This window comes from Gymnoscopelus microlampas, assembly GCF_963454915.1.
Source record: "Gymnoscopelus microlampas genome assembly, chromosome: 10".
NCBI classification, from domain to species: domain Eukaryota; kingdom Metazoa; phylum Chordata; class Actinopteri; order Myctophiformes; family Myctophidae; genus Gymnoscopelus; species Gymnoscopelus microlampas.
Window position 1 is genome coordinate 19782564 of NC_139947.1, and position 72089 is coordinate 19854652.

The 72089-nt window shown below is 42.3% G+C and overlaps 1 protein-coding gene across 1 annotated transcript; it reads left to right on the forward strand.

Moving 5' to 3' along the window:
- Positions 1–21595: 21595 nt before the first annotated feature.
- Positions 21596–48032, forward strand: LOC311054123 (uncharacterized protein; the record flags this gene model as incomplete). The annotated part of the gene is made up of 18 exons (XM_084070003.1): positions 21596–22155; positions 24962–25044; positions 26162–26318; positions 27081–27245; positions 27362–27487; positions 27859–28079; positions 28444–28560; positions 33183–33651; positions 34840–34922; positions 35084–35240; positions 36135–36296; positions 36847–36972; positions 37128–37351; positions 38012–38126; positions 41983–42227; positions 42582–42681; positions 44841–44870; positions 47877–48032. The coding sequence occupies exons 1-18, from the start codon at positions 21697–21699 to the stop codon at positions 48030–48032; spliced, it is 3195 nt and encodes a 1064-aa protein (XP_083926129.1). The 5' UTR covers positions 21596–21696.
- Positions 48033–72089: the final 24057 nt, after the last annotated feature.

The following is a 72089-nucleotide window of genomic DNA, read 5'->3' on the forward strand; positions in this document are numbered from 1 at the left end:
TGTGCGTGTGTGTGTGTGTGTGTGTTGGTGTGTCGGTGTGTGTGTGTGTGTGTGTGTGTGTGTGTGTGTGTGTGTGTGTGTGTGTGTGTGTCTGTCTGCATGCCCATTAGGATCTATGCAACAGTTCACCTGAACAACGCTTCCACCTTCCCTCCCCTGACAGTTTGAATTATTGATGCATCCTCTCCACCTGGTTGCTGTGTTTACCCACCACACCCTGCTCTGCCTCTGAGCGCTGAAAACTGCCTTCACCAGCCTGCGTCTCAAACGTCATTAATATCTCCATGACGTGGCCTTCAAATATATAGTAAAAATCCTGGGGGTTAAATAATCAGAATCAGAATCAGCTTTATTGTCACATCACAGGTAAAAAAAGTGGGTGAATCCATAACATTTTTTGTGAACTAGACCGGTGGCCGTTGGGCACCAGCCTAGGATGCAAGTCTGTAACAATGCAAGTTGCGAATGCATGCCTCACCCGGTTATGCAACACCCGTTGTACCCGTTGTACCATTGTTAGAATACCAGTTGTACCCGTTTGTCCTATTTATGCCCATGGAGGTCTCTTCATCTGTCTGTCCTTAACCCTTTTATGGGACCGATGGGTATCGGTCGGAACGGCGGCTCTAGACAACCGGATCTCCATAAGTGCCTATATATGGGCATATCAGAACGGTGGTTCTGGACAACCAGATATCCAACAGTCTCTGCACCGGGCACCGCTCTCCCATGGGTCCTCTGCGACATGCACGCCGAGTTTGAAGTTAGTCATTTGGACGGTTCTTGAGATACGTGAACTACAGTCACACAGACAGGCACACAGAGATTTTACGTATTTATAGTAAGATAACAGATAATTTGGACCAATCTGCATTTTAGGGAATGTTATATAATGTTTTAATAAATAAAATAAATTCCAGATTGTAGCTTTAACTCTCAGAGTGCCAAATGTAGCCAAATGGACCGTTACGAGTCACATTTTGAGTTAAAAATGGATAAATGAACACTGAGGATTTTACTGTGTATGTTCACATCCCAGGAGTACTGTATACAGGAACCTGAATGGTGCCAGAGTGGCTCAGGGTTCACTGAGGTTGCATCTTAGTGATGAGGTCAGAAGTGTAGTGGTATTTTCATGTCCATTGTTTGAGCGCTTGCCTCCGGGCCCAGATGTACCCGGGCTGGCCATATCGCTGTCATCGTCCTGGCTCTCTTAGCGTCCACCCCAATAAAGGAAATAGTACAAAGGCCAGTGCTTAGCATAATCTCACATTGCCCCCTTTTTGTGGTATTGAGAAAACCTGGCCTCCCAGCCAACCCCCATGTATTTTATTTTTTTATTTTTAACTTGTAGCTCATAAAACAACAACAGCAATTCTTAGTTGACCAATAGTCATAAGAATTTGTTGACAAATCTTTAAAATTGTGTATGCTGCATCCAATCATGAGAGCAGTTTTTTCAAGTTGATGAGGTTGAGAAATGAACATTCCAATGTTGATTTCACAATAGCTACTGGCTCTTTGCCTATAGACTGGAAGAATTAAAAGATTACATCTAGAGTTTACTGTACAAGAAGTGTTCATCATTTATCAAGAAATAAGCATGAAAAAAAGAAAAACCGACTGATTAGTCAATTATCCCACTGTGAGGGGACAACCCTGTTGGAAACAGTGTGTGTGTGTGTGTGTGTGTGTGTGTGTGTGTGTGTGTGTGTGTGTGTGTGTGTGTGTGTGTGCGTGCGTGCGTGCGTGCGTGCGTGCGTGCGTGCGTGCGTGCGAGCGTGCGTGCGTGCGTGCGTGCGTGCGTGCGTGCGTGCGTGCGTGCGTGCGTGCGTAAATTGCAGTTTGAAAATAACACTGTAACACTTTAATCACACTGTATGTAGTTTTTTTAAGTTGATGAGATTGAGAAATGAACATTCCAATGTTGATTTCACAATGGCTACTGGCTCTTTGCCTATAGACTGGTAGAATTAACAGTACATCTAGAGTTTACTGTACAAGAAGTGTTCATCATTTATCAAGAAATAAGCATGAAAAAAAGTTTTAAAAAATGACTAAGACAAAACCGACTGATTAGTCAATTATTCCACTGTGCGGGGACAGACGCGGGGACAGCCCTGTTGGAAACAGTATGTGTGTGTGTGTGTGTGTGTGTGTGTGTGTGTGTGTGCGTGCGTGCGTGCGTGCGTGCGTGTGTGTGAATTACAGTTTGAAAATGACAACACTGTAACACCGTAGTAACACTTTAATCACACTGTAATTAGGCAAACAATGGGACAGGACACTGACAGCATGCTAAACGTGTACATCACTCAAATAATGTTGAGAGGAGAAGTCCTGCTTTGTTGTGTAGGATGAGGGGGTGTGACCAAAGAGAGGACCGCCCAGGGAGGGAGGAGACACAGGGTGCAGGTGGGGAGACAGAACCTCTGGCTCGCTCCCAGCCCCAGGGAGAACATACCAGAATACCAGACATGCAGGCGATTATGGGAAAGAAAGAAGAACAAAAAGAAAGATGCCTCCCGGTACTGTAGGTGAACTGAGGGGAAAGCACAGGAACAGAATGTAATGAAAGGAGGATGAAGGGGCCTAACGGAGCCTCAAAATGTGACAAGGAGAGAAAGTGGTGGTGGGAGAAGATCTATTTGAAGTAAAAGTAGAAATACCACAGTGTATTAAAAAAACTGCCTAACACAATCGACGCCTATGAATAAATCATAATTCATGTGTTGATTACATTTTATGTTGTTAATCTCAATATGCAAAGTATCCAAAGGTATTAAATGAATATAGTGTAATAAAGAAGTACATTTGCTCGAGTAAAGTACTTCAAAATTGCACTCAAGTACAGGGTTGAGTAATTGTACTTAATTAGCCTACTTTCCACCAGTGAGAGAAAGACATAGAAAGTACAGAATGAAGAGAGAGGTAAGAAGGGAGGGGAGAGGTGATGGAGGGCAGAGGGGCAGACAGCAGGGAGGTCTGTTATTTCCTGTCCAGTCAACGTGCTTTGTTCTGATAAGCAGGCTGGAACCGTTTTTTTTGCGGTGCGGTGGAATGCTAGCGTTTATTCTCCCTCCAACTCCCAGTGTGTTTTGGAAAGCAAAACACAATACCTTTCGTAATGTTGTTGGCCCCCGGCACAGCTGATAACAGCGCTGATTGCAGGAATACACACCCATGCGGTGCACCCCTCACACATTCAAGCATACACGCACACGCACATCCACCCCCTTACACCCCCCCCCCCAGGGACGTGCTGGCCACTGGGAAATTCGGGAAAATTCCAGAACGGCCGCGTCATTTATGGGCCGCCAAACGACCGGTGGGCCACCCAACACACACACACAAAATAAAAAATAAAAAATAATCCCAGAGCTGAATTTTGGTCCCAGCACGCCCCTGCCCCACTCCTCCCCACACACACACACACACACACAGAATCATGTTAACCAACCGAGATAAGGCTGCATACCGTTCACTATAAAATCTGTAGTGTTCATTTATCCATTTGTAACTCCGAGAGTGTACAGAGTGTACATTTGTCCACTCTCAGGGTTAAATGAATACTCAGAGAGGCTGGATTGGACGTCATGTAATCATCAAGGACAGGAAACAGAGACAGCCAAGCAAAACAAACTCAAAGGTCTTTTGGGTTTAAAGACAAGGCGGAGACTGCTCAGGCTTCAGGACTCACCTGACACCTTTACCTGTGTGCCCGAACACCAACGTTCTGCTGCCCCCTTCTGTTTGGGCCTACAGGTGTCACGCTCAGGAAGGCAAGACTGACTCCAGACTGAAGGATTTACAGTATAATTACATAAGAAAGGAAGGGGTTTATGAACTGGAGAACAGTCCAAAGTAGTGTTTGGAGTGATTATCTGTTGTTGTAGGTGTGGTGAGGGAGGATGAGGGTGGTGTTTCCTGGTACTGCCAATGTACTGTACAGCTCTGACCAGAGAGAGAGGAAGGGGGGGGGTGAAAGAGTGAGAGGGAGCGAGAGAGAGAGAGAGAGAGAGAGAGAGAGAGAGAGAGAGAGAGAGAGAGAGAGAGAGAGAGAGCCAGTCTCATGCATGTATTTCTGTATTTCTGTTTGCATGCAAATAGACACGTATACAGTATGTAATATTAACATTATTCTACAGGAAATACTGTGTAGTGCGTTGAAAGGAAATCCACGAAGGAAAATCCATGCGTGATTCCCCATTTCACACAGTGTGAAATGGTGTTAAATGTCACATTTGACTTAAAATCCCCTTTCTTTAACTGTTGTATAACAGTTTTAAAAATATTTCAATTTGCTTCTTTTACAGCGTGGCTCTGTAGTACAGATGTGCCACTTCAAAACTTCAAATGTTACTGTTCTTTCCCTGATAGTGCCCTGAAAATGCATTTTATTCCTCCCTTTTCTGCCCTTAAAATGCACTGTTTTGCCCCTGAAAAGAAGTTGTCACTACACACCCCCGTTTTTCCCTTCAACAGACATCCATATACATGAGAACAAAAGAATGTGTGTTGAACAAGGTGTCAGACTATGAGGCGAAAGGTGATTTGACCAGTTGCTCAAATTAATTAGCATCATAAAAGCAGTGATCATCAAAATAATTCAGCATTTTAAATGCCCTTCTTTGTCCCTCTTATTGCCCTGGGAATCCCCTGAAAATTTACTGTCTTGGCGATGGCAGGACATGTGAAGTTTTGAAGTGGCACATCTGTAGGTGAGCCGTCTATAAGAGGGTATATGTGTGTGTGTGTTTGTCAGTTTGCCTGTGTGGGGCTAATCTCGCAAACCGCTGGACCGATAGAGTCAAATATCTTGTGCAGGCTGCCAGTATAGGCCAAGGAAGTAGGCCTACCTCCATGCATTTAAAATATATATTATTTAACTTTAATAATTTTATAATGGAAGTGAATGGCAGTGGGATTGGGCTGGAACCTTGCCCAGATATGGAGTCATACAGTATGACATATGCCATACATCTATTTGACATAAATATTTTTATATTCAAATATTATATTTGACAGTGACCCTCCATTTAGTTTTTTACACTCTCAGAGTTAAAACACATGATTCGACCGCACGTATCTACAAAACAACTGAATGTTTTGAGCGATCGACATCAGCCAAACAAGCGATCCAGGAAGTCGGGGGTTTATTCTGGTCAGTGAGTCAAGCGGCATGTCCTGTTTCCATGGAGACCGGGGCGTCCGCGCCCGCCGTCTCATGGGAGTTTGGCGCAGGCATCCATGACTAAGTAGGTACATCCATTCATTCATTCACACACACAGCTGCTTCTCTCTCTCCTCTCAGTAGTTGCTACACAGTTATAGAAACAGAAAGTGGTTCATTCCCATCTCAAACAATGGATAGATTTCCAGTAACATGGACCTCCTGAGGCTCCTGCTTCTGCAGGATGGGTAAAGTTTGAAAGCATCAAAGGGAAGTAATGGGATTAGTGGATACAGAGATACAAGTTTCCAACCAGTCATGAAAACACATTTTTCTCACTCCAATAGACATTCAACCAATTACCGAACTGATGTATTTTTCACAACTAGCAGACTGTGAGACCTGTTGCCAGGGCAATGGTCTGTGTAATGTTTTTGTTTTGTTTTTCTCCAGCACCGACAAAGCAAATACAGTTCAGAGCATGGCCATGAACATGACATCATCTATAAATCTGCATGTCTGTCTGTCTGTCTGTCTGTCTTTTGATATGCCCAAATATGGAGATAACAGACGTCATAGAATGACTTCCAGGTACTCTGATAACAGGTACTGATGTCATAGCATGGGATGTCACAGTACTGATGTCATAGCATCGATGTCATAGTCTGGCCTCCAGGTACTCTGACAACAGGTACAGACGTCACTGAAGTCCTAGTACTGATGTCACAGTACTGACGTTATGGGGCATAGCAGTGGCGGCCATTTTGTGGTGCCACAGATCGAAAGCCCATAGAGATTTCCGAAAATATTTATATTAATTATTGTAAGCCTGGAACCAAGCCATCCAGGCTCCTGGTGAAACATATGATTCTGTGTCAAAAATATTATTTGAATATTTAATTACATTATATACTACTAGACCATACCCGGTCGACGCATCCGTGGGGGGATATGCGCACATGATCTGGCAACCCGGGAGGCGACATTGTTTGACACATAAACGCTAATAAGAAGCTGAGATTTTATGAAATTGAAAAACGGCAATTGCTCCAGCCACTGAGGAGAACCGGGTAGCTTCACCTACTCACTCACCACTACAGACGGACAGACAGAGGTTACTAGAATTAAAGTAGGATATTGAATAAATACCCTTTTTTGTGGTTTTCAAATATTTTTGGACACAGAATCAAATGTTTTATGGTCATGATTCACCAGGAGCCTGGATGGCTTGGTTCCAGGCTTAAAGCAATTAATATAAATATTTATGGGCTTTTGATCTGTGGCACCACAAAATGGCCGCCACTGCTATGTCTTTATAGTAGAGACGTATAGACTGGCCTCCAGACAGGTACTCAGACAAGTACTGCGGTACTTGAAAATCCACCAGTCTGTTCATTACTGAGAGAACAACTCCTCAAGGCCTGCAAGTGAACCGTTGACCCTCTGGTGGTGAAATCTGGTGAACTGTACTTTAGGACGGGGGGGGGGGGTCGCTCTCTATCTGACTGAACAGGCCGGCTCTTATCAACACTCGGTTGTGTTTTATGTACATACAGCACATTCCTTTCAGAGAACAGGATCTGAATCCTGCTGGAGATGCAAAGAGAGAGAGAGAGAGAGAGAGAGAGAGAGAGAGAGAGAGAGAGAGAGAGAGAGAGAGAGAGAGAGGGGGGGGGAGAGAGAGAGGGGGAGAGAGAGAGAGAGAGAGAGAGAGGGAGGGAGGGAAGGAGAGGGAGACAGAAAAGAGAGCACATGGCTCAAAAAGCGTGGTCACACTCGCTGCAACTCAGCCAAGGAGGTCTGGGCGAGACGAAGGGAAGTCAGAGGGTGGGAATGAGGGAGAGAGAGGAGAAAGAAAGAACACATAAAACTACAGCTGTGAAAGAAAGAGACTAAGACAGAGAATGGAATGAAGGGGTGGAAAGACACAGACAGTCTGTGGTGGTGGTAAGTTGATCTATTTAGAGGAGTTAAGAGAAGAATGGAGAGAGAGAGAGAGAGAGAGAGAGAGCGGATGGGAGGAACAGAGGGAGAGACGGTGAATGTTAAGATCTAGGAGATAGAAAAGAAAGAGAGAAGTGAGAGAGTTGAGAGAGGGGAAGGAAGGAGAGAGAGGCCTGAGTCTGGTCAGTTCTGCATTCTTCCACGGTCCTCATCCTCTACTGGCTGCCACACCCCAGGGTCAAAGGTCAGGTGACGCTAGCCACACCCTCGGGGACAACACACCACGTCACATGAACGCTTATGCAAATATCCATGCGCGCCCAGATGTAAGCTTCTATTGTGCATGCACGCATGCATGCACACATGCAGAGCCAGATATGTATGCACGAGCATGAATCCCCCCCCCCCCACACACACACACACACACACACACACACGTATCCAGACGTGTACTCACAAACAAAAAGGCCCACGATGCATGCGTGCGGCAGCATGGATTCATTCACAAGCACAGCTGCAGATGCGTGCACAATGAAACGGACACTGCCCTTATCTTGAGAAAGAAATCAGAAAAATGTCCAAGCAAAGGTCAGTTATCTTCCTACATGGTTAAAACAATGGACAAGAGGACATTTTCGATTTTGACGTAAACGACCAAGAATCCGGTGACATAACCAAACGTCACAGATCTGTGACTTTCAATTCCCGTGGACGTTGTGCAATCGGCCTACGAGCATTGTGTGTGGGGGCAGGGTCTGGCTCGGAAAAGGTCAGGAACGGGCCTAGTACTGCGCTGTAAAATCCTGAGGGTTAATTTAACTGTGAGAGTGTACAAATTGAAGCAAATGGAACCGCATGGGTCCATTCTGTCCACTCTCACGGTTAAATGAGCACTGCTGATTTTGCTGTGTGGCTGACTTCTCCGGGCGCCAACATGTGGCTGGCAGACTGATGAATTCTTCTAGAGCCTACACTAGAGAAGCCGGGCACCAGCGGCACTGAACGGTCGGCCGTCAAACCCCAGGGGCACTGGGGTGGGGGGACCTTTCACCCATGTAACGTCCCGCTCGTATTCGTACTCATCCGCTGCTTCCAGTGAACACATGAGGCATTTATCGACTCCGTCTCACTTTCTCTCTCGCTTGTTCCCGACATTGGGTGTGCGCACAAGTGCGCATGTGCGCGCGCGCGCGCGCGTGTGTGTGTGTGTGTGTGTGTGCATTCCTGCGTGCGCTGTGCGTGTATGTGTGCATGAAGGCACATACACACTAGTGAGTAAGTAAACTACTGTACGTTTAAATGGCTCAGATTGAAATCCTGAGTGTGTACAAACTGACCCTTTAGTCTGTACAAACAAGTAGAAAAGATGGCCGTTAGGGGTGGGGAAAATGTTTCCCGGGCATTGGGGAATTAATTCAAACCAACTGCCCAGGGTGACACCGAATGGAAAGAAAACGGTGGAAAAGAAAAAGAAAAGGAAAACTATGAAAGCAAAAGAGTGGAAAGATGTGGACGGCAGTGGAACGTTTAATGCTTTCCAGCAGGGACTGATGATGGGCAGCGAAGGGGAGTAAGGCGGGGTCTTAGGATCGGGGGATACCCCTTTCTTCTAAAAAGGGGTTTCCCACAAACGGCCTCCCATACTAAACGTTTCCACCCACTGACTGGTAGGAGGTAATTACATGGGAGCTGTGAGTCACTCCCGACCTGAAATAGAACTTCCACAAACACAACCCCCCCCCACCCCCCGACATAGTCAGGGAGAACCGATGGAAAGTGGTGAAATTATGGGAACAATGGTTTATAATCACATATAGGTCTCCGTCTTATGTGGTTGTTATATTTTAATCATTTTGAATACAGGAACACTGCAGATAGCTTAGAAGGCAACGAAACATAGACAATCTCAGCCCACTAACCTCGGCAGGTAGCATTTTGGATAAATTGCAGATCTACAAACTGACAACACGTATCGGTGTGACACATTTTCTGCTTGTAGATCGGCTATTTTGAGTATACACCGTCATACGACAAAGAATAATACAGGCTTTGGCATAGTATAGCAACAGGCTGAGCCTTTTCTATTTGTACAGCTTCACCACAGTAACACGTCCAAGACAGATAAAGCTCTTGGAACGGACAGAGGCCAAAGAATTCAGGTGTGAACAAGGACAACACTCGCGTCTTTGTTTCAAGGCCCGTCTTCCAAGACATCTAACATCAACTGACTCGTTTAAGCCGGTTCTGGCATTCTTCGGAATTAGGCCGCTAGTTCATTCTCTTTCACCCATTCTTTTTAAAACTCTTGATTATGCCTAAGAGTGTTTGGGAGTTTGGGAGTTTTGGGAGGTTTCTTTTTTTTTCCACACTGCCTGTCCGCTCAAATGAGCCCTTTGTGTGTGAAACGTCCATGCTGAGCCGGACAGCGGAGCAGCCTCTGGCTGTGGCAGGGTGTTCTCGCGTGCGTCTGTGAAATGTGGTGTGTCAGCTCCACAGGCCTTCGCCAAGAAGCGGCTTCTTCTACTCTGTGCGTGTTTGTGCCTGTGTGCGTGTGCGCGTGCGTGTGTGTGTAATTTAACTTTGAGTGGACACAAATGTAACCAAACCATACCATTTTTTTTATCATGTTATATCTATCATGCATATCTTGGTGATTCACCAGGTGATTCAGCGTGCGTGCGTGCGTGCGTGCACACCAGCATCAGGGTCGTAAAACATCGGCCCAAAATGTGGCGGCTTTCCCGAAACGAACATTGAAACTTTGTTTCCCTGTCGTCATGGCAACCTTAGGGTACCGTTTTGGAACTTTCCTTGCTTAAGGGACGCCGTGCGTCACAGGGAGGAGCCTGGGGAGTAATTACTGAGTGGGAATGTGGCTGGAAAGGGGAAGAGGAGGAAGAGGGGGAGGAGAGAGACGCCGAGACCAAGAATGTATGAGAATGAGAACTGAAAGAGAGAGAAGAGATGCTGTGGGAGAGACAAGAGAGACGATAAGAGTAGTTTTCTTTTTAACTTTATATATATATTAGTTTTTTTGTCAAACACAGATGCACATATTGTACATACAGTATACACACATAAATAAATAACTAAATAAATCCCCCGCAATTCTTATGAAACTGTTTTGATAAATAGTCATAATTGCAACATACATAATTAAACTGTCACAATCTTGACCTCTGTCCCTGCCATTTGTACCCTGCCCTGTCAGTTATGCCGTGTTTTGTCCATGCTGTGACTTTTTTACCACACTGGGTCAATCCACACATGAGCGTACGCTGACGTGCAACGCTACGCTACGCTAGCCCCGTCCACTCTCATGTTAAGTTAAAAAACGGAAGTTCCGGTCCGGTTTTTCCTATAACATGGGAGTGGACGGGACTTCCGACTTCCGGGCGGCAAGTTGACGCAAGTTGATGTGTGGATTGACCCACTGAATGTGTCTCTGCCCCTCCCATGCCCTGATCCTGATTTCCCCAATCTCTTCTCCTTCCTTCCTGAAGCCTAAGCCTTGATGAGTCTTTGGCCAGAGTGCCATCACCTGTGTGGACCAGCTGAGGCTGGTTCGTGTGACGAGCTCTAGACAGACTTCTGTTCTGTTTAGTGTTGGATCATAGTTTGGTGTGTTTACGTTGTCCTCCGTTATGTCTGAGTTTGTAGTATGAAGTTTAGATTTATAGATTAGTGTTGTGCTTGTTAGTGTGTAGGGTTGTGTGCTTGTTTATGCTGTATTGCTGTATTCATTGTTTAATCCTGTTGAAGTAAAGTCATGTTAATCATTTTCCACGACTCTTGCGTTGGAGTTCCTGCGTTTGGGTCCAAAAACACCTTGAGTCCTGAAAGACAACATACAATTTAAAAATAAAAGATGCAGTCATTTCCTTGCAATGAGAGGCACTCTATGTCAAACCCAGAGCCCAGCCCGGTTTTGTAACTACTGTTCCACTCTTAAAGGAGGAGTTCACCCAAAAAATGACTTATTTTCTATCAATTGCACACCCTATGAAGCCTTGAATCCATGGATTCTTTTTGTTTTTGTGGCATCCGGTAGGAGACACAAAGTAGATTATTTGTGTCTCCTACCGGAAATATACACGGTCATCAAATTATTGTCTTAGGAATGCCACAAAAACAAAAATAAATCCATGAAATCAAGGCTTCATGGGGTGTGTAATTGATAGAAAATAAGTAATTTTTTGGGTGAACTCCTCCTTTAAGCCTATGAACTCCACCTCCACCCTTATGGAGTTGGACGTCTTAGAACCAACACGCCCTCTGAGTCCCAGAGTCCCTTTCCTGTAACCTCCGCCTCTCCCAAATCCCCCTCCCTTAACCCTATAGGCTGCAATTATCTCACACACTGTTCCAAGCACAACACTCACCACAATAATGATGAATGTGTCCTCTTAGAACCTTTGCGCTAATTGACCTTGCACCTCTCCATCCAACACGCTGCATTTCTTGCAGCCTTGCGGAAGGAAGGAAAGAATCCTTGGCTTCCTCTTTCCACCAACAGACTCCTCACCCTGACGACTCATCCCTCCCTCCGGTCATCACTCTGTCATGTCACCCATCATCTGCTCTGAACTGATGATGTGATGTGAACTCATTGTCATGGTCTTGTAACTTTACATGTCCCCTTGCCCTGCCACACCCTGACTTAGGTGTGCATGGGTAGGCTTTTTTGGTAAAGTTAGGGTAACGTTTTTGATTGATTGATTGATTGATTTCATTTGGTGACATAAAAAAATAACGTGTGTGTGTGTGTGTGTGTGTGTGTGTGTGTGTGTGTGTGTGTGTGTGTGTGTGTGTGTGTGTGTGTGTGTGTGTGTGTGTGTGTGTGTGTGTGTGTATGTGTGTGTGTGTGTGTGTTGAGAAGATCACTTTCAGTCAGGGACCATACACTATTATTCACTATCAATTCCCACATGACAGTGACAGAAGCCTCCCATCCCAGCAACCTCTTGTGTGTCACTGTGACATCCATCCACGCTCCACAGATCATGACCTGTGGACAGAAATGTTATTCTCCTGAATCTACTGGTGGTTTAATTTTGTTTTCATGTCAAGGACCCCCACATGTATTTGCCAACCATCTGAAAATATTTTGTGCCATAGAAGACCTCCATTAATTTTGTATTTTTTTTTTCACATTCTTTCAAGATCTTTTGAAAATGTTCAAATAGCCTATGTACAGTATATAAGGTTAAAGTAGTTCAACTAATTGTGATGCTATATTGATTAAGTTAGCTGAGGACCCCCTGGAACCTTCCCAAGGGCCCCAGGGGGTCCCCAGACCCCACTTTGAGAACCACTGATGTACAACACAGAGCTATTTTTTCTGACCTTAACCCACCCAGGCAAAGGGTCTTCTCACCTCACCCTTTCCCCTACGAACTTTACACACCTCTTTCCAGGACCCCTTTTCCTATAAAGATCTAACCTTTTGACAATAAAACTATCCTCATCAACAGATACTGTCCACCTGTAAGTCCAAAGACATCAAAACACAAGTGCACCAAGAGTTCACAACAGCCATCTGTATTTTTTAGATCCAACTAGAATCGGATAAATTATTCAAAGGTACACCCCAACAAAAAGAATGAAATTAAAGCAAATAAATGGGTGATGACACCCATGTTGATACTTATCTTACAAACTTGTCTTTCCAGCCTTCAATCCTGGAATACAAGACGCATCTAACACACCTAGGCTATTAAGCCCGATTTATACTTTGTTGTATGACGGTGTATTATTAATCGTATTTAGTTAATCTTGTCCTGGCTTCAGATTATCAATAATACACAAGGAATGTGGTATAACATGATTATCTAAGAGCTAAGGGTGTAGCAGCCTTTCATGGCTCCATGTGTGTTATTGCTTTTATAACATTGTTGCCAGTGATGGGTGACAAGCAAAAATCTTATTATTAAAGAAAATCTAGCATGACAGAGGGTTATTGTCCTTATACAACAGACAAATTCAGCGCGCTCCAACAGGGAATTCCAATTAAACGGTTGTTTAATGTGCATTTTAAGACCTTACCACCCCCACCCACCAACCCCCCCAAAAATACCTATAACTACACCTCTGAACCCTCCCTAACCTGCCCTGATCGTGACCCCACCACAGCAAACACACCGACAGTACACCGCTCCACCCCCCCCACACACCTGAGCAGCAGCCGGTATCTCTGACTGGAATCATCATCGAGTCATTGCTCCATCAACAGATGATGGCATTGGTGATAATTCTGATGATATACAGGAAAAGAACTCGCCTCTCCACTCAGACACACTTCCCGGTATAGGAGATTGTCTCACTCCAGGCGGGTGCCAGTACACCTGCAGGGAATGTTCCACACACCTGCAAACTCTCTTCAAGTAAGTGCTTCCATCTGCGCCCTCTTCACCCACCCCCCTGCCTGCCAGAATGAATCACCGTGAGCTTCTTCCTTGCCATTCCAACATGACAATGGTGTCTACCAGCTGTGTCTGCCCCTGCCCGCTGCTGTGGAATTCACTGAAGCGTTCAATCAGTGTAGTCCAAAATGTGTCCCTGTCAATGAGTGAGTGCACTGTAAAATTATGAGTCTTAATTTGACTGTGAAAGGGTACAAAATGGAACTCTTACGGGTCCATTTGGTTCCATTTTCTACCTTCTCAGAGTTACAAACCCCTAACGTTCCCATGTCTCAATCGTTTTAGCTTGGCATCCCCCGCAACCCTCTCAAGGACCCCTGGACGTCTCCTGAATGACACTTGTGGGTCCTAGGACCCCATGTTGAGACTGAGCCAGTGCTTTACGGGATTTGCATTCTCAACGTTAAATTGACACTGAGAATTGAGAACTGAGAGTGAGCGTGACAGACTGAGGGTCTTTTGTATGTGTACAGTAAGAGGAGTTCTAATGGCTCTTCCACATAAAAATCATCTATGGTGGTTTGTTCTCTCTCTGAATGAGGTGTTATAAGCGACACAGCACGGGGCTCTGTGCGAGTCTGACCCGGGGTCGGGCAGAACATCCGTGCCTTGGCTGGACCTCTAGAAATTCACGTTTTCAATGGAGTTCCTCTGGTCGCAGTTGGAACAGTGAGGACTCCCGCTGTCTGGGTTTGATTTAGGATCTTCTGTGGGTGTTCTATGATCTGTAGGTCAGAACAGAAAAAGGATGGGCTGGAACAGAACTTCTACAGTTCTTGTTAACAGTACAGGCTCATTTTTTCTATTCTAGTGAAAGGGATTTTGACGGACAGCAAGAAGAGGATCAACATTCAGCTTGGTTTTGATTAATGTCCCATCACACAGAAGTAGATCTACAGCAGTCAATTCTGGGGATTAATGTCTGCAAAGGATTTCTTGGACCAGTGCAAAATACACTGTAAAACCCTAGAGTTACAAATCTATAAATTAACGTTAACACTGTGTACACACTACAGACACCTTGGAGCCAAACAGCTTGAGGTTGATGCAGAGGCACTGCGCTATATCCTCTGAGCTGAATTGACACTGGTTTCACAGTGTGCAAACCAAAAACTGACTGAGCTAAACTGAATTTAAGAGGCTTTCACTTAAGGTTATTAAGAGTTCATTCAAAATTATACTTGTGGATAAGAATTGTAGTAGACTTGATGAAATGAAAACTGTTGTGTTGTTACAAAACAAAACAAAAACAAAAAATATTAGTTGTTGATGATTTGGTAAAATGTATCAATACATCATGCATGAATAGACTGGGATATCTACATGACTCTCAACTCTTGTGTTTCCTTAATCTTGCCACTGAAAAATAACCCACATTATAATTAAAAACAAAACCTAAACCTAATACTGAAACTAATAAAATAAACAAAAACTGACAAAAACTGAAACTGAAACTAAGCTGAATTGAAAACCAAAAATGAAAAACCAAATACAAAGAAAAACTAAGTAACAAAATATACTATAACACCCTTGTTCCAGACTACTATATAAGGACATGGCATGAAGCCTCACAGCTTACACAGCTAGTGTGACACGGAACAGGAGTGACCGTGTTGTCACTTGACAGGCCCAGGGACATGCCAGCTGGTTCGCTGGCCAGTTATCACGTTCAACTGATAAGGCCAGCGAGGTAAAGCAAACAGAATTTTTACCTCAACCACCACTCCCATGCAAAACCGCGTGTGCCATTAGGCCGCGAACTGGCACTGACTCACAACTCCCAGTTAAAGTGCCTGTGCGCTGTCATCAGACTGAAAAAAAGTCATCTGACTATCTCAGTGTTTTCTGAGACCAAATGGTTCTTATTTTCTGACTCAAATGTTTTTAAAAGTACACAATGCGTTATAAAGGATGTGCGTGTGAAACGTCAGTTCAAACCAAAAACTGGAACTTTTAAGAGGTTTTCCTGACCTAGGCCATAATTTATATCTGAGGCATGTCCTGCTCTTTATCACATGTTCTACCTGCACAAAAGACAAAGACGGATTACTGATCCATTGAACGGACAATTCAGTAATGTCACGCAACAGGACAAAAACTATACAGGCTCTTTATCTGGAGGGGGGGGGGGTGCAGTCATGGTTGATAGTATTTCTCGTGTTGATGAAAGACAAAAGTGATTTGATGTTGTGCCAACATCCTTGAGTTATGGAGGTACTGTCACATGGCCTGCCAAGGCTTGTGACAAACATGTGAGTCACTTAATTTCTCAGGGGGACATTAATGCGGAGAACTGGCAGCCCTCAATTCAGCATTCCGATGGAGATTTTTATAGCATTACAGTGGAAATGGAAAACGTGAGTTGAAACAAACTGACTCACAGTAACATCATTCGCATGAGATGACAACAATAGGTTTATTTATAATAAGCAATATGCAGCTAAATGTTTGTTTATATACCATTGGTGCAGATGCAATTTTTTTGTATTGCTCAATTCTTATTTTAACACATATTTGAAAAAAATCAACAATTTTAAACGCAAGAAAAGGAAATCCAAAATAGTGAAAATAAAAGATCTCACTATTCCTCGAATGAAGAAGTATAAAGTTGTTAAAGAAGGTCTATATGTCATTGAACCTGCAGTCTGTGCCAAAGTAAGCAGACCTTTATTTTCACCTGAAACTGACACTGTTGATGCAATGCTATAGGAGCCATGACAAGTTGCACCAGAGACATGTGAAGATTGATCCCCTTTTGAAATTGACGCAGATTAAAGGCGGCCGCACATCGGCACGCTAACGCCACGCCAAGACCGTTCCTTTATGAACTTCCTTTTGTCTCTTTTATAGCGCTCAAAAAAGTCTGAAGCTAGCGTGGCGCCCCGGGAATCAGGATGCATTACACTCGTGTCTATTTAAGTGCCAAAGATGACATATTCAGTTGTTTTAATTGGACTCGTTCATTCATTCATTTGATTGATGTGGGTAGGTTACAGTATATTCTCTTATTTCACCCCTGACAATGCCATGGCTAGTAGCTTAACTTGATTCCTCTTCAAAGGCAAGTCCATCTGCACCCTTTCTAATCAACACCCATGGCCTTGTTAGCAATAATGGCACATGTTAACTACATTATTTTAATGACGGTACTCAACATCATTGCACTCCAGGAAACTTTTTTTTTTTAAATAGACAGTTTACAGAAAGATTCTGTAATGTTTTAAGCAGAATGGACATTGTTTCTCCTACAACTACTAATACTGTAGACCTTTGGTTGCTAGTGCTACTATCTATCCATAGAATAAGCTTTGGAGAAAAACGTTTATCTTCAGATATATCCAAATCCCAGTGTGTTGAAAGAATCCAACAATAAATAACGGAAGACGTAACCAAACTGGTCCTTTCACTTAACCCCTACTACAGCACAATTAGCCAACACCAAGCCCTTGTTCAAGTCTGAATTGATTGTTTGATTATACTGCATGTAGCAATTAATGTGTCTCACTTTCTCTCTATCTCTATCTCGCACATGCGCGCGCGCACACACACACACACACACACACACACACACACACACACACACACACACACACACACACACACACACACACACACACACACACACACACACACACAGATGTCTCAAACTCCACACCTCTCTCACCACCATCATTATCTTCACCTGTGTTTTCTCGCGTGGAATGCTGACGCCCACCATGAAATAAGTCCTGTGGGGGGCCTGGATCGCTTATGGTAATAGTTTTAGACTGTTTGATCTGAATCCGTTTATCCCCTGTCCATGTTTGTGTTTTCTCTCTCTCACACACACAAACACAAAGATGAGTTTGAATCCAGGATCTAGAGAGGCTTACAATATCTTCCCCATGGGCTGACGCCTTAACATCCACGATTCCACGCCTATCTCATGGCACCATCATTATCTTCACCTGCGTTTTCTCTGCAGGGTGTGGCTCCCATCAGGACCAGGCAAGACCCAGCAAGGAAAGCTGACATTGGCCCACCATAAAAGAAATCCTGTGTGTGAGAATCGCTTGTATTTTTAGAATGTCTGGTCTAAATCTGTTTATCCACTGTACATCTTTCTCACCATAATTATCTGTCTTCTCTCTCTCTCTCTCTGTCCCTCTTCGCGAGGGAGCATAGGGTTTTCTTTAATTGAAAAGGGTTTGTGACTAAATGGGAACTTAAATGTAGGCTTCAGTGGGATTCTAAAGCATTTGTTAAGTCAATACATGTGCAAACAGACTGCTCACAGAAGGCACATTTCTGGTTACTATGATGTGCTGTAATAGCAAAGCTGCGCACCAACTTGTTGCATAATTTAATTATAGATACAAATACAGCAGGTTATATGTATCTGCCTCATCTAAAAACATTTACACCTGATGAAATAACCTCTTATAAATCCACTTGATTCACTTAAATGGAATCCTTTATTTTGTCTGCTCACTGACTGTGGGCGGGTCTATGGGATGTTGTTTTGATTTAATCAGGAGTTCTTACAAACATTCATATCCTGCCACGTGTTTCTTCCTGGAAAATGCAATTAATACAAATTAAACATAGTTTCTGGGATGAGACTGAACATGACTCCAGACAAAAGAGAAACAGTCAAAGACATTGCATCTTAAACCTATTTTGTATGCTCATGGGTGTGTAGGCAAATACGTGACGACTATACAAACAGCATTAAAATGATTATTGTCTCTGTGTTGGTGTAATGGGTCTCTAGGTGTCTGGCTGTCTAAATAGCTACAGGCTTATAGAGGTTTAATGGTACAGACGAGGACAGGAAAAGACATAGTCAAACAATGTTGTTGACATACTGTACAGTATGTACTGTAAATGCACACACGCAGAGACCACACATGCCCCACATCTGAGAACATGAAATACATTAAGAACAGAACAGAAGATGAAAGAAAAAGTGGAACTTCTCTTCTGTAGAACCCAAAAGACAAGAAACACATGGAAACAATGTTGATGTGTTAAAAAACAAACACCCACAGGGGGTCTTCTCTGAAATATTTACTAGTTTAGACAGGCTTTTTGTCTAACAGGGACACAGTCATGCTGATTGTTCCTTTGTTTGGCCAGCCTGGAGCCGTATCCTCTAATGGGAGGGGTACAAACTGACATGTCCGGCTACTTAACAGGACATAACCCATAAACCATATGCTTCCACTATGATGCTCTCCTGTAAAACAGGTTGCATTTTGCCGTTTAATTGTTGTTGATGTTAACAAGATTAGTCAGCCCATTTTGGTGTCAGTGTTTTTCTTTATTGCTTAGTTGGAACGTAGGGGAGACAAAAGAGAGAACACCTCTAAATCCTGTGCGTCAGCTTTAAGGCCTCTTGCACAAAGACGGAAAAAACTGACGACAAAAATGAACGAACGTTCCTCTTCTCTATCAACTCTTGCACACTAGAAATTGCTGTCCGACGAGTGGCTGCGATGGTGTGTCATTTTTCAGTTAAACCCAGTTTGATTCCTGCGTGTCTTCGCATGTGTCACAGCGATCTACAAGTTTACAACGCGTCACAATGTCTTTAACATGTAAGTTTGTACATAGATCTGCTTTTATTCCCTATTTTTGACACACCCTAAATAGGGACGCCAAGCTAACGCAGAGTGTTTCATTGTGAAGGCTCCGGTGCGATTTGATCCCAACCCAGCTGAGAGTACATACAGGCCCAGAGGCGACGGTCTTAAACACAACATGGAACAATTTGAGATTTTCACCACACAGAGGTAAAACTGGGATTGTTTTATGTGAATGCAGGTATTTCCTTTCATCCTGCTTTGCATGTCCTAAATCCAGTATTGAAGCACCTCTGCTTGGTTGTAAGAACGTGATGTTCCCACTGGGAGATATGTGACAGGTCTTTGCCTACCGGTATATATTCTTTATCTCGCTCTCTTTTCTTTCTCTTTGTCGCCTGCCGGTGCTGTGTCAGATTTCACTCTTTCTGTTTCGGGAACCTTATTGTATCATTTGTATTGTAGAGACAGTAATCCTTGCACTCTGTGCCAGGTTTCTGTCCAACTCCCGCCTCAGCCATTGTGTGACCGTGAATAATGGCCAAGATTTGTTGAATAAACAAATTTGTGACACCCTGTAGGAGTCCGACTTGACCTCTTGTCGGCCTGACCGCCTATGCGGTCACTGGACAGCTTCCGTGTGTTTCTCTGCCTCCCTTTATACACCTTCCTCTCTCTCTCCCTTTTGTCTTCATGGTGGGGCTCAGCAGGAGTCTAGCCGTCTATAACAGGGTCTGTGTGTATGGGCTTATATGTGTGTCTTTGTGTGAACTTACACTAGACCACAGAAGTACAGTACCTTCATATCCCTTTTTATCTGTCTGTCCGTGGTCACAGCTCTCTCTCTTTTTGTATAGGTTTTTACAGTTGTGGTTTCATGTGCTGCAACAGACATGATTCGTTCTGACTTCACCTGAGGTGTGACTGTATACTCGCCTCCAGATGTGACGAGTCTAGACCTCAAGGACGAAGCCATCCGTAAAAGACGATGACTAAATCACTGGAGAGAACATTCGAACCGTCCCACACAACTCTTTCACACCAGGCAAGCTGAACGTGATGCAACAACATCACAATGGAGTCGTAAAAGAAATGCATCGTAAAAAAGTATGGGCGAGAGTCCGATTGTGAAAGATTTGCTTCCAATGGAAAACAACTTTATATGTGATCTGAAAGCAAGATAGCATTATGTTCTCATAAAAGTGATTCCTCAGTGCTCGATCAACCATACACAATACTCAGTTAAACTAGATGGGTATGTTTCCTGTAGAAACAGCGTGGGCCCGATCTCGATTGACTTCTTTTTATTTAATTAAAAAAAAAGGTTTATTACACAATTTTGCAGAGACAGCACATCGTTACAGTTACCAGCTATTTTAAGTGCCCTCCAACTTTCCCCCTTCTCCCAAAAGAAAATCCCTTTCACCCACAGAAACAAAGAAAAAATAAGAAAAATTTAAAAGAAGTCAGAATAAAGAAAGAAAGAGAAAAAAAGAAAGGAAGAAGAAAGAAAAAGAAAGAGTTAAAACAGATAAACCAGTTTATACACCTATGTATCTGGCATTCTAATCCAGTGAGATGGCTTAGTGATTCAAAGTGAGAGATGAGAGGCTGCCAATGTTTGTAATAGTTCTCAACAGACTTTTTTTTTTCAACTTTTCTAGTTTCAAAAATGACATTAAGTCCCGCAAACCAGGACATGTTTGAAGGGGGTAAAAGTTTTTTCCATAGGAGGAGAATTCGACGACGAGCAATTAAAGAGGCGAACAAAACTATATTTCTTTGGGTGCTGTTCATTCTGGGACCCTCTCCAGGTCTCTTGACTTCTGACAGGATTTTCCATGTAAAAATGGAGGATGTCATCCATTCCTGAACCTTTTCATTACTTCTTTTATTTTGAACATATTAAAATAAATGAGAAAAGACTAAAGAAATCTATTTAATATGTCCATTTTGTTTAAACATATTCCACGGCGCACTTTGTTTCAATTCCTCTCTGCATTTGTTCCACGAGCAACCCCTTTAACAGAAATGCAGTGATATTTTCACTGTAGGCTATGACAGAGCTAGAGTATGCCAAAGTTTAGAGAAGAATAAATACCAACCAACAAATCAATAATAAAGAGTTAGTGACAATAACATAACTGGGCTCTCCCAATGGATTGAGCACTACATTAACATGAATTGCCACAGAACAGGCCTGTACCCACAATACACAGAATTATAGAGGGGCTCCATCTGTGCAATGAATCAACATCAGAAGGCAGAGTCTCGTTGACTCTAAATAAAAAGTTCCCTAATTCAAACTAACTGTATTTCAGTGAGTATTTCATTTGGAATTTGCCAGCTCAGACGCGGGAAGGAGGGCAGAGGCATGCTCTGAATGGTCCTGTAGTTCGAGGAAACAGTGGAAAAGGGGGCGGGACCTCTAGGGTGTGGGGGAGTGGTCTGGGGCGGACCCGAGGGCCTCTCTGGGTTTAAATGCTTCCACCTCCTTCCCCTCTGCTCCTGCTTTGTGCTTGTGAGCTCCTGTTTCTGTGCCTCTCGCACGCTCTCTCTGTCTCTCCCAGAGTCTCACGTCTCTCCAGCAACTATGAGTTTCCAAAAATCCACCTCGTACTCTGTGCGCTCCTCCTCCAGTGGCAGAGGGCCTTCCGGGCACACGTCCATCACCCGTAGCTCGGTCGCGCCGGCCTACAGGGCCGCCAGCACCTACGGTGGCGCCGGCGGCACCGGGACCCGCATCTCGTCGGCCTCCTACTCCGGCGTCCACAGCAGCGGGATGGGGATGGGTTCCGGGTTGGGGGGCGGCTTCTCTGCCAGCACGCAGATGAGCGGCAACAGTGGCAACACGTCCAACATCATGGGCAACGAGAAGCACTGCATGCAGAACCTGAACGACCGTCTGGCCAACTACCTGGAGACGGTGAGGACCCTGGAGGCGGCCAACAACAAGCTGGAGATTAAGATCCGTGAGGCGCTGGAGAAGAGCGGGCCCGAATTCAGGGACTACAGCAAGTACCAGGCCATCCTGGATGACCTGAGGACGAAGGTGAGGAAGAGGAGGAGGAGAATGGCTTTGGGTGGGTGGGGAGCGGGGGCGGGGGGTTGAGGAGGGAAGAGGGAGGAGGAATGTACTCAAATGATTTGTTAGATGTGGGATGAAAGTGTGTGGGGTGGGAGGGGAGGGGGAGGGGGGGGTCTCGAGGGGGGAGAGGGTAAGGATGGAGGGTTGTGTTGTTCATGGTTGAGTTGAGGGGTTGGTAGATAAAAGCCAGATACAGAGGGGTTCAGGCTGGGAAGGAATGTGGACAAATGATTTAGTTTGAAGTGTTATCAAGACGGGCCTGGCAAAGCTGTATGGGAGTTGAGGTTAGTGAACTCTGAGAAATGCTTACGCGTCCATTTGGTTCCACTTCTACACTCTCAGAGTTTCATATGGATAAATGAACACCAGATTTTCGTTTTTATTTTAATTGTATACTTTGTGACCAAATTTTGAGACAGCAATATGTCACAATATTATGTCTGATGAAACAGAGAGAAAAGAATGTTATGTCACCATAACTCAAGGTTACTCAGCAAACCACAGACGCCTGCTTTAGGGACATGGGAGTGAAAGCTGAGTTGTGATTGGCTCTCAGTAACTGTAGCCACTGTGCAGTCAGGGGGGCCTGGTCGAGACTGGAAACAGCTGGGGGTCGGGGGGTCCGCTCACCAGAGAGAGAATGAGCGAGGAAGAGAGAGAGAGAGAGAGAGAGAGAGAGACAGACAGACAGACAGACAGACAGACAGACAGACAGACAGACAGACAGACAGACAGACAGAGACAGATGAAGGAAGGAAGGTAGAAAGAAAGAAAGAATGTGCTAAGTTTGTTACTTAACATCTCTTATTCACAGTTCACACCGACACAAAAGCTTTGTTTGTATTTGGACCAGTTGGATAATATAAGAAGATTGAGATTAAGAGTTTTGACACTTTGGTGGCTATGTGAAATGTTTGTATAGACTATACAGTCTATACAAACACTGAGCACATAGGATCAGAACTGCTGTCTACTGTATATACAAACACTGTTTATACTGTAGGGAAAGTAAAAAAAATAACAAAGACTGACACCTGACAGTGCAAGGTTCATAGAACAAAACCAAAATGGCAGCACTGATCAGCTGATCTCTGTCATTAAATCTCTTAGGTCACGGTTCCTGCAAGTCATCAAAATGTTCTATTGGCTGAGCAACATTAAAAGACTAATTGGACACACTTACTTACACTTACACTTACTTCAAAGGTTTATTCTGAAGTCAAAACAGCACCACAGACTTAGAATAATGGTTCTCTCTTAACTTGTATGGTGAAACTTGCTTATAGTCAATTCACAGTGCCTTGTTTGAAAACCCATTATTCCAAATGAGCAATTAGCTTCTCATTTATCTGATAAGCCCCATTCAAATCCAACCACGACAGTGAGTAAGTACAAAAAGGTTTTAGGTTGGAGACATTATGCAACTAGGTACATTTGTGAGTCATTCATTCAAGATTTTGGTTAAAGGGGATGTACGTAATTTGATATGAGGAAAACACTTTGACTTGAGCACTGAAAGACTGTTCCTAACTGCAACCTGCCAGCCTGCCCCTTATAACCACATTTGTAATTTGACAACATTTCCAAATAAAACATTTCAGTCAGAATCACTCCTGCAGTGCCAAATAACTGATGGGAAAATGCACTGCCATTTAGAATGTGGGACAGTATGCATAAAGTGTTTGTCTAAGCTTTCCCCAGTGAAAGACATTCAAGGTCAGTTTACTTTACCTTGGAAATGACACAAATATGAGGGTACAGGTTAGACAAGTCCTGTCAACGGTTGCATTTCTATTTAGCAAGATCTTATCATGTGCCAAATCATCCACACCACCTCTAAACAAAACAACTAAAAAACATTAGTAATGAGGTAGATTTATACAAGTGAGTTTCTATTTACTCTACAAATATTTCTCTGTCTGCCCCAACCGCCCAGTGGAGTCCAAACAGCTTCATTTTTAGTTTCTGTAGTGACAGGTGCCCTCCCCCTCCTTTAACAAAACAAAGATTCTCACGGCAGGGTCAACAGGAAGTCCCAACCCAGAAATGCAACGGCGTGTCCACATCGTCACAGGCACAAACACACATCGGCATCATAACCGCCAAGCCTCATGCAAATCACCCAGATCCATTGCAGTCCAATCCTGTTCCCTAGCAGCAGAGTTGCTGCCTGGCAGTTAATGATTGGCTGACGTACTTTGTCACCTGTGCACTTCCCATGAATGCTGGATCATCCCTGCCAGCCCTTATCTTATTGTACCGTGACTGCCGAGCAAATACTGTACTGGCACTGCCTCCAGGCTTTGCAGCTGCCTCTGGCACTGTCCTACCTCACACATATTATGTCCAGTGGCACCTTGTGAACAAAATCGCCCCTTAGGAAAACTCCTAACTCACTATAAACGGCCATTGAAAAGATGTATCTATGTATGCCAGCTACACTAAGCTTTTAATTGAGCATGACACACACTGGCCTCAAGGCAGTAATATTGAGTGATTCAAGCTATACTCTTTGTAAAAAAATGATCCCTAGAGAGAACAATCTCCCCCTCTCGTGTCTTTGTCAGTGGCAGTCATTTGTTTAATCCAAACAGGATATCAAAGCCAAACTTGGCAGATTCCGACTTGTTGATTCCGACTGAATGAATGGATTCCTATCAGGTCTTACTAGTGTAAACATTGTGATACTTCAGGTTCTGTTTGTGTATGTTATCCATTGTGTTCCCTTCCTAAACTACATTTTTCCCACTGTGGCTTAATCCTTCCGTAGGTCTTTGATGCCACCGTGGACAACGCCAGTCTGGTCCTGCAGATCGACAACGCACGCCTGGCGGCCGATGACTTCAGAGTGAAGTAAGTAAAACTACACCCAGACAGCAGCTGGCACACCCAGTTTTATGGGGGGGAGGCTTGAACCAATGTCAGAGTAGTGGTTTGAGGAGAGGGAGAGGTGTTGTCTGGGTTAACGTAATCATGATTCATCTAAACTTTCACACCCACAGGCTATAAAAGTAGATTATAAAGAAGAAAACACTTACAGTTTAAGTCGCTTGTGTTTTGCTACCATTGTTCCTGCTAGCTGACATTTTAGCCTGGCTAAAGTCGGACGGGGGAAGTTCCGACTTGAAGCTAACACTAACATTTTGTGGTCAACCCATGTGATTACATACGTCTATGCAAGCATAACAGGTTTTATGATCATGCCATAATAGGAAATGTAACCAAAGAATGTAACCTTAGAATTGTCTTAAGATGATTGTTTTCATTCATGGTATGTAGCACCATGTTTGTGTGACATTCACTAGTTGGAACATCAAGTGTTGCGGCTGATAGCAATCCCAATGAAAGATCAACCGCAGGCTAAGCCTGGGAGATTTAAAACTGTATGACATGCATTAAGATTCAGGTCCAAATAAATTGCTCAAGTTTAAAATGTTTACTGTAGTGTCAGTCACCAATTATTACAATTTCCAATGAATACATATGTAATAAATATGTGCACAAAATAAGTTAAACGGTGAGCAAATAACAAAAGCAGTCAACAAAATATAACTCCCCCAGCTCACCCTACCTCCATGATCAAACCAGCCATAGTAAGCAGATGAGAGCCATTATTTATAGCCACTGAGGCCACCCACCGCGACATTCCCACCACCAATGTGCCAATGCGGTGCCTTTGTCAATCAGTGCCCATTTGGCTCCTACATCATCAAGGATGGCATTGATTGGTCTGTTTAAACCACCAAACAGCTTTGACTCTATGGAGAGCTAGTGGGGCTTTCAGACTGTAGTCTTGTTTTGTTTTGTTTTGTTTTGCTTTGGCTCATTAGACTCCATTTATCACTTCAAACATAAACACAAACACAAACGAGTAGCCTACAAAACAACAGCAATTAAAGATATTGATGAGAATACTAAAATTAGTATTCTGGTGTCAACCTGACCACTCTGCTCTGCTTGGTGCTTCTAGGTTCGAATCAGAGCTGTCCATCCGCCAGTCCGTGGAGGCCGACATCGTGGGTCTGAGGAAGGTCATCGATGACACCAACATGGGCCGCATGAACCTGGAGAGTGAGATCGAAGCCCTGAAGGAGGAACTCATCCACCTCAAGAAGAACCACGACCAAGTGAGTGGGACTGGTCTGCTGGAGAATTACTGGAAAATTAGTTCATAGCTATAAAAATAAGTTCCATAGTTAAAAGATTATTACTGAGTGGTTGATGGTTGGTTTCATCCCTCGAGCCTCATCAGTCATCTGCCTCCATCTCATTAGTTCTTCAAACAACTCTACCCAAATCCTTGAACTAATGTTTGTTGATTCACAGATCTCAGTCATCACATACAGCGCTAAATGTTTGCTTTACAGTAAAGGTCACCTTTATGACCTGTGACTGTCATAGACTATGGCATAGTTTACACACAGTTGTAACTGACCCGTACCAAAAGGCGTTCTTGAACAGGAAGATGAACAAAGTGTCTTTCTGTGGGAACGGGTTTACTTGGACATGTGAATTCTGCGGCGAACCTCATCATAAAACAACCTCCCCATATTTGGCAGTGGAGATGAACCACAGAATTCTAATTGCAGGCATCCGAACGGCGCAAGTTGACACCCAGACATTTGTTTACGTACTGAAGTATTTTGCACCTCATTTTAAAAGAACCCAAAGGTCAGCCTTGGGTCAGTAATCCAGCTCCCTTAGTGTTTGCCTAACCACAAAATGACACTATTCAATATTGCAGCTGGATGGGTCCTCAGAATAGAATGCACCTTTACGTGACCTGCAAACATGACCTTAAAAGTGACATATCCATTTGAAATAACTGTTTTCACACCACATCTAACCACTCTCTGCATTCTGTGTTTTTTGTTTGTTTGTTTTTTTAGGACGTAATGGAGATGCGTAACCAGATCGCCCAGTCAGGAGTCCAGGTGGACGTTGATGCTCCTAAAGGTCAGGACCTGGCCCAGATCATGGCAGAGATGAGGGCCAAGTATGAGAAGATGGCACAGAAGAACCAAGAGGAGCTCAAAGCATGGCACGAATCTCAGGTAAACCTTTAAAAGGTGCAGAGCATCTCAAATGTTGTTGAGTTCCCTGAACTCGGATTTCATACACATTCATGGATGCAGCATACAGATCCATATCTCATATGTCTTTATTTCAGATAACAGAGGTACAGAGTCAGGTCGTCCAGAACACAGAAGCCCTCAAGGGCGCACAAACAGAAGTCAACGACCTGCGCAGACAGCTACAGACGTTGGAAATCGAACTGGAGTCACAGAGGAGCCTGGTGAGGTTCTTTCTCTCGGCACACAGACTTCATTTAGTGTCTCTTTAACACACTCTCATTTCATTCACTGTTGTTGACACAGCTAGCCTTCATGGGCCGGTGGCCTGTCAATGTAGCATGACGGAGCAAGCTATCTTTTAACCCATTTATTTATTTTTTTGTCTGCCTGCCTGACTTTAATGTCATGGGCAAAACATTTCCAAAATGTTCAAACGAAATTGAAGATATAATGTGTATTTCTTATTAAACTTAATACAAAAAAATTAAGGATATTTAAATTATTTAGAAAACAGACAATTTACAAGCTCACAACACATTATGAACATGTATTTCTTTCCTTCATTGTTTCTTCCACCTTCCCCCCCCAACAGAAAGGGTCTCTTGAGGGGACACTAAGGGACACAGAGATGCGATACAACATGGAAATCGAGTCTCTCAACACAGTCATCGTGGGCCTGGAGGCGGAGCTCACAAAGCTGCGTAACAACATCATGCACCAGACGCAAGAGTACGAGGCCCTGCTCAACATGAAGATGAAGCTGGAGGCTGAGATCGCCACCTACAGGAGACTCCTGGATGGCGGAGACTTCAAGTGAGTAGGCAAAAATGTCAAAGTTACCTTCTCTTTAACTACGCTCTTACATTAGAGCGCAGCAAAATCCTCCGAATGTATCCATTTGTAAATCCTGACATAAAAGTTGTCTAAACTACGATTTTTTTGTTTTTTGTTTTTATTACTTTTTTTTTCACAATAAATGAATCTATTAAATATGCAGTACACCATAAAATGGCTGTGGAATAAGGTAATAAAGTACAAAATGACGGTAAAAATGCTCATTACATTTTGACATGATACAAACCGATTATATCATTACTTTAAAATCTCATTTGATACCTTTTCTGCCGGCTATTCGATTAACTGTTACACCTCATGTGTCTTTCTGGACCATTCTCAGGCTCCAGGATGCTATGGAGGAACAGAAGACCACGGTGACCAAGAAAGTGATGACCGTCACGCAGACCCTGGTGGACGGCAAGGTGGTCTCTTCCAGCACAGACACCATGCAGCTCTGAGCAGCCAGACCTTCAGTTTCTCACAACACTAAAGCTTTCTTTATACCCCATCGCAGGACGGTGTCCCTTGCCGTCAAGAACAGATTTTCAAGCTAACAACACGTCATGATTCCCCTTGTCGGCAAGGGACACCGGTCGTATGGAGTATAGGTTAGGCTTAACACAACACTGGCCAAATGAAGCATTGATCCAAATTTTGATGCTGTGGTTGGTTCTTCTCACCCATCTATTAGTGCAAAAACACTAACCCCACACTGGCTAAGAAAATACTGTTAAAATCCCTATTATTACTGTCATCATTTGGAACCATTTTCCAGTAGACTAACACAGGACTAAAATTCTATATCAGGCTCATCTCAACTGGGTCAGAGGGAAACTAGCTCATCTTTTATTTATTCCATTGTCATTTTCTTTTACATGTGTGTTACATGTGTCTGTCTGTTCACCTCACCCATTAACCACTTAAACCCTACTTTATACTTGTTTTACTTTTGCACCGCGGAAATAGCTCATCTACAAGCTCACATTGTATTGTGTGTGTGTGTTGTGAGCTTGGAAACATTTGAAATGTTTTGACATTTTCTGAAGATTTTTGCATATACAGATGTGCCACTTCAAAACTTCACACGTTACTGTTCTTTCCCTGAAAGTGGCCTGAAAAAGCATTTTCCCCTCCCTTTTCTGCCCTTAAAATGCACTGTTTTGCCCCTGAAAGGAAGTTGTCACTACACCCCCCCGTTTTTCCCTTCAACAGACATCCATATACATGAGAACAAAAGAATGTGTGTTGAATAAGGTGTCAGACTCATTATGAGGCGAAAGGTGATTTGACCAGTTGCTCAAATTAATTAGCATCATAAAAGCAGTGATCATCAAAATAATTCAGCATTTTAAATGCCCTTCTTTGTCCCTCTTATTGCCCTGGGAATCCCCTGAAAATTTACTGTCTTGGCGATGGCAGGACATGTGAAGTTTTGAAGTGGCACATCTGTAATGCCCAAGATAGGGGCACCAGGTTGAAAGTGGTTAATGGGCTCAGATGTTTACCAAAGGCGTAAAGAATCAAGTTGTGTTGAAGTGAACACACAGCGGCCATTTTGACCAACTAAAACCATCAAAGGAAATTGTCTGTTTTGTTACGTTTTTATATGTCATTCTCATGTTTGGTTTCTCACTGTTTGGTTGGATCTGCCTGATGTGCTGTAATGGTCAATCAAAACAAAAATAAAGTCTACTCCCATAACATCTCAGTTTGGCTGTTGTATCTTGTTTTCAGGAACATCAATAATATCATGTTAAACACTGGTTTCATTAAAGCTCGAAAAGATTTCTGGTCTGTATGTGTACAAACAGGGAAGGTGTGGCGGTAAACACACTCCCTCCCCTCTAAGAGACATCAGACAGGTGGTTGTCTTTGATGCATTAATTGATTAGAGAGAGCACTAACGAGCACAGAACGAGTTTCACTTTTATGGCCCAATCAATCAAGTCAGAGCTCACTAACGCCCCCCACCCCCGCCCCCACCAGCCAGAGGCGTCCCTCTGCCCTGATGAACATCAACATAAACAGTGGAACGAAAACAAAATACAGCCTGAGAGGCGTGTCTTTCTGTAGGCAAACACACCAGCACAATAATATATTGATGGCTAAAATATTCATATACGTAACAAAATGTGGCTACAAGTTACACAGTTGACCTTTAAAATAGCTTCAAATACATCACATCAATGTAGGCCAACTTATAATTGTTGTTAAAAGGTGTTCAAAAACAAGTCATCACAAAGACCAGAAGGCTAAAGATGAACTATTAGTGTAAATAGCCTGTGTCGTCCACAGTGCAGCTAGTTCAGGTATTAGGGATAGCATAGTAACGCGTAGCCAGACAACTATTCCACAATCTCTGAATGCTACTGTATATAGAGTATGTAACTATACCTCCCTAAAGCCGAGAAAGGAATCTGTTCGTCATTTCCATTGACGAAAATATGTTGTAAAGTATCTTTAAAACACAATTTTGAATTCCCAGTTCTGACAAGCAAGAAGCTATGTATGCTTTGACTAATTAGATTTACATTAGGACAGACATTTTTACCCGACTGCAAAGACTAAACGGAAGCGGGGAGGAGGCAGACAGGAGGACATCCGCGTTACTCTCGGATTGTTTTCACCGCTTCCTTTGCACAGACTGTGACGGAAGCATTGGAAAATTGTGTGAGTCAACAGTCTGGATCAAGAGACTTGGGATAGCATACTATGCTATAGTCCAGGGATTCCCAAACTGTACTGCGTGCATCCCCTGGGGTGTGCAGGCTGCCTCTAGGGGCTGCGTGACATTAATAGTGTAATGGTGGTCCCAGTGTTATACCGTAATTAATTACTAATAAATAAATAATTATTTCAAAATTGATTTTTCACTATATAAAAAAACAAAATGAAAGAAAATCCTTTGCGAACTTTCAATTAAAAACATACAGTTATGTACCCAAAATGCACTTGATTCCAACCAGCAGCCTAACTACCTGGCTCATACCTTGTGTCAGCATAGCTATCAGTCAAAAAATTATAGTTGCAATTTCATAAAAATGACTGGTGTTATATTTTCTTTAATAACTGTCTGGATGGATAGCCTATGTATGGTTAATTGTGGGCTCGCTAATGTGAGCACAGTAATGTTTACAGTAATTATTCTCCCCACTTTTTTGAATGTGAGAGCTCAATAGGCTTATTGCCTATTTTCTTATGTGTTCTTATTTTTTATTAAAGTTGATGCCTTTAATGCGGCTATAAATAGACTGTGTTGACTTTTTTAAAGGTGTCGGGCATTGGGGGTGTATCAATTAGGCCGAGAGAAGGGATGCATTACCTAAAAGATTTGGGAACCGCTGCTATAGTCTATGTACAGCCTATCTGGGATGCACATTTTAAATTCCAAGGTAGAGGGACAGGGACAAATAGAAAAACCTAAAATGAACAAGTGATGACAGGAAAAAAGAGAGTAGCTGCCTGGTGAAGCTGGGTTACATCATTTTTCTTCCAGTTATTTATTTTTATTTTTCAGTTTTAATTTGTAATCCAAGAACAGAAATGCCATCTCATGGCATGAATACACAGTGTTGTAATCAGTGTTCTAATAGCATCATAGATTTACCATTATTGATCCTGTGAGGCAAGTTCAGTTGCCATACCAACTACCTGCAGGCGGTTTGTAAAAAACACAGGACAGATACAGATAAGAGAGAGTTCATCTAAGCTTAAAAATATTAAATAACATCCATCATATTCTATCCTACAACAGAGTACCTTCAGCTTCCATAAGTATATTTTATCCCGTGGATTCAGAACAACACTTTGTCAATGTCTTAGAATCATCCTCATCAAAATATTAAATACAGGTTTCCAAACATTAAATAACTCACCTACAGTATGTCCACTTGTATAAGTGAGCCTTTCAAGTGGGATAACTTTCAATTTGTGTCAAACCAGCAAGAAACTGATGGTTTAAAATAGCCAACACTGTAGATTGATAGATGTGTGCCAAAGGTTAGTTGATTTAAATTAAATAAAATAAGACATTAAAACATTATTTCTGATAATTATTAGTTAATAGCTTGATTGATTCATAATATTTCTATTTCTAACAATATTTTTAACAATTAACACTTGGGAAGTATTGTACCACATGTTTCAAAATTCAATGTATTTGTTACATCTCACGAGTAGCTCCTCAACAGAACAACAGAACAAAAGAATAAGTAAAGTAAGAAATAGTACAGTATATATCACACTTTGAGGTGCTTCTAAGGTGCAGTGTGCATGAGTCATACATCTAAATTTTATATCCATAATATAATATGTACACAGCCCAGACTCTCTCAACTTTCAACAGCAGTTGATACAATTAGCAACGAATGCAGGTCTCAGACTCAATTTCACCTCATTTATAACTAGCTTAACAGCTTAACAGTATGTTGAGCTGTTAAGTGTAAATCATTAAGCTTCAATTTACATCGCTGTTTTGCACACCGACACCGATGGATACATTTGGCCATCAACCTGCACAGTGAAATCCTCTGTGCTAATGAACAGTATCCATTTATTCAGTCAATGAAATTTGAGAAGAAATGTGAGCGTTGATTGTTATTTTAACTCATCTGTATGGGATCTGTATTATAAGCAGCATATCTGCAGTGGTTGGAAGTGGTCTCCCTTCTTTTCCATTAAAAAATGTAGACCCTGGTGTTGTGTTGGATACCTACTGGTTGACAAAGTATAGTACTGCCGGAAGCTCATAACATGTCCCCTGGCTAAGCGGGGATTCCTTCTTTACAGAGCAGTGGAACTTTGGTCTCCCAGGCAGGTTTGAATCATGACATGAAACTTACGGATTACAGCTAACAGCTAGGATTTTACAGTGTGGTAAAGTTGGCATAACTACAGTTTATCACTCTCTCCGTTCAAGTGATATAGGGTCAAAGAAAACAAATACTACAGCATCATCTTGGGTGTGGTGGCCAAAGTCTAAACACAAGAGCCAAAGGTGAGAACCTATAGCATACGTATAAGGTGTGTCAGGACTATAAAACACCTTGACCGTCCTACAGCCAGCACTCTGTGATCCAGCAGCCTCTCATCAGACATCTCTGTCCACCGATCTCCACTCTACTCACCAATGGAGCCTCTTATTAGACGTCAGAGCTCACAGCTCCTTGGCCCCGCTTCGCTGCGGGTGGAGAGGTCCTACGCCAACAGCGTCAGCGGAGGAGCCGGGGGCTATGGCACCAGGATCTCCACTAGTTCCATTGGCGGTCGGGTCGGCAGTGGCTTCGGCAGTGGCTTCGGCAGTGGCTTCGATTACCAGGCCTCCAGGACCCTGGAGTCCGGTGCCGGGTCCTTCAAAATCGGCAACGAGAAGGCCACCATGAATGGCCTCAACGAGCGCCTAGCCAGCTACCTGGAGACTGTTAGGAACCTGGAGCAGGTCAACCAGAGCCTGGAGATTAAGATCAGGGAGGCCATTGCCAACAGAGGCCCCAGCGAGGAGCGAGACTACGGCAAATACAACGCCATCATTACGGATCTGAGGGCCAAGGTGAGTGACAGCCATCATTCAAAAATAATATGATATACTGTAGTGGTTCTCATCTGGTGGGCCGTGAGGATATCACAAGTGGCCCCCCAAATTATTGGCAAAACACAAGATTTTATTGATAATATAATTTTTTAAAAAGTGATAACAATAAATAAGATAATAAGCCAATACATTTGTCATTGAAAATGCACGCGGGCCAATCATCTGATCACTTAACACACCGGCCAAGTGGCTGCAGTGTTAAGTGATAAGATTTTCAAGTGGGCCCTGATCCATAAAAGGTTAAGAACCACCAATATACTGTAAGTGATGTGATATAATTCATATGTCGAATCACTTGGAATCACACTGGAAATATGAGAGAAAAAAATGTCTGGCTGGTTTTTCATGAAAAACAATAATGGATGGAGGATTTGAACATCATTCATAATAATCAATAATAATAATAATAATAATAATAATGTAATAATAATAATAATAATAATAATAATAATAATTAATATCGAACTATCATATTTAAAACTTATTGACCAACATCTAATTTACCTTCTTCAGCACTGCCTGTTGCACTTTAATACAACGTCATCAGGGCCAGGAACACAATACTTTTGTTGATGATTCTACAGACATGGGCGGTTCCATTCTAGATTGCTTTATTTATAGGTATTGTATCTAAAACCAAATAATGCTTCAAAGAGTGCAGAGTCAAAGATTTCAAGTAACCTCACTCTTTCACAACCTTTATTACTTGGACTTTGAATCATACCGTGGGTGAATCTCTGCTGTCCAGTGATAAGCTGCTTTCACTGACTGATACACTGGATTTACAGCACGCTATTAACCCACAATTATCCCTTATATGATCTATATGATGTACTAGCCATCAGAATGGCCGATGAGAAAAGCAAACATGAAATGTCATGATACTATCACAGTATGTATACACAGCAACATCACTCACTCACTGTCCATTTGTACACTCTTTTACACTCGGATCTACAAGTTCTCAACATGTCACAGTGAAACGCGTTGTGAGCAAGTGAATCTGCTATTCTCGCCACACGATCCCATATGACGAAGTATAAAATAGGGCTTAAGTTAAATGAACACTCTGCATTTCACTGTGGCTATATTTCTGAGTTCGGAGCAGAAAAACCTACAATATTTTTCATGTCTCCTTTCACTCAGATCCTCAACATGACAAAGGGCAACGCCCAGCTTGCCATCGCGCTGGACAACGCACGTCTCGCCTCCGACGACTTCAAACTCAAGTGAGTGGGTAGCTTTGTCTAGCCTCCATGTTTGTGTTCAAGTCATTAATGAACGGCCAAATAATTGTTCTACATAAAATGGACAAACCCAAACAAGAGTCGAACCCATTTCCAGAACATAACAATGATATTATCATAACCCGAAGTTAACCTTTTCTCAGGCTGGAGTATGAGATGTCGATGCGACAGGCGGTGGACGCAGATGTGAACCGCCTGAGAAGGCTTCTGGATGACACCAACGTGATCCGTCTCCACCTGGAGAGCGACATCGAGGGTCTGAAGGAAGAGCTGATCAATCTCAGAAAGAACCACAAGGCGGTGAGGAAGATGACTCGTCACGATGAAAAACATTTATTGCAATGATATTGCATTTAATTTAGTATAATGATATTGCATTATATTTCGTGGTGGAGTTCTGTTCCAGTAATGCTCCAGAAAAAGCTGCGCAAGATAACACTCTGAGTTCACAACCCTGCCAAAGCAGAGCCTAAATATGCACTGCTTGTCTGCTTGACTTGGCCACATACTGTAGATTGAACCCTATGTACATTAGGATTGTGGCCCTATGTGAGGATGTATGTGTATGCGGGACCGGCCTGACTTCAATGCCTGCCTGAACTATCGCAATGCTCCATTTCATAATGACACCATAAGTGACCTATTTCAGCCAGACATGTATGAAAGAGGGAGACGACCACTTTAAACCCCAATATGATACACAGACTCAACCTCTTCAATTTATATCTGGGACAGATTTCCTTTTATGTTCCAATATTAAGACATTGTACATTTTCGTTTTAGATTTGGGATATGCAAAACTGTTATGCTCATCTGCTGTATCTAATGAATCTACTCACTAGTTGTATTAATTAATTATCTGGAAGACAATTCAGAGTAAAGGCGGTTACACACTGGCGAATATGCGAATATACGCAAAATTCGGACTCGTTCCGAATAATTAAAAGACGCTTTTTCGCTCCATGTAAGCTTGCATTGACTTTATAAGGTTTTTTAAAAAAACGTATTATTCGCATGAAAAAAATCGCCCCGGTGTGTAAGGACCTTAAGGACAGTAATTTTGTCACATTCAACATTTGAGATGCTAAAGGTGCTGAGTTGTGATGAGCAGAGGAGAGGAGAGGAGAACTTATTCTGTCAAATACAGAGCCTTGTTCGAGGAAATAACTCCCCCTCCTGTTTCCTGTTCAACAGGACGTGGAAGATCTCCGTGCCCAGATCTCCCACACTGTGCAGGTGGACGTTGACGCACCTAAAGGTCAAGACCTGGCCAGAATAATGGAGGAGATGAGAGCCAAGTATGAGAAGATTGCCCAGCAGAACCAGAAAGAGCTGCAGGCATGGCACGAATCACAGGTACAGTCAGTTCTAGCCAGACTCAAACTTCTACACTCAACAGATCTATATAGACCAGTAGCATTTGTTAGTTAAATTATGTAAGTTACGTTCGTATTAGAGCTAGACCAAAATGGCCTGTAATTATTTAGCTTTTTTGACAACATCGCTATCGGCAATTATGCAGCCGATGTGCCAAAATTTGAACTACTTTACACCGGATGTGCCTAATTTAAGCATGTCGTTATACAGTAGGTGAAGTTTTTACAAAAAGGCACAAAAATAGCAGATAGATACAAGTTGGTACCCCACTGCAACATGACACATTGTGAGCTTGTAGATTGGCTAATGTTTGAACATGTTTGATTAGGGCTAAAGTGGAAAATCAGTTCATTCATGTGTTTATTATTTTGTACATAAACGTTACTTGTGTTAATGTGTGTGTCTGTGTGTGTGTGTGTGTGTGTGTGTGTGTGTGTGTGTGTGTGTGTGTGTGTGTGTGTGTGTGTGTGTGTGTGTGTGTGTGTGTGTGCGCGCGCGCGTGCGTGTGCGTGTGTGTTCTGGTGTCCAGGTGACAGAGGTGCAGGTCCAGGTGACAGAGAACACACTGGCTCTGAAGGAGGCGACCACGATGGTGACGGAGACTAGGAGGAGATGGCAGGCCCTGGAGATTGAACTGCAGTCTCAGCTCAGTCTGGTAAAGTCATCCATGGAGACACTGTCATACTGTGTGAAATCTGCTTAATGTCAAACAGTGTCACAGCAGTAAACAGTTTTTTTTTACTGTGTATTAATGTCTTCCAAATCATTGTGTTAATCAATCAGTCTAATGCCCCCATCTGTCCCCAATAGAAAGGAGCCCTGGAGGCCTCGCTGAGGGACATCGACATGCGGTACAACATGGAGATGGAGAGGTACAACGAGTTCATCCTGAAACTCCAGGCTGAGCTCACCCAGATCCGCACAGACATCCAGCAGCACACGCGAGAATACGAGATCCTGCTCAACATCAAAATGAAACTGGAGGCCGAGATCGCAGAGTACAGGAGGCTGCTGGACGGGGGAACAGACTTCAAGTGAGTATACATACTGTATGGAGAGGAACCAGAGAGAACAAATATGGCAGTGTTTTGGAAACTGCTATTTAAAGCCTTTGGTCGCTAGCTTTGGGGGAAGCTACTGTAAGCTATATATTATATTAAAGGTATATTAAAATGAGCCACGTGAGAGCTTTGTCCTTCTCCGGGAACCTCGTTGTAACTTTCAAATTAGATTCAAACGAGCTTCATGCAAACACGGAACAAAGCGAGCCACGCTCAATGTTCTACAAGACACACATCCTTGTCAACGCGACAACATCACTTTTAACCGCACCCATATTCTGGTCATGCCATATTGGGAAAAAAATTGGCAAAAATAGGTGAACTTTTCACGAAAATATCAGATCTACAAATCGCAATGCAAAACGTTGTAAGCTTGTAGATCGTCTATTGTCGGTGAAAACATTTGGTGTATAGGAAAAAAAAAAAAGAAAAAAAAAAGGGTGTACAGAACCCCTGGGGGTCAATGAAGTACATGGGGTTTATGTTGTTAAAGGAGCATCTACAAAAAGACAGACAAAACATGAACACTATTTTTTGGTCTCATGCTGGACATAAATGTTCCTCTACTAGATAAACCTGTAATTGAAACAAGAAGCCTTGCATCTGACATCTTTTACATGTAATTTCTTTCAGACTTGAAGATGCACTTCATTCGAAGACGATTCAGACCAAAGTGGTGACGATCGTTCAAACTCTGGAGGATGGCAAGGTTGTGTCGGAGAGCAAGGACGTCACAGCCAGTGAAAAAGTAGTGGAGGCATAAAAGTCATTAAAAGTCATACAGAGAAAAAAAAAGATTTCAGTAACAAAATAATAAATGCCCAACTAAAAGGAAACTGTGCTCTGTGTGGTCTTGGCTCAATAATGTAGGTCACTGGCAGACATACGGTATGCGTGCTTACACCTTCTATATTTATCACATATCCAGTCTTTATTTGCCATTGGGTGAGGGGAGTGATAAAATTCCTGCTGCGCAGCGAAAACAGCAGATCTACAAGATCACAATACATTGCGATGAGATGAGTAGTGAGCTTGTAGCTTGCTGCTATTTTTGCCCACGCCAGGTTGAAAGTGGTTAATAACTGATAAGCGTAAGCGACCTTGCTGCAGAAGGAACTTGGCATCAAACTCAGCATCAAACATGGCCACCACGTTTATATAACCATGTGGTTTCTCCCCATACATACGTACATATATATACACAGTATACCTACAAACCTATACTTATAGTATATACTCTATATGGACAGACGTTCCAGCCTCCATTCAAGGAAATCTCCAAACAAGCTGACCTGCAGTAAATTATTGATTACATAACGCCCCTGTGCTTGGGCGTTGGGGGAGCCCCTATATAAAATAACTCCTCCATCACGTACTGTCTCTTTGAGGCTGGGCTGCCTTGGCCGCCTGCCAACGCTCCATACCACCCCCCTCTGCTCTGTGTCCACAAGACATTGTGTTGCTCTATCCGTTACTCAGGAATTCACAGTCCTGACCTGCAGTTACCAAGCTTTGCCCCTGTCGTTTAGAGAAGGCCCCAATTCCCAGGACTCTTGGTCCAATCCAGTTCTGTCCAGTCTCTCCTGTTTGTTTTCATTCCCGTTAATCACGCTGATCTCCTCACAATGTTTGTTTGAGACAGAAGGACCTCTTCTGGTCTAGGTTGACTCATACTGCATAACTTAATTCTAATTGGCAGCTGGCTGACATGATGGAATTGCTGGAAATATTTGATAATTGGTCTGAAAATTTCAGTACACTTAGACGATAACTAAGCTATCTGTACTGAAACTCGCTGTCCCGAAACAACTATAAATCCATGCACTGTTCACCATTACAATGACACTTATAAGACTGAATCACAGCGTTTCAAAAGACATGAATCATTTTGCTCATTTCTTGCCAGACTGCAATCGAAAACTGTTCTCCAATTACAGTTGGCCACTAACAATAGTTGTTTAATTTGTGCCGGTTTTCCAGTGCCATGCTCCATGCCCCACGGGCAGTTGTTATGGTGCATAATGTGCGTGACAGTCCAGCATCCCAGTCTCAATATCTACTGGTCTGGGGGAGAGTTGTAAAGCAGTCTTCCCTCTGAGACACAAAGCTTTTGTTCCAGGGCTCTGTAGCCAGACGCCACATATTAGAGGACTGAATGAATTTGGACACATGGATCAGGGACGGAGGGCATTCCAGAGGAATAAAAAAACAGAAGGGAAGAAAGACAAGGAACATAAGAAAGAGTCAGAGAGAGAGAGAGAGAGAGAGTAAAACATCGGCAGATCTTTCCTGTGCATGCCGGTCATTCCGCAGTGGCAGGGCCTAAGCTTTGGAGAGCTACACAGTAAAATCCTCAGTGTTAAATGTATTCATTTGCAACTCCCAATAGTGTACTGGGGTGGTGAGGCACTGGGGTGGTGAGGCACATACGTATCTATACTTCTAAAGCTTTGTTTGTGATTTTGATCTATTTTGCACTTTTCTTTTCTCTTCTTCGTGTTCTTTTTTGTCAAACAAGGACAATATCAGGAATTAATCCTCATACAGTATGAGTAAACATACCTGGTAAATAATTCCATCTGATCATTGAAGAACTCACATATATATATATGTATGTATGTATGTATATGGCCCTTTATTATATTTAATTTATTCTTAACCTATTCAAAAAACGAACAGGAATGTTACTGAATAAACCCATTTGCAGGGAGTCAGTTATCAACAGTCAAACCGCGCAATCCAATTGATAGGTGTAGAATAACCATATACATGGCTATGAAGTCTAATGTCTTTGTGGTTCTGTATCAAACTGTAGGTCAATGTGAGGTGTGAAATCCAAAACAAAATGTCTCTATGGAGGTTAAACTGTGGATGAGTGAGTAGAGCAATGTCTCCGGGGAAGAAGTCCACCTTAAAATGATGACATATAGAGCAGAAGGATTAAATTGGTTAACTTGAAAAGCAAAAACAAAATGATCACTGATGATCACTAAATGAAATGGGCTGTCAAATGCTTTGTTGACAGGTGTCAGAAAAAATGTGTAGATTAAATCTTCAAATAACATCAGAGGTGTGTTTACTGTATCATAGTTAATTAATTAAGCAATAACTCACTCCAGGCCATTTAAGTTTCACATATCACAACTAAGGGGCTTGTTGGTTCTCCACATCGTGCCAGGCCAAAAAACACCCATTATCTACGACAACCATGGCCTGTAGTGAGCTATTTCTTTTAATTTAACCACGTTAACTCTAGTGTCCCTATTCTGAACGAACATTCAGCGAACATTCTACAAACTTCTATTTTCGGCAAAGAGATTTGGTGTAGAGGGAAAAAAAGAACAGACTTAGCGTAGAACCCTGGGGAAACAATATATATATAGGGTTTAAGTGGTTTGGATTTCTGTTTTATTGTTGATAGTGACAGTGTGAGAGAGAGGGCATGACATGCAGCAAAAAGCCTCGAGTTGGATTAGAATCCAGGCCAGCTGCAAAAACAAAAACTGCTCATCACAGCAATGGCATGGCAAGATGGAAGGCACTGGCACAAGGTTCTCCTCAGCTTTTTGCAAATTGTATTGATTGGCACAAACCTTTCTTTGCCTGTACAGTATGGCCTTTGTGCATTAGTCTAATCCTTACATAATACAAGAACAACACAAGGACGCCATTGTCATGACACTTGATGATAACTCTTGTGTGTCTCTTGGCGAGGTGGATGGCATGCAGCACTATCCAGGTGTACGCCTTTTCTTGGTCACTCATCAAACCAGCTAGGCTCCCCACACCGTCCCTTTGAATGGTTTTGGTTTGGAGTTCGATGGAGTGATGGAGTTTGGTTAGTCATATCGGTAAAAAAACATGGAAACAAAATAGATTTTCTTTCCTCTACAATTAGCAATAAAATATTCGTTTGAGAACACCTTCTGCCAGGTGGACATCAGTATAGTGCTACAACAACATGCCATCCACCTTGACAAGAGACACACAAGAGTCATCATCAAGTGTGTTGATACTGACGTCATTGTGTTGCTCTTGTATTATGTAAGTTGCAACAAGACTCAGCTTCCGCCCTAAAACCCAAATGCCATTCTGTACAGGCAATAAGAAGTTAGTGCCAATCAATACAGTCTGTAAAAAGCTGGGGAAAGCCTTGTGCCGGTGGCTTCCAGCTTCCCATGCCCTGACGGGCTGTGATACAATGAGCAGTGTTATTTCAAACAAAAACAAGTGCTTTCACAAACTTTCAGAAGTACTTGGAGGAAATGAAAAGTCTACGTCACTTTGATTTGACAACAAATATTGAGGAGTGATTTCCTGTAGCCAGACATTACGCACTCATTTCGTATGGAAACAAGTAAAAGGGGTTGAGTGTACCACTCTGGATGAGTTGAGGTGTAACCTCCTTCAGGCATGCCTGCCTCTCAACTGCCATCAACTGAAGATTAATTTAGGCAGCAAGTATGACCGATGTACCAAGCTGTTGTTTGGTGCACACCGACGTTGCCATGGGGCTTCACCCCGCCCTGTCTCTCAGCTTGATGGGGAGAACAAATGTGTACACATGTGTGTGTACACAGCATACGTATGTATTGTGTACACAGCATGCTGTTCGTGTACACAACAGCTCAGCTCAGAGACCTACTGTAGGCCTGCACCTGAACATGTGCAACTGGATACTGGATTTCCTGACGAACCACCGCCAAGTGGTGAAAATGGGCAACACAGAAGCCCCTGAGTCAGGGCTGCATGATGAGTCCTCTCCTCTACTGTACACACACAACTGCGTGGCCACACACAGCTCCGATGGCGGATTGTCGTCAACGACGAGACTGCCTACAGGGATGAGGTCAGATCACTAACACATTGGTGGCAGGAAAACAACCTCGCTCTTAACATACAGATTATTTAACCATTTCCACCTTACTACCAATAAGACTGTTGAACATTGAATTTTTATGAAAGTACCTTTTTGGATAAATGTATTATTATTTATGATGTTCATTCAGAACTGATGTGTCTCACCAATTCATTACATGCCATAAATTGCAAAATTTCTGGAGTCAGCTGTTCGATTTTCTTTCCAAAGCTTACAAAAGGGAACTTCCCCCTGCCCCTTTGACAGCTCTTTTTGGAATTGTGGAACCAGGAATGGCCCTCAGTAAATATGTAAACCAGGCTATCTCACTATCTACCTTGTTAGCCAGGAAGTTAATTCTCCAGGCCTGGAAATCAGAGAAACCCCCGACAATCAATATGTGGCTAAGGGAGCTGGGAGGAGTGTTGCATCTGGAGAGGATAAGGTTCACTCTTTCTGATAGGGAGCCCCTATTTCAGAAAATCTGGGCACCTATTATTGGGTTGCTAGATGAGATGACTTGAGTGAATATAGTGTCGTGTTGCCCCCGGAGTGGTACCTGTTGTATGCCTTTATATTTTACTAGATTGTGATGCTGTTCGTTTTGCCCTTTGGATGTGTACTGTCATCAGCCTCATGTTGTTTGTATGTCATTCAGTTTAGTTAAGTTGTGTATGTTGTTGTTGTGTTTTGTATGTCTCTGTTTTGTTTCATGTTGTTTTTGTATTTTCTTTATCTGTGCAAATCCTGTTGTCGACATTTTTGAAAAATACCTATGTGAAAAAAACTGCAATAAACAGATGTTTAAAAAAAAAAGAACTGATGTGTAATTCTCTATATGTTAGAAATCTGCATTGCATGATTTTAAATGTATGTTATTTGTCACTGTCATTTGATTGATTATCTGATTGACTGTAGTCACTGACATAGATTTGGGGGGTTGAAAATGCCCCTTGATTGCCCTTCCCCACCCAGTCATGAATGTCTGATCCCCATCAGGTGTCTCTCTTTGTTGGTGTGGCCTGCAGTATTTAAGAGACCAGTGTTTGTCTTTTGTTCATTCTGATGAACATTAAATGAAAAAGAACTTCATATGGAGCCAGTGTGTGACACTTGTTTTTCCTTCTTTTTAAAGTTGGTTTCCAGTAGTCAGCACCTCACCACAACTATTACCTTTTCTGCTAAATCAAAACTTTTCTGAGACTAAGAAATCCTATCAATCATTTCAGTTTCCATAAATGTGCCAGACTTGGCTAATGAGATAATGTTCGTATGTAGTCCCTGTGCAGGTTGTTACAATTGGTGGTCTAGAATTGTTAATATGATATATACAATACAATACAATACAAGAGAAAACATACAACTGAAAAGAAAAAACTGCTATATTATATTTTAAAACAGAGGTTGTATGACTATGATTGCAGGTGGCTGCGTTCGGAACTGGCCCTTGTACAAAGTGAAACCTCCCCCCTCCCCCACTGTACATATTTTTCTTTTTGCCAACTACTCGTTTATATGATGTTTATATGATATTTTTGCATAGTATTGTATATCTGTCTGTCATTAAATGTTTAGATGAATTGAGTACACAAGACATAGCGCTTTCTTGGGTATAATCCTCTTAGCAGACCTTGTATTGAACTGTACTTTCCTGTGCTTTTTGTTTTGCAAAGTATTCAATCAATCAATCAATAGCAAATTTGGTTTGCTTTAAGCCATCGCTTAAGTTTAAATGTTAAAGTTAGGTTATTGGTGCTCTCTTTTAATTCAATAGGAAGACTGTTCCAGTAAAACAGCAGATCTAAAACCTCACAACATGTGAGCTTGTAGATCTGCTACTTTCACGCGACAGTCATAATATGACAAAGTATAAAATAGTGCTTAAGTGTAATCTCTCTGTGTCACTTCTTACAAGTCGTTCTTACAAGTCGTTCTTACAACGCTGACCAAATTCAGTATCATTCTCTCATTTACAAGGACATGATTCATTAGGAGTATGTTTTACTATGACAGATATTATCTTATAATCTATCAGGGTGGTGACATGTCATTTTTTTTTTCTGCAGTCCGTATGGTGCAATGTTTTTGGCTTTAGTTCAGGGCGGCTGCAGCCAAGTCATGAATAAAATGTTGCAATCGCACAGGAATGGGAGTCAGACGCAGCTCACATGGTAAAGGAAGGGTGAGGCTAAACTGCAGCAGGAAAACTCACTGGAAATGTCATCTGTTGCAAACGCATTGCATCAGCCAGAGCTTACGGCATTGTGTCCAGGTCATTTTGACCAACAGACCATACTGTACATGTGCTGCTGACAGGAATTGGCCTTTCGGCGGCTATCAGCGACCTTAAAAACAAACCAGTCTGTCAGTGTGTAATTAGTGAGTCCATTCAGAACTTTCTCTCAAGTTATGAGTCACTTGCGATAGGTCAGAGGCCTGCAGTATAACAACCTTTGTAATCTATCTGTCTCCCCTCGCTAAAGCTCACCAGCTCTCTCTCTCTCTCACACACATGCGCGCGCACACACCATACACCCACGCACGTGCATGCAGGCATGCAATCTCCCCCACCCTCTCAGACGGTTTCCCCTCACACATCTGCAGGGCGTGCCGGGCGTGAGTCAGTCGGTCATGGTGAGCTGGGCCTCATCCCAATGGGAGAAAGGAGAGAGAGGGAACAGGAGCATTGGGGGTGGGGTGGAAATTAAGTGGGGGAGTGGGAAGAAGGGACAAGGCTAATGGGTGGGTTGACAGAAGTATTGCAGAGGTCTGGGTCATCAGTGCTGTGACAGTTAAGTCACGGCCCTCCAGAGCACTCTGGGTGGCCCTGCCCTGCAGGTTCAAGTCCTGAGCCTTCGTCCAGTAATACACTGTCACTGTCAGCTTTTCGTATTTTTCTCTCCTATGTGTCTCTCTCTCAGCTTTCCTACTAACCTCATTCTCCTCCCAATACACATACATGTACACACACACACGCACGCGCACACACACACACGCACACACACACTCACACGCACACGCACACGCACACGCACACGCACACGCACACGCACACGCACACGCACAAACTCTGTTCTCTCTGTTTATGATGCTAAGTGCAATATGGGCTATTGGGCAAGTGCAGTATTATATGGTTCCCCGTTGTCCCCCCTTATTTTAATATTCTAATATTAAAGACTTTTTTCCTTAAGATTTATTGTATGTATTATGGATGTTTTTATTAACAACAGACTATGATGACTTGACTATGACGGACTAACAGTTTATGGCATAATGTTGCTCTATCAGTATTGGTCCCGCTGTTTTTCAGACAAACAAACAAGTGTTCCAAGCATCAAAACTGACGCTACAATCAACACCAAAGTCCGACATACACAAACAAAAATAATCACAAAGCTGCAGCGACTTAAGTTGAAAGTTGAATTCTACTCCACCAATCACTCCACAAAAATGATGTTCTTACTTCGGGGAAGAGTAAACATTATATATCCAGTCCAAACCACGTTTTTCCGTCAAGAAACCAACAGAAACCCCCATAGGGCATAGCAGTGGGGGCCATTTTGTGGTTCCACTCTAAAAAAGGCCATTCATTTGTCCCATAGAGATTTCCCAAAATCAATCATTTTAAGCCTAGAATCAAGCCATCCAGGCTCCTGGTGAATCATGACCATAACACATATGATTCTGTGAAAAAATAATTTTGAAAACCGCAAAACAAAGTGTATTCATTAAATATAGTATATCATATAATTAAATATTCATTTTCAAAGAATCAAATGTTTTATGGTCATGCCATGGGCTAGGTAAGCATTCATACTGGGGCCATTTTCCAACTCATATATGGTAATAACAGTGTTAAGCAGGCATCTATTTATAGAAAATATTTAGGCGAGAAATAAAAACCTATTCCACAAACTTGTATTACTCAATGTCAGTTGCATATAGTGTTAAGTCTTTTTGCTGGGGAAAGACTTCAAAGTGTTACCTTCAAAATGAGACCATGCCCATGCATTTATTCCAAATAGTTCAAGAACATCAATCAATTTACTTTGGGTATGCTGTGTATAGAAGTTTTTTGCAAATTATACAGGATTATTAACAGGTTGGATGCACTAAAAAATGTGTATGTTCCATACAGTGACAATAATCATCTTATCTTATCTGTCTGTCTGTCTCTCCTACACTGTTACCATTTCTAGTTTCCTACAGTCTCTCTCCTACACTGTCTCCCTCTTAACTTTCCTACTCTCTGTTTCTCCAACATTGTCTCCCTCTAAGATTTCCTACTGTCTATGTCTCCTACGCTGTCTTCCTCTCAGCTTTCCTACCGTACTGTATGTCTCTCTTACACTGTCTCCCTCTCAGTTTCCTACTGTCTGTCTCTCCTACATGTCTCCCTCTCAGCTTTCCTACATCTGTCTCTCCTAAGATGTCTCCCTCTCACTTTTCCTACCGTCTGTCTCTCTTACGCTGTCTCGCTCTCAGCTTCCCCGCTGTCAGTGTAAATAAATAAAGAGTTAACTAGAAAAAGTGCTCCTCGGAGCACAGGTCAGGTAATTATTATTGTAGGTCAACAATGTTCGGAAATGCATCAGCCTCCTGGTGGCGCTACAACAAGCATGTGTGAACTTTCATGGCAATTGGACGCTGCGTTCATGATTTGAGGCGAACCACTCCTGCAAACTTTAGATGCATATCTTAGCCAATCAGGATGGAATATGAAAAATCGGACAGATCCGTCTTGATCACATGCCCATAGAGATAATGTGTACCGATTTGCGTGATGTTTGGACAAAATATGTAGGAGTAATATATAAAAAAATGTTTAGCAAAAATAGGCCTCCTGGTGGCGCTATAATAGGCTAATGTGAAAAGGGAGGCATTTCTTCCTCGGAGTTCAGGGATGTTTGGATAAAATCTATAGGAATAATATAAAAATATTTGTTTTGCTAAAATCAGCCTCCTGGTGGCGCTGTAACAGACCAATCTGAAACATTTGGAGCAGAGGTTGGGCTCTGGCATGCAGGGAGTGTGTGTGCACAGTTTCACGTACGGGCCAACGGTACTGGAGATTAGCTGTTCACAGACGGAAGGACGGACACACACACGGACGGACGGACAGACAGGGTGCAAAACTCAGCCACGCCTTCAGCCTGGCGGAGACAAAAATTGAGTCGACTACCGGCTCTCCTGTTCAGAAAGACATGAAGGAGTGGTTCAAGGTCACATGGAGTGAGAGGAGGCATGGTAGCAGAGGGCAGGGAGGAATGAGGTGAAGGGAGGAGGAAAGTGGGAGGTGAATGAAGACACAGGATGAAGGGTGGGAATGGACTGGGTAAAAACCAGTGCAGGGCAGAGGTGAGAGAAACGAAGAAAGGGATTGTGGGAGGCAGAGGGGGGGTAACAAGGCCAAACCAAAAGTTGAAAGATTGAGGAGTTTTTTTATGGGAGTAAAAAGACAAGAGTTCCAGCATGTGCGTGTATGTGCATGCGTGTGTGAGAGAGAGAGAGAGAGAGAGAGAGAGAGAGAGAGAGAGAGAGAGAGCGTGAAGCATAAAGTTAGAACAGAACTAGGCAGCGAGCCATCATCCGCCCGCCACACTTTTTCTCCTAGTTTTTCATTTTCTCTTCTCGCTGGAGAGCTGGAATGCCCAGGACACGGCTTCCCGCTCTAAAAAAGAAAAAGACAACTCAACATGTGTGAGTCGGTCGTCTGGTCTCCATGGAGACTGGGCCCAAAAGAACCCAGTGACCAGGAAGGGGAGTCGGTATAAGTGCAGACCCAGAGGACTGTGATGATTACCCCTTCTATACGGCTAAAAATACCACAAGTCTTTCTGGCGTGTATGAATCCAACCTAAAATGACTCCTTCAGAAAGACTCTTCTCTGGGAGTTTGCTGAGTTCAGGCTTTTTGGAGTTTTGGAATATTTATTTAGTTTTAACCACTTAAGCACTATTTTATACTTCGGCTATTCGAAAATAGCTGATCTACAAGCTATTCTACAAGCTGATCTGCTATTATTGAAAAATTGTGGGGGGAAAATAAACATTTCACCTATAATGACATGCCTAAAATAGGGACTCCAGGCTGAAGTTGGTTAACCGAGAAGGTAATAATCGTGAACATGATTCAGCCCGCTTCATAAAAATAGCATTAACTGTAGGCTTCTTTTCCAGAGAAAGGAGCTTGTTTCGATCCAGTTACTCTGGGAATGTTTTATCCAAGATAGTTTCGCTAACCTTGACATTCTTTAAATGAGTAACGGACCTGACTAACACAGATTGCAGAGACGGTTGAATGGTTAAAAAAAGAAGTACAACGGCTCAGTGCTGCCTTGTTCTGAGGTATTTCTGATGATTTCATGGGATGGTTATTTCATTCAAGTGTCATGGATCAAGGGCTACTGGCCACAAGGGCTTTTCAAACAGCAGCTAAACATCATTTAGTTTCCCCCCCAGTTTTACAGATAAGGTGTACCACAACATTTTCTCAAACTTGGAGTCTTTCCAACCTGTCGGCTTTGTGTTGCAGCGCAGTGTAACACAATATACATTAATTTAATGTGTAACTCTGAGAGTGTACAAAAGCAACATTTCCCAGTGATTCAAGATTCAAGATTGAAGAGGGTTTATTTGGCTTTGTCTGTATAAACAGTGAAATGCTGGTATGACATGCTCGGCTGACTGTGCTGACAATTACAATATATAACAGATTCAAGAAAACACAAGTAACGGTACAATCTTTTAGCAACAATATGGAGGGAGAATAATTTAGCACAATAGTATGTGAAGTACAACATGTGCAAAGTACAATACTGTACATGTGCATGGGGTAAGTTCTAAATAAAACTAAAACGAAAGGAGAACAATAATGACAGTTCTCTGGTTGTGAGCAAAGAGGGGAGTTTACAGATTGAAGTCAGTTTTGTTTTGCTTTTCTAATCATTCAAGGCTCTGATAGCCTCAGAGACTTTGGCCGAATCTGCACAGAGTCCATTGCTGGGGTGATGTTTGTCCTTCAGACCGTGTTTGCTCTTCTCTGTGATTTACAGAAGAGGCCATAAAAGACAACCACTACTGCCTATATATTTTATTGTACAATTAATAGTGAAAATAGCTGATCTACAGCTCGCAAGCAGCTTGTAGAATAGCTATTTTTGCTATTTGTGAAAATGTTTGAAAGTATGTGATTTTTTGTGTTCTGTTTTTTCCCCCCACCTATAATGAAATGCCCAAAATTGGAGCACCAGGTTGAAAGTGGTTAAATATTTCATAGGCTCTATTTCGTAGCTCTCTGAAACAAAATTTTCGCAAGTTGATCTGTTATGTAACTGGTTTCCCAGCGTACACTGTATACATGCATTTTGGAAAGTATGCATTATTATTGAAAGGAAATGTGTCATGGAAACATACACAGTAAAGGAAATGCCTGGGCAAAACCTCAATAGACCAGAACAGAATAGAACAGAGACCTCGCCATTTTGTTCATTCATTTCAACCTCCTGATTTGACTTCAGATCAGTGCAGGATGTACCGAGCTGAGGGGTCCTGATTGCACAGACTGTGTTGAGGAAACGATTGAATGAAGGAATTCCATCACAGGATGGGAGAGTCCGGCATTTAAAGAGGACAAGGGTTGGAATAACCCCTTCTACTGAAATGGCATGCCCAGACGGACACGCGCACGCACACGCACACACACACACGGAAAGTAACTAAGAACATTTACTCAAGTACTACATTTACTCAAGTAGTATAATTTTTACTCCACTACATCTCAGAGGCAAATGTTATACTTTTACTCCACTACAATTATTTGATAGCTTTAGTTACTTTACTTTGTAGATTTTGATTATTATTACAAAACCTACATTAGCCACTTCAGCCCTACTGTATACATTTTGGCAATTTAAAAATAGCCAAACTACAAGCTCACAATAGATCTGCTATTTTCAAAAGATTTTTATACATTTTATACACTAGAAAGCTTGTGAAATATGACTGCATAATGAGTACTTTCTACTTTTGGTACTTTAAGTACAGTACATTTTGATACTAATACCTGTGTACCTTTACTCAAGTACATTTTAACAGAGTAACAGAGTATTTCTACATTGCAGTATTGATACTTTTACTTAAGTAAAACAATTAAGTACTTTTCCCACCACTACATGCACACGCACCCACACACCTGCAGAGTACTACATTCGCTTGCACTGCTCATACACAAAAGGCCTGTGGAACATAATCTTGACAAATAAGCTCTAATGCCATTTGTTCCTGGTGGAAGCTGAAGCCCGGAGCCTCGGGCTAAATGAGGCATGAGTTGAAATGAGCCGAGGACTGACCATTGGACTCTAATTTCCAGTGATGGAAGAAGTACTCACATTTTTAGCGGTGCCAACCGCTCTATACGTGGCTTTTGACTTTTGTATGTCCGTCCGTCCGTCCGTCCGGCCGGCGGTTTCAGCACGGGATGAGCACGGCAAAGAAGCAAACAGCTATAACTTCAGTTTGCAGCATGCCACCAAGTCCAAATTTGGTATGTGGACTTAGACCACCAATAGGGACGAGCATGAATTGATGACGTTATCAAAAAGGGGTCCAGGGACCCCCAGCGCCCGTATGAGCACGGGATGAGCACGGGATTTTAAACAGCTATAACTCCAGTTTGCAGCATGCCACCAAATCCACATTTGGTATGTGGACTTAGACCACCAATAGGCACGAGCATGAATTGATGAAGTTATCAAAGAGGGGTCCAGGGACCCCCCGCGCCCGTATGAGCACGGGATGAGCACGGGATTTTAAACAGCTATAACTCCAGTTTGCAGCATGCCACCAAGTCCACATTTGGTATGTGGACTTAGACCACCAATAGGCACGAGCATGAATTGATGAAGTTATCAAAGAGGGGTCCAGGGACCCCCCGCGCCCGTATGAGCACGGGATGAGCACGGGATTTTAAACAGCTATAACTCCAGTTTGCAGCATGCCACCAAGTCCACATTTGGTATGTGGACTTAGACCACCAATAGGGACCAGCATGAATTGCTGAAGCCCCGCCCCCTCTGTCTTCCCATTGGCTGGCCTTCAAACAGCCATAAGTCAAGTTCGCAGCATGCTATGGAGTACAAATTTTGTACATGGACTAAAGCCAGCAATAGGGACTAACTGTCATTACTTAAGCCCCGCCCCCTCTGTCTGCCCATTGGCTGGGCTTTAAACAGCCATCATTCCAGTTTGCAGCATGCTCCCAAGTACAAATTTGGTAAGTGGACTCAGACCACCAATAGGGACGCATTGAAATGAGTTAAGGCCCGCCCCAAAGGCACCGCTTCCTTCACACAGGGTGTGATTTTTTACTTAAGACAGTATCAATACCCTATTGTAGAAATAGTCTGTTACAAGTACAAGTTCGGTGTTCAAAATTGACTTGAGTAAAAAGTATTGGCATCAGAAACTACTACTATAGTATATTATACTTAAAGTAAAAGTTCTCATTTCACAAGTTTTCAAATGTATAAAAATGTCTGAAGTGGTTTTGTAATAAAAATAAAAATCTACAAAGTAACTAGTAACTAAAGTTTTAAAATAAATTATATTGGAGGAAAAGTACAATATTTGCCTTGAGATGTAGTGGAGTAGAAGTAAAATTATTGAAAATTGGAAGTACTCCATTCAAGTAAAATACCTCAAAATTGTACTTAAGTACAGTATTTGAGTAAATGTACTTGGTTACTTTCCACCACTGCTAAGAACTAAAGCTCTTCTCCAACCATTTGAACCCTACAGGTTCCCTCTTCTGGGGTGTATATTCGGCAAAAATAGCAGATGTCACATCTCGGCTATTTCTGTCAAAGAGATTATTGCCCTTGGGATTACGATCAAATTAGCCTTAACTAGCCCTTGGATTCCGGTCAACTAAATACAGAGCTCAAGTGGATAATGGTCGGTAGCGATCCCCCAATTAACTGCTTGTACTTGTATGAGTCAGGGACAAATAAAGCCTCATGGGTCTCTTAAATCCATGTAACCTGCAAGCACCAGTGTTTCTCATCCTATGACTCAGGGATCTTTAACGTAGTTCCCCACATAACTATTGGTTTTAATGTTAATGTTATAGTTAATCAGGTTTTATAGTTTCTCTTCACAAGAATGTGCATGTCTCTACCCAAATTGAAGTCTGCTCTCATGTGAAAGTATCGGTTTAACTCACTAACTCACTAGTGATGCTATTACACAGGCTTATAAACTCAGTTGTATACAAACTCTGGTCTGAAGGAGGAGAGAAATAAAACTTTGTGTATATCCTGTTTCTAACAGCTCATCAGGATCACATAACAAACTCACACCAGCGAGGTCATAGGTTTGTACATATCCATACATTCTCATCCAAGGCTAAGCATTGAAATGCTATTTAGAGTTCATGGAGGTGGATAACATAAGAACCATGCAAATAAAAATGAAGTCAACATATCCAAAATTACCACTACACTATATACTATACTAAACGCTATAATATATCTGACCCAACCAGCTCTTAGAAAGAATCAGGTTTTACTTTTAGTGAATTCAAGCAGGCCTGGCGGATGAGTTTTTTTTTTCCAGTTCATAGGTAATCCTATTGTTGTCTTGTATTCCACCCCCAGCCTTTGCCTGCCATATCCTATTTGCATAATTAACTATGCATTCTTCAATTTGTGAGTATGTTTGCACAATTCCTATTGCATGATTTTTCAGTGAAGCAGATTGAGTTCCTCTGTCTATCTAATGTGCTATTCAAATAAGTCTTTGGTATTCGGGGTATTGTGAAAAACCTCACCACAGACACAGTTAAGATTTGCTGAGCTTTGTATTTGCCTGTATTTTCTCCAATGGAACGCCATCTGTCTGCCATGCGGTGTTTACCAGAGATGTGGGTTTTTTTTTCAGACCAAAAGAACAAAAGGATGGCTATAATTCATCTGCATAATATGCACAGTAAGGTTTGTATGCTCTTCTGAGTTATATTAACACAGAGGACTTTACTGTGTGACTGACTGCTGGTGGTACAGTTTTGGGTCAAAGGTCAGACCGTCGGGTTCCTGTTACATTGTTTTGTGTACACGGTTTCCATGGTGACCTATACAGGAAGAGAGTGTCAGACAGCACAGTAAACATGACGAGAAAAAATGACTTTCTGGGGTTGTTTAGGTTAACGTGAGAGAGATCATATGACCCACAGCTGGACAGCATGTGTAGAAGTGATGCTGATGCTATTCAACTACCAATCTGGATCGGCAAAAAAAAAGGTTTTTCCTTCTGAATCTGTCTTGAGAGATTATTGAACTACAGACAGAAGAATTATGTGTGTGTGTGTGTGTGTGTGTGTGTGTGTGTGTGTGTGTGTGTGTGTGTGTGTGTGTGTGTGTGTGTGTGTGTGTGTGTGTGTGTGTAGGTTGGTTAGCACTGGTTTTCTCCACCATCCAAGCCCATTCAATGAATTTAGATATCCCCAGATGCATCGGAGATCTCTTGACGTCTGGCTACGTAAGACTAGTTTGCCCACATGAATGTAGGTCTTTGTTTTGCCATGTGCACCCTCTTCCTGTGTGTGTGGATCCATCAAAGTCTGTCCTAATATCTTTATGGTTTTGTAACTACATATCTATGTTTGTATTCGGTTGTGAGTTCCAGAGTGCGTGTGCGCTTTGTGACGATGCTAAACCTATGTTGACCGCCTTATACTGTAACGTTCAGTAAACGTTCCACCTCGTTGTCGGTCCAAGCAAAGAAACGCCTTGTCTTATTATCTTTCACCATTGCAGTTCTTCCCCGTGGTGTTTTTTGCAACTATAAGCACCCAAACGCGTGCTTCCAGTTTATACCAGCACGCGCATGCACAGTGTACAGTAGTATGTGAAATGTAATGACCATGTGATATGTCCGGCAATGCATGCGACTACGCAGTGTACATGAATTTCATGTGAGTATGGAAGGAGATTATTCATATTCTTATTAACTCTCATGTGGAGCGAGATTTACAATGAAAACATTTTGGTGTGGATGTAGCCACAGGCTGTCTGGTCTGGAGTGAACGCTAACTGCAGTCTTTCATTATTTGTCATAACATCAACACCTCTCCGTTTTACCGTCCCACAGTCTGAGGCGTGGCCCCGTCACGCCACTCTGTGCTGCAGTCATGCAGAACGGCTTCTTAAGTCTTATTACAGGGTCAACACACATGACTCAATACGTTTACATCCCAAATAATGGAGCTAGGCTTCGGTTCAAAAATCCAGTTAAAACCCTATACAAATAAATATTATTGCTATTATTAGAAATATGTGTGGGATAGGAGTAGGATTGTTAAAGCTGCAATCTGTAACTTATTTGCATGAAGAAAAGGTTGATTTAACCAATCTGTATGGTAGAATATAGTAATACAATATATCTAGAACATCTGCAGTGTTCTAGATCTCCCTACTCTTCCACTGAGACATTTAGACCCTGTGTAGGCGGGTAGGACACATTCTGGTTGACAGGTAAGTACTGCGTCAAGGTCAGAGGTGCAATATCTCCCCTGGGTAAGCGAGGTTTCCCTCTGGCAAGAGTGGTAGAAGTTTCCAATCCTGGGTAGGATATGAAACGTATGGATTGCAGCTTGAAATCTGACCAGATCCTTGTGTCCCCCCTCTTTTCCTGTGACATTCTCTCCAGGGGAAGTCTGGTTTGTTCCCAGAACAGCTAAGTTTATCAATGAGTAATGGTCAGGAAGGGCCAAAGGAAACGCTGGAGGCAGCTCACACTCAACCCCATGCAGCCATTTGTTTATTGAGACTGATAATGAAGAGTTGGTCACATAAGTTCAGTTCAGGTCACGGTTTCTTACGAATGATTAACAAAATATCTTACTTCCACAGGATTTTAGCACCGACAGGTGTTAGTCCTTCTCTCTGCCTTGTGTAAAATTTGGGCCACATGTCCTACATGGGATTTAATGGAATACCAAATTCCTACTGCACCTCCAGGACAGCCCTGCATGTCCAATCACTGCAGAAATTATAGTTAATATTGTGTTAACATACACCATACATTTTTGCTAAAATAACGGTATATTCATTCGAATAAGTTCTGGATTCCACATAGTAAAAATACTGTTGATGTGTATTTTAGTTCATTGTTGGTTATCATAGGTTATATAAATAACAATATTTACAATATAACCCATATTGACATAGACAATTCCCCTTTCTCTCTATTTCAGCCATTCTCATTGTTACTACAAATCCCATGATGCATTTTGCAAGCAGCAAGCACCAGCTTGGCATGGCCAACAGTCTATGACTGGTGTTATAATCAACCTGATGATCACTATTTTGCTGTAAAAACAGTGAATACGGTTGATGTCAGGGTCACTGAGGGTAGCATCGCAACGTTGTGTGAGCTTGTAGATCAGTATATCTATATCCTATATTAAAATTAGCTACAGGAAGGGCCGGCCAGCCACCCCGCCGGTGGACCACGGCAGGCCACGTCACTCTGTCTCAGACATAACCATAAACATATGCCCAATCGCCCATATATAGGCATGTCACTATATGACTGAGAAATAACCATAAACAAACCATATAATCCCATATATATATATATATATATATATATATATATATATATATATATATATATATGTGTCACTATGACTCAGACATAACGATAATCAAATCCGATATACCCATAAGCATATATGGAGATCCGTTTGTCCAGAGCCACAGATCCGCTATGCCCATATGGGCATACATATATGGGACCGACCGATTTCGAACTTGCCCATCGGCAAGGACTCAAGGGAGTGCGGTGGCTGCCGTTGAGTATTTCGGATATGCAGTTGTCCAGAACCACCGATCCAACCAATATGCCCATATATAGGCATGCCAATATACAGGGTATGGGCATATAGGCCTACTATTCACATCAGGAATCTCCATATATGGGTACAAAACACTATGACTCAGACAAATTGGTCGGATCGACAGTGTGGCGTAGGTGTGAGGGCCCAGACTTTAGATGTGAGGGCCGCATAACATGTTTCAAAATCACCACTGTGAATAAAATGCTCATCTTTTCACATCAGTGTCCATAGGACAGAATATTTTGATCATCATTGATCATTCACCTATAACGACATGTCCAAAATAGGGACGGCAGGTTGAAAGAAGTTAAAACTAGCGCTCCCTGTGTTAAGCTGGAGCAGCAGATCATTGCGTGTACGCAATCCTTCCCAGCAGCTGGCTTATTTGGCCTGCCATTCCTGTGATATGACCAAAAAAGGCTGTTCACTGCGCACTGGTACTGGGAAATGTGCCTCTATCTCTCACCCACATCGGGGCCTGGGGTAGGGAAGAGGGAGGGCTGTTGCTAAATACTATTGGAGATCAGCAGCACAGAAGCCTTGTGAAGTCATAATCGGTGTGGGAGTGGTGAAGAATAGAGACATGGGGGTATGTGTGTGTGTGTGTGTGTGTGTGTGTGTGTGCGTGCGTGTGTGTGTGTGTGTGTGTGTGTGTGTGTGTGTGTGTGTGTGTGTGTGTGTGTGTGTGTGTGTGTGTGTGTGTGTGTGTGTGTGTGTGTGTGTGTGTGTGTGTGTGTGTGTGTGCGTGTGTGTGTGTGTGTGTGTGTGTGTAATATCTTCTCCAATCACTCTGTAAACATGTCCTGGTGGACAGCGATGAGTCAGAAACAGAGAGAAAGAAAGTGTACAAGGACATAAAATGTTTCATTTTCTTTTAGTATGACTTGCTAACTACATTGGCAGTGAAGGCAAATGCTGTCGATAAACAAAATCACAGTGTGAGAGTTCACCGATATAAATGTATTCCCCCTAACTTTTGGACAGCGTTTGAAACTATCCCACTCTTGGCTGGGTTTCCTGGCTTCTCTTACGTAAGTGGACCAGAGAGCGTTCACATCTTCTCATGCGGTCGTTGACTGAGGGCCAGGGGACATGGGTCTAAGCAGGACACTGGAAGAATCGTGGCAAAGACCAGGGACAGTCCTGCACTGATCTCATTGGAAAGGCATTTGTCGTTTTTTTCTTTTAAGGCAACCCACATAGTTGACCCCCCCCCCCCTTCTTTAAACCCGTTCACTTCGACTTCACCTAATCTGGTGCGTCTCTAAGGAGTTTGGCTCACCTCTGCATGGCCGCACCCCCCCCCCACGCTGGGTTCATTTATCAGAGCTCCCATATAAGACCAAGGGAAGAGCGGGGCTTTCTCTGTGGTATTTGAACCGGGGGGCCGTTGCTCATATTTCATTCCCTGTTGACACAAAATATGAACGGAACAAACCGACGTGTCGCTTTGACTTCCCAGTCCGAGGCGGAACAACCAAGTTAAAGTTACCTGATCAATTTCAGCCATTTTCTTAATTTTGACATTATACCCTTGACACATCGAGGGCAGTGTATTTTCACAGGTAAAAGTGGAATCATAAAGCTTTATTATGTAGAAGCTGAGACAAACAGTAAATAAATTATTACCAAACAAGGTGTTACTGCTGAATGGTTTATTCTCTCTTGATGAGGACGAGGCAATATTTAAACGGAAAAGCGGAATAAGTGGAATAAATTAGTGGCACATAAATCAGGGCCTTCTGTACATCACTTTCACAATCACCTGACTGTGGACGTATATGTTTGAGAAACTCAGGCCGAGTACTCACTCACCTACACAAAACATGCCTCTTTAATCCCAACCACTCCTATGGGACGTTCCCTTAAATCCCCTGAATTGGTTCACACAGATAATTATCATGTGTGAACAATGATGACGCATGGACATTTTGTCTAAACCTTAACAGTCCTCAAAGTGGCTCAGCTTAACAATTCATTCTTATATCTCACGTTAATCTGCAGGTTGAGAGAAGGATAAATGGAGTCACAAGCATAAAATGATCATCGTCTCGTCCTGTCTGCAACACTGCAGAGATAGGAGTCTTCGACCAGGCTGAGGCAAGTTGGAACAGCCCAGAGGGACCGAGTCACACGCCATCCCTGTCAACGGGGGTTTTCCGGCGCCTGGCAAGAGGAAAGGAAGCCTCTAACAAACTATTTAACCACATTAACCCTGGCATCCCTATTTTGGGCATGTCATTATCGGCAGAAATAAATCACACACACACATTTAAAAATAATCTACTCTAAATGTACTTATAGATTGGCAATTTTTTTAAGGTATAGGGCTTAAGTCAAACAACCATTCAACCATTTTGTTTGCATTTAGATACTGTAGTGAACCAATATCAACAATTGCTCCATGGGATGTATTCCATACTGTATAGGTGTTGTTATACTGTAAGGGGGGGGGGCATTAAATGTTTTCACTTTAATGAGAGTGATAATAAAACTTTTTCCAAAATGATGTCAGTATTAATGAAATGAAAACCTCCCAGTTACATCATTACATGAGATTCATCCCACACCTCGTCCTTGAGCCACAGTTGACGTAATTATAAACCGTAAACTTAAAAGGCATAAAAGGCTGAAACTCGCTAAAACTATTTGTTTACTTGATCATCTTGCTAGCATCACAATTTGGGTATAAACTAATGCAAGGCTACAAATGGGGTGTCACAGTCTCTCTGTGTAAGAGTCTTGTCTTTCTTTGCTTATTCGTCAGAGGATGAGATGAACTGACATTTCTCTGAGCCCGGCATCTGCTAAACCTCATGAGACCTGATGGCTTGCCAAGAAAATGAACAAAACAATGAGCAGGAGTGAGGGGGAGAGAAAGAGAAAGGGGTGAGGAAGAGTAAGGGAGGGAGGGGGGCGAGAAAGCTTGAACGAGAGAGGATGCAATTACGATAGGTCCTCATTACGATGAGTTACTGCCACCCTAAGCCTTTCACATGAACTGTTTCAAATGGTGTGTAATGGAAAGAAAACATGCCTTGCTCTCTACAGGGAATCTAAAGATACCATCAGCATATTGCTATGGGACGCATTGATATGATGATACAACTAGAAAAAGTGTTCCTCGGAGCACAGGTCTCCGCCAGGTCAGGTAGGTTATTGTGGGCCAGCAATGGTGATGGAATATGAAGAATCGGACAAATCCATCTTGATCACATTAATATAGAGATAATGTTGTTGTGTTTTTCAAAACTCTGCCTCCTGGTGGCACTATAATAGGTAATGTTGAAAGGGTGGCATTTGTTCCTCAACATAGTGCGAATGTGCGTGAAAAGTTTCACCGCAATTGGATGCTGCGTTCATGATTTGAGGCATTTTGTTCAAAACGGACCACTCCTGCAAACTTTAGATGTCAATCTTAGCCAATCATGATGAAATATGAAAAATCAAACAGATTTGTCTTGATCACATGACTATAGAGATCATGTTTACCGCTTTGTGTGAAATATGGATAAAATCTGAAGGAGTAAATAGTTTTACATAAGTCAGCCCCCTGGTGGCGCTATAAAAGGCAGATATGAAAAATGCAGGGCAAAGGTTTTTCCTTGGCCTCGGTGCAGTTATAGGTAGAAATACGAAATACAGTGGGAATGTGTGTGCAAAATTTCACGGAAATCGCACACTGCGTTCATGATTTGAGGCATTTTGTTCAAAACGGACTAATCCTGCAAACTTTGGAAGCCAATCTTAGCCAATCAGGATGGACTATGAAATCCAAGTTGATCACATGACTATAGAGATACTGTGTAACGATTCGCAGGATTTTTGGACAAAATCTGTAGGACTAATATAAAAAAATGTGTCGGGATCGGCAGTTGTGGAAAGTCCTTGTGCAGTGGTCAAGTCTGTGGAGAATGTGTGGAGAATGTCTGAAAAGTGCTGTCTAACTAATCAAATGGCAGGTGTGGGGAATTCGGCAGGTGTGGGGAATTTGCCAAAAAAGCTGGTGTTGCCATAGCAATCAATTGGCTCATTTGGACCACGGCCAGAGCCCTTTCTGGTGGTTCTGGTTCAACCGCCTATCCGACTGACTCGACGCCGGGCATGCACTCACTCTGGACGTCTGCGACGCGTGTGCCGGATTTGAAGAACGGTTCTCCCGAGATACGTGGATTACAGATGTACATACAGAGATTCATGCATTTATTGTAAGATGAATAGTTACTCTATTATGAATAGAGTACCAGAAATCAACAGTTTTAGGTAACTACAAGTCTTGCAGGGCTTGGATTATCTGGGAATTAGCGTGGTGAAAGAGGTATTAGCAGGTAGAGATAAGTAGTCAAAGTGAACTAACAGTATATCAACAGTATATAACAGGTATATAAGTACAGTCCAACTGTACATAGACAATCTACTCCCAGCAGTGTGGGTAGAACAGTCAATCCAAATGAATGGATTTATTTTTTCATGGACACCAGTCAACTCTGGATGGTTAATTTGAAAATATGTTAATCTGACAGTTAAATGACACTTCCAGAGTTAAAGCTTGTGTGCAAGAACATGTAGCAAGCGACTGCTTATTATGCTTAATGTTTTTTTCTTACTATGACTTGCTGACTACTTTGGCAGAGCCAGAGGCGGCAGATGTAAGCATGAAGTCAAGTGTGAGATCATCTCATCTCCTCTTGTGAACAGTTCATTACCTTAATCCTCTTGTTTGTGTTTCTGTCAGGGATTTACAGGACCCCGTTCTAATTTTAAAGATGACATCCTCGTTTTAGAGATGCCTCCTCATTTCATGGTGGCTTTTACGAAGGCCCAGACTACTGAGTGCCTCTTTATCAGTCCATTTTATACACCCATAACTCAGCAGGGTTTGTTTGCCAGGTGAGTGTGAGAGGACAGACCTTTACTCAGCCGTGCTGTGTGTCCGCCTGCCTTATATAGTACTGACAGGTCAACCTTTTGTCGAGGTTTCACACGCTCACGTTACGGCAAACAAAATAACTCTGTGTGTGTGTCTGGAACCCGGCCTGCAGCTGCAGGTTCGAACTGACAAAACACATGCATGCAAAATGACGCACAGGCGCATACAGTACATGCACATGACCCAACACTGCAAATACGTGAATACTATACACACACACACACACGCCTGCGCGTGTGTGCGTGCCTGCACACACACAATTTTGAAGTACTTAAATATATATATATTTATATTATATATAAATATACTAAAATATCTACTATATATATATTTTCTGCTACTTTTCTACTCCCATAAATTTGGGAGTCAAATGTACTTTTTGCTACACTACATTCAGGCTATTTGATATGAAACATTTAGTTACTCTGCAGATTGGCCTCCCATTGACCAGCTGCAACATTGACAACACATATTTAATCTAATGATTAAAGTAATACAATGCAGGTCCACAAATAACGATTTTTAGCAGCCTCTGCTGGTCATTACCGTCACTGCAGGTCGTTCGTTTATTCCTGCGTTACCCAGAATTCCATTTGTTTTCACCGGAAGACGGAAGCATTTCAAAAAGCGTTCTTTTAATTGTTTTATACTATCTGTGGATCGTTTCTCTTAGCCAGTGGAGCTTTAGTTACCGTGACCTGTGTTTTCTTTTGCTGTTGTTTTTCGATCTTCAAATCCTACAATCTCTTAAAAACAGCGTAAGATTCCTTTTTGTTATTAGCGCAGTAGTTCCTGGCCAAACAGGAAACCGGTGCATTTCCGTTTTCCGGCCGGACGGTGGCCGGGAATGACTACCCTAGCCACCGTTTCAATAGAAAATAGTTTATAAAAGGCTTTCGGGGGTGAAATTCATGGAGTGGGTGGTGTGAAACATTTGCCATTCACAAAAGATATACAATTTAACTTTAGTTTTGTTGAAAAAGTTACCTAGTATTACTTTAAGTGTTTTTTCTTTTGGTGCTTTAAGTACATTTTTATCCAAATAATTTGACTTATAACAGAGTATTTCTACACTTCTTCTTATTATTTTATTAAGTAAAACACCTACTTCTTCCACTACTGTTACAAACTAAATTTGGAATCATCATGAAGGCTATAAGTTATTGTGTTCATTTCAGCTCGACTCCACTCATTCAAATGACACAATGACCATACTGTGCACTTTCAGACCTCTAAACTGCACTTCATTCAATAAAACTCTGGGAACAATTTGGTCATTTCATTTGTTCCAAGTAAAACAATGTAACCATTTTGTACAATACAGTTCTTTGACTGTTGTGCATAGCGGTCCAGGTATAAAAAAAAAAAAGCCCCTTCTCTCTGTCGGATCTGAGAGCAATTCAGGTCAAGTTGAGCCAGCAGAGTTTCTGAGCCTCTTTCGTGCTGAAGAATCTAATAAACGGTACAGCCAGCAACCACACAGCAAACTCACATCCAGCCACGTCTCTCCCCAGAGGGATATAATTGCATTGGCATTTGCAGCAAATGTTGACTTGTTAAGCCTTGTTAAGGCTCTCCATTCGTTTTGGATTTTGCACATGATAATTACTGATTTAGCTTGATATACTGAATGTAATTCAATGGGCAAATCCTCGATACCATAAGATTTTAGGCGCGCTTCCTAAAACTAACATTTTAGAGACAACAATCAAGTATAGTCAAACAGATTCTTACTGCACCAATTTGGTAGCATCTATTTATAGTATGATGCAATATCCATCTTTATAATGTCAAAACTAAACATTGTTTATTGGCGTCAGAAGAGGGAATTGTCATGGGACCCATCTGCAGTTATTTCAGAAAAACATAATATTCTCATTCTCAATATTATGTACAGATGTAACAGTTCTGTTGCAATGCACGTCAAAATGCACGGGTTGCAATATTGTTGATGAGGAATTGTTATTTAGCCTAAAAACCCCACAAAGGTTGATCACATAATCAGTGCCAGTTTCCATGCCAGTAAATGTTGAGTTTAGCTGGCAGAGGTTTAACACCATTTGCTTCTCACAGGAATGAGAAGAGGCTCATTAAATGTCAGCCTGCGTGCACTCACTGCACTGCATATAATACACGTTAGAATGGCTGTCAGGGGAGCTGACTGACACAAATACCCAAAACAAAAGCAGTGACATCTTGTAAATCACATCTCAAAATGTATTTTTTTACAGTTAGGCTTCATTTCACAGTGTAGTCAGTACTGCTGTATTGGGCGGAGACATGGGCCCTGGATGGAGTCTACACAAGAATGCTACGAATGGCACTAGGTGTCACATGGACAGACAAAATCAGAAATGTGGTCCTCTATGGGGACCTACCACGGGTTACAGACAAAGTCAGAGAGAGAAGGACGATGCTGGCAGGGCACTGTGTCAGGCACACGGAACTAGTGGCAAGGAAACTGACACTATGGGAGCCAACCCAGGGCAAAGCCAGGAAAGGCAAGAAGCGCACCTGCACCTACATAGATGCACTGCGGCGGGACAGTTTAGCAAACACTGTAGAGCTCAAGACCCTGATGCTAGATAGGAGAGTGTGGAGGGCAGCGATCAGTGATGCTATGCTCATTTGAGAAGTGGTTGCTCTCTATCTTAATGACGTGACGCGCACGTCGCTTAACACCTACAGTACAGGTCACACAATGGACAATTGATATGCACATAGGCTAATTCCTATATTAATGTACCTGGCGTGAGTCGGGAGCCTTTGTACATTTTGATGGTGTGAATTTAAAGTAGTTTTAAATCTATGCGTGTGCCTGCGCGTCCCCCTGGCCAAATAAGTGGTTGCTCGGCGTGCAACCCCGTCCACTGAGCATTGCACCCCTGGCAGCGATCCAGGAGTCCCAAGTTGGTGTTGGCTAGACCGCACTCTTGCATCGCATCGCAGGCTTCATTTGTATCTGCCAATGTTATAAAATAACTGATTTCACAAATGTCTGTACCAACTTTTTTTTAAATGAAAATGTATTATTAATAGTAGTAGCATTCATATTATTACTACTACAACAACCAATAATAATAATAATAATAACTGCCATTGTTATGCAAAAAAAATAATGTTGTATAGCACATTGCATACACATTTAAACAAATGCACCTGCGTGTACATACCCTGCCCACATCAACACCTTATTTCTCGATTGTTAACATGACCTTTGACCTTTTCAATCCAAAACATGATCATGTCTTCAAGGGCAGCCTGCTGATTAAGTTTCATGGATCTGCTCCTAATTTGTACCTTGAACTTGACTATGACTTTTGACCTTTTCAACCCAAAGGTTGGGACAGCCTGCTGAAAATTAACTCCAAGTTTCATTAAAAAAAAGAAAAAAAAGTTGTCTGAAGAAATAAGGACATAAACGGACGGCAGGGGAGTGAAACTTTGTAATATTCACAGGAAATGTAAACATAAATATGTGTGCAAAAGAACACGTTATCAACAGTGCATGTGGTCTTTGAGTGCATGCCTTCTGTAGAGGAGATTATATTTTAAGCAGCTTTCATTAATTGCTAAAAACTGTATATTTTGACATTTTATATTTCGTTGTTATCGTGTGTTGTTTTGTCTAGCTGTTTGTGTTGAATGTTTAATGGACCACAGTGGGAACAAGCCTCTGTCTTTCTTTTTTTTGTTTATCATCCATTTGGCGTCTTAAAAAATGTATTGTAGCCTACTGTTGTACTTAAAAAAATATTGTCAATAAAATATTTAATCAATCAAACAAAGAGAATAGATGTCACCCTGACCCTGTCAGACCACTGTCACTATGCCACTTCATTATCAATGGCACTGTTTGTTTGGTTTTAGGTGTGCTGTAGATGTGGACTTTACAGTGTTGATAGGAGCATGATTATGAGTTCCTGTTGAGACATGTCAACACGCTAACTCAGGGCAGCGGTTCATTGGCGGGTGGTGAGTTTTCATCTACTCATCACAGCAATGGTTTCCTGGACACGGCTCCATGCTTTAATTACTGTTCCCCTGATTTGAGAGGAGAGCTTAGCACAGGGAACGGCTTAGTTATGAGAATATTTCAAGGATCTCACACTGCTACATGACAGGCCTTTGCAATATTTCAGAAATAAAGACAGTGCGGCGTCGGTTAAACCAAATATGACAGAGTTGAGGCCACTCCAGGAACATTTTCACAGAGAAAACTGATGCACACACAAAAACATTAACTCTATTCATACATAATCATTTATGTCTGTGCTAGTTCCTGTCAAAGAACGAGTTCCATCTGCCTTAGATGGCCTACTAGCTAGAAGATGACAGGGAACCACACGAGAGAGAGCCTCTGTCATCAATTATCCACTTAAGACCCACGTAATAAACACCATACACCACACGCACAAACACACTCAGCATGCACACTGGCGGAAGCAGTACACAAACCTAAGCCTAATTCATACTTTGTTGTACAACTGTGAACTAGGGTTGCCAATAGTCCCGTATTAGCCGGGACGCCCCGTATTTGAGCCAAAAGGGGCGTGTCCCGTACGGGACTTTGTTTGTCCCGGACTCCGGTGTAAAGGGAAAAATAAAAAATATATTTCTGTTTGCGCACACTGCAGTGTGTCTGGCTGCGTGTTTGTGTGCTTTATGAGATGGGCGCTAGGACCGCTCAGTTGACAGGGCAGGCACAGTGCTCGCACGAGTGCTTGTGTGTGTGTGTGTGTGAGATTTTCTCCGGTGGGAACGGCATCGCGCGCGCACGGGGGACACATGCCATGTGTCCCGTTTCTCCAGTTCTGGATGTTGGCAACCCTACTGTGAACTGATTTAACATTTTATAATCAGTTATTTGCACAGAGCAACACGATCGTACAGAAAAGTATAAGCCAGGCTTGACACGTGTACACAGTTTACTGTGCATTCAAACACATATCCAGTAAAACACACGCACAGTGAAACTTTAAACAGCAGCAGTCTCGCATAGGCTATAATCTTAAGTGCCACTTTATTCTGCATCGGTAGGGGAGCCATGCAGGCTAAAGCTAGCTGTCAGTTCTACTAGCTAGTTAAATTTAAATGCATGCATATGGTGTATTGCTGTAAATTAGTCTCCAATTAGCTGTATAGAAATGAAACCAGCAGTAGGCCTGCTCGGGGTGCCCCAGGGCTGCCTGGAGTTGAAAGGCACTGTTCTGCACAAACCCAGTGTTGAACAAAAACCCAGGCCAAAGTGTGACAGCCTGTGGAACAGCCATTGAATTGGAAGAAGGCTTTTTTTGTTCTTAATCAGACTATAATGATCTTCAGGCCAAACAACATGCAGTGCACGCAAAAAAAATGCCCCAGAACTGGTCGTCTAAACAGGGGACAGGCTTGTATATTTAGACAGCAATCACACTCGACCAAGCTGCCTTGTGCCTGTAATAAGTCCTGCGTTTGTTGGCTTAATTGGCGGGTTTATCTTGAGCTATTGAGGCTCATCGCTCATTTGAAACACATGTACTGGAAAATCAACATTCCCCATTCATAAGTCTCTCTCTCTCTCTCTCTCTCTCTCTCTCTCTCTCTCTCTCTCTCTCTCTCTCTCTCTCTCTCTCTCTCTCTCTCTCTCTCTCTCTCTCTCTCTCTCTCTCTCTCTCTCTCTCTCTCTCTCTCTCTCTCCCTCCCCTCAAATACATATACCATTGCACAAAATAACTCATTTCCTGTCTGGTGCTGACCAGGAACGATGACGTCCGTTCTTTAATTTCCATGTTGCCCTGGTGATAACGACAAACTGCCCAAGGCCACATTTGACTGTCCAACCGACAGTGAGCCAGAGGCAAATATTAGATTTCATTCTAATAATGACTATTCTGTAACTGTAACTCACTCACTTCCCATTTTCAACTTGACACCTACTGAAAAAAATAAAATAAAAATAAAAAACCAAACAGAAAGTAGGCTAACATCCAAGAATGAGATATTAATGACTCACACCAATGTCAAATTAAATTTAAAAAAAAATTGAATGGGTGAGGAATATAACTGATACAGTAAAGTCATGCCATATCATTATTCATTCACATTTTCGTTCCAAAGTCTACAGTAGTTGGACTCCAGTGGCTACTGTAGGAATGTGTGGAGGAGGTTACTGTTGTCACAACAATGACAGAGTTGTTTGGGAGTTAGGAGAAAAGGTTTTCTGGACAAGACAAATGTGTGAGGGAACAAAAAGAAAAGTCCTTGATAGTTATTTTAATTTATCCTACATCTTGGCTCCCTTTTCACATAAGCGAGTGCACGCGCGCACACACACACACACACACACACACACACACACACACACACACACACACACACACACACACACACACACACACACACACACACACACACACACACACACACACACACACACACACACACACACACACACACACACACACACACACACAGTATCAGGCAGCAGTAGCCGTTGCTAAGGAGACAGCAGTCAAGTTTGGTTCAACACAGACAGTATAAAGAGGAAGCCAGCAGGAGTTAAGTAACTGGATTTGGAGGACAAACACCCATATCATCACACTGTGTCATTACAGTGTGATGATGAAGGGTTCATATTTATACTGTGGCACAAAATCGTTCATTTAACCACCCTGTATGCTCAGATGACCAGAGTCCCCCAGGGGCCTATACTAAGCCCCCTCCTCTTTTTCCATCTACACCGAATAACTTCGCCTATAATAGTCGATCTACTGCTTGTAGATCAGCTATTTTCATCTAATGTTCACCCCAGAATAGGGACGCTAGGTTTCATGTGGTTAACCCTCTCTCAGGGTTAACCACATAACTCTAGCGTCCCTATTCTGGGGTGATATGACTGTAAATGTATACTGTGTGCGCCTGCGTGCATGCGTGTGTGTATCCAGGAACTAGATGTCTTATGTACACTGCCAGTAGGCCAAAGAAGTACTTCCATTTGTTCTCTAGAGTTTTTTGAAATATTTAACTTTAATGTTATAATGTAAGTCAATGGCGCTCCCTCTGATCAGGCTGAAACCGTGGCCAAATTGGGAGTCATGCGACATGCATCATAATAAATCTTAGACGACTCATGTCACTGGCTGGCCACATAAAGTCTGAGAGCCACATGAAGCCACACCATTCCTATAGTGGATCTCGAGACCCACATAGGAAAACATTAGCAATTTGGAGGATCACCAATGACGTGATTCCCCCTTAATGTTACATTTACATCGCTGGAATTCAAATAGGCCACTCAGCTTTTACTGTCATATGGTACTTTTGGCCACGTATATTATGTAGATTTTGTTTAGGACATAGTATGACATTTGATGTTACGGCTCTATGGGGCACCAGTCTGTGTTTTAACCCTCTCTGTTAGTGCCCCATAGTGAATGGAGAGTGGAGAAGTGGCGTGGAGTCTGGAGACACACCTGGGCCTCATTCCTCAATCAATCAGCCAGCATAAAAACCCGAGAGGAACATCATTTCAGCACTGTTGCCATCTGTCACCTCCATGCGCTGAACCCTTCCTTGTTGCTAGCGCTCATTAATTTGCTGTGTCTGCAGGTGTGTGCCATATCTTTGTACTTTGTGATTAAGATTTTTGGTTTGTTGTTTTGGCCTTGGCCTGCCCGAAGATTTATGCTTTCCCTATTCTGTTTTCTATTCAGTTTCTGTAATCTCTTAAATTGGTTTTGTGCCAGGGACCCCCGGAAGAGAAGATTTCTTATGTCAAACATTTTCAATATTTTCAGATCAGCATTTTTTTTATATCCAACAGGGATAGAGTGGTTAAAATGATTGTGATGCTATATAACTACTTTTGCTGGGGGAAAAACTTGGTGTGGTGTGCATCAGCCAAGTTAGAGCCAACATATATATTTTTTTTATTGTCTGCACTGCCCCCTGGTGGTTTAGAGTCAACGATACACTGCAAGGTATCAGGACGAAGACTTCTCCATTTCACAGTAATGTTCCTCATCAGCCAATACTGTATAAAGGCCATTTTCATGTTCTCTCGATGCAAGTTGTGCTTTTGTCTATACTGTATGACCCACTTCATAATTCAGACTATGATGCTCAAAAGGTCTTATTTACAAGCTCACGATGTGTCACAATCGATGCAACCTTGTGTGCAACACTATTATATACTCAAGTGTAACAACATAAGCCATTCATTTATGAAGAAAAAACAGATTACATACAGGCATAGATACAAGGTTTCTGACTGACAGCGACAATATTCTAAAGAATGTGGCATGTGCCAAGCAGTTTCAACCTGTGTAGGCATGTAAAAGATCTTTAATGGTGCCAGTTTGTGTGGTTTGCGTTCACTAGGTTAAGGCATGCATGAAAGCACTCTTTGATGTACAGTACACTAATTACAGTAAACTAACAGTACACACAAATTTGATCATGAACACTCAAATGACTGTCAACCATGTTTTTGGCTAATACCGTTACATCAAATCTAGGCCATCTTGATGTGAGCTTTAACCTTTAGTTGCAATACAAGTGAGTTTAATAGCACCATAGTGAAACCAATTCTTTCATATGAGAACAGACATTTGGGTAGAGACATGCGCCCTGAGGAAGAAGTTATATGGCTGCTTATATCTAACCTTTATATTATACCATCACTTATAATACTTCTACAATACATTATGATATTTGACAGCTTGTAAGAGCCTAAATGTCTCCACTAGGCCTAATAGCTATTGTTTTGGTACAGCCTTATCTTGTTATGGTTCAGTTTGTCCTTCAAGCAGCTACAGTATAACTATGATCTCTGTGCTCAAGGCAGAACTACCGTAACACTGAGTTGAGTGTTAATGTACTTCTGACCATTATATCATCATGTACATAATGCATAACCACAACCACCTAGAATATTGGATATTCTATCGGATACATTAGCATCTGTCCGCCGGTAATCAAATTATTGGCTTAGGAATGCGACAAAAACAAATCCATGAATTCAAGGCTTTATGGGGTGTGCAATTGATAGAAAATAAGTCATTTTTTGGGTGAACTACACCTTTAACCACAAGAACCACATGTCATAATAGCCTATACATTGTGCAAAAATAGGTGAACATTTGACAAAAGTCGCAGATCTGCTCAAAGCATGTCACAATGTGCGTTGTGAGCAATGGCGTCAATTCAGCAAAAGCTCAGGTCTGGCAAGGTCACGTGACAGCATTATTATCAAAGGCCACCAAACACTCATATAGACTATACAGAATACCAAACAAAGGCTACATTGTAGCATGTCAATGTGCGCAAATGGCATGAGACAACATAAGCCTTTTCAAATGCAGTCTCATCCCTCTATTACACGCAGAAATTATGTAGACCTAATGTTCTGCTAATCAACAGTCATTTTCTTTGACGTGCGCAATTCCGTTTTCAGAGTGGCACGGTTAGAGAGCAGAACAGAGAAATAGGCTGCCTGTCTTGATTAGCAATCAATTTGACTGATTACATTCATTAGTCTATTATGCAACAACAAAACACAACAGTATCACATGAACAGACCAGTTACAGACTAGACCAGTTTAACTCCAAAAGCAGCAAATACAATAAGCCAGCTGTTACGAACATTCAGGGCATACTTAGGAAACATTCAGGGCATAGTTGCCAGCAATAGCCTATATATGGAGATCCCCATAGATGGAGATAATAGACCTGCAAAGTCGTCATAGAGACCCAAACGTGCCATATGTACGGAGTCTGACATCAGCGAACCCTTCCCAGAAACTCCACGTATAGACATAGCCATCACGTCCAGGGCTGAAGTCTTGATCCCATATTTGGCCATAACTAACATCGGCAGCTCCATATATGGAGACGTCTGACACTATCTGACATCATCATAGTGATGTCAGGACCGCAAGCCAGCATTATAAGAAGAGGCTCGAAACCTCTCAGATAGGCACGTTCCAGAGCGATTCCGAGAGACATCTTAACTCTCTCCCGAGTACCAGGAGATTGGCTGGCCTTACAACCCAGTTAATCACAGATTGCATATTCAGGACGACTAGCTGGCCTTACAACCCAGCTAGGCCTTCAAAGTGGCTCTTGAGTCCGGTTCTAAAGAACCAGTCGATTATCATTGTTATACCAGCAGTATAGCCTAAGCCTACTTCCAGTGCCGTTTTGTCCGCTCGACGATTCCTTCAAACAAATTAACAACCCACTGATGCACCTATAGGCTTGTCTTCAACGCAGGCAAAGGAACACATTGTCCACAGCTTTGTTTTCAGTTTGCATATTTACTTGATCCACAAATGTCCATTAGTACAAACAGCTTCTCAGTTCTCATGACATTGTTCTCTGCCTGGCACTGGTAAAAAACATCTGTGTCCACCCAGGTGCATGCCCTTTTCCCCTCACCTGTCCATACATAAGCCTTTTCCCAACCAACCAGGCCTTGGAGAGGCCTGATGCCCACAAATAATAATATAATAAACCAATAATCCATCAAATACAACTAATAATGCCAAATAATAACAACAACAACCATGATAATAATAATATGTGTGTCCATCTGTTTTGTTGTGTTTTTGTTTGTCTGTTGTTTACTTATTTATTTGTTACACTGTACTGCTGTAACGCCACAATTTCCCTTTGGGGATTAATAATCTCATCTCATCTCAATAATAATAATCAGAATAAACAATCAATGAATTAGCTTCTTCACTATTAACGCCTTAAAAGTGAGCATAATACACATTTAATGGCACACAGACATACACAACAAGGAAGCAAAAGTCTAAGAAAGACAAGTGCTGTCTTACCTTAAAGGTTCTATGACATTCATTTTCACTTTTTTAATTTTTTATGTTTTTTGGGGGGGTTTTATGACCTCAATTACACCCAAAAAACAGAACATTCAGTGGATTCAGTGGCAAAATCCCTCAATAGCGACACCCGCAGGCAAAGATTTCTTTTTTCATTGCAGTTGAAAAGGCTTTAGAAATGTGAGAGAAAAACACCTGCCA